Here is a 72,089-nt window from a genome sequence, read left to right on the forward strand (position 1 = left end):
AATGACTAATAAATTAATCAAATTAATTAATTAGTACACACAATAAATTTGATTTAATAAATTAAAAGAAATAAATTAAAAAATATTAACAAAATATTAAAATAATTAAATTAGAAAATACTACCAAATCAAATTGATATAAATTATAATAAATTATATGATATTTAAATATCTAATCAAATCAATTAGTTGATATAGTTAGTTTATCGTAATAACTTATATTTAATGAGTTAAAAGAAATAAATTGGGAAACACTGTCAGAAGCATGTCATGTCAGCTCCATCATTAACGGATAGAAATCCAATTTTTATATAATAGAATATATAGAATAGATTATTTATTTTCTTACCATTTTCTATTTGCAATTTCAGAAAAGAGTAAAAAAAAAAAAGAAAGAAAGAAGAAACTTGTTAGGGATTCAGAATTTTCTTTTCATTTCATGATAACGGAAACAGTTCTTAATAATCAACGTGTATTTTTTTGTTTTGTTAATTATAAAATAATTTAAATGCTTAATTAATTAATAACAACCATATTCTATATGGTGTTAGGAGTGCTTGGTAACAAATTGTTAGTCGACATACATAAAATACTCAAGAGAAGAAGAATTGAGTATTAACCATTTCAACAATTTTTTTCGCAATACTTTAAAAGCTTTTAATAGTATAGAATTAAATTGAAGTCTATCAATAATTGAATTTCAGTCAGAATTAAATTGAATTCCAATGATTAGAATGTTTATGTGAAAATTCAAACTCTGAAAGGTTCAGAGACAAAAAGCGAGAAAGAAGAGAAGCAGAGAAAGAGGTGAAATGATTCAGATTTTTTGTTGAACGAGAATGGAAAATCACAAAGGTAAAGTTTGGTATAGCTGCACTATATATACAACAGCATGTGGACCAACCAACTCTAGTTAAGCTAAAATCAACTAACTAACTAAGGCAAGTTAACAGTTAGTAATCTCTAACTAACCAGCTTCACTATGATTAGCATATGATATAATCACGATTTATATCAACTAACATTTCCCCTCAAACTAGGAGTGTAAAGATCTAACAATCCTAGTTTGCGATAACATGAATAGAAGGGTCCTGGAGCAGGTGTGACAGGGAGCAGCTTCAAGATCTACTCATTGGCCTTGTCTCGCACAATGTGCAGTCAGCCTCTATGTGCTTCATCCTCTCGTGCAGAAATGGATTAGCGGCCATGTGGAGTGCGGATTGACTATCGCTATAGAGGGTGAATGGCTGCGCATGATCAACGCCAAGAGTTCTTAATAATGGAAGAAGCCACAGACCCTCACACGTCGCATTTGCCAATGTCTGGTATTCCGCCTTCGAAGATGATCAAGACACAGTTTGCTACTTACTGCTCTTCATTCCAAGAGATTAAGGTGATCCCTAGGAAGAAACAGTAGCCAGAAATAGATCTCCTTGTGTATGGACAAGTTGCCCAGTCAGCGTTCGCAAACCCAATGAGGCTGAAATCAGTGTTGACAGGGAAGAAGAGACCCGCAACAGTGGCCTTCTTGAGGTAGCGAAGTATTTGCAGAGCAGCTTCGTAGTGTTCAATCATTGGGGACTCTAGGTATTGGCTGAGTTTACCCACGACAAATGCAATATCTGGCCTTGTTGTTAGTCAAATACTGTAGTTTATCAATGAGGCAACGATAGAGCTTTGAATCATCCATAGGGTCTCCAAAGGTCTTTGATAGATGAGTGGAATAATCCATCAGTGTGTATATGGGTTTGGCTTCAATCAACCCAAATTCTTCTATCAAATCTGTGGTGTATTTCTTTTGGAACAAAGCAAGCCCCTTAGTGTTGTATGCAACTTCCATGCCAAGAAAATATTTGAGTTTTCCCAGGTCCTTGATGCTAAAGCGGGAATCCAATAGCCGTTTAATCTAGGTAATTTCTTGAATGTCGTTGCCTGCCAAAACCAAGTCATCAACATATGTTATAATGGCTGTGAAATTAGATGGAGTTCGCCGAGTGAAGAGTGAATAGTCTGACTTGGATTGTACATATCTAGCTTCAGATAAGACTGAGACAAGCTTGGTATTCCACTGGCGACTAGCTTGTTTTAGTCCATAAAGGGACTTGTTAAGCTTACAAACTGATCCAGCAGGGGCTTCAGGACCATCAGGGACCTTCATGTATACCTCTTTCGGCAGATCCCCATGAAGAAATACCGTATTGACATCTAACTGGTGTAGATACCACAGCTTGGGGACTACGATAGAAAGTAACACGCGTAGTGTTGTCATGCAAAGACCGGACTGAAGGTGTCAAAATAATCTAATCCCTCTTTTTGATTAAAACCTTTAGCCACCAGCCTGGCCTTGTGCCTTTCAACAGTCCCATCAACGTTCAATTTCACCTTAAAGACCCATTTAGATCCAATTGCATTCTTTCCAAGAGGCAGTTTGGTAAGCACCCATGTCTTGTTATTTTCAAGAGCAAGAAGTTTAGCATTTATTACATTCTTCCAACAAGGATATTGAATTGCTTCATTGTATGATTTTGGTTCTAAAATGGTGGACACGGCTAAAGAAAAAGTTCTGTAGTTCGGTGAGAGATGCTGGTAAGTGATATATTTGGAAAGAGGGTACCTGGTGATTGAATGTGTCCTGATGATGGTAACATTGCACATTGATAGTCATCCAAATAGGCTGGTGGTTTTCTAATTCTGTTTGGTCTTTGGACAGTAGTAGGATGAATAATTTATGGAGGTGATGAGTGATGTGAATGCAGCGGTGGTAATGGTGAATGCTAGGATGAATGCGATTCCTGGTTTTCAATTGGTGGATGAAGGGGTGTCAATGTAAGATTTTCTGACTCGATAGATTGTGATTGTTGTCCTGGGCTAGTGCGAAATTGTGTGTGCTAAAAAAATTGATTCGAATGGTTTTGATGCTCATCATATATGGGAGAAAACAAGTTTGTGTTATCTATATGCTGACTATGTGCATACACATGACCCTGAGGTGTAGAATCTGAATTCTTTTCAAAAGGAAACACTTCCTCATAGAATTGAACATTTCTAGATAGAAACAGTTCTCTTGAAGTAATGTCATACATGATAAAACTTTTAGTGTGTGACTTATAGCCTAAGAACACACACTTCCTTGCCCGTTTGGCTAACTTCTTTCTTTGTGCCTTGAGGGGAGTAGCATAAGCCAAGCAACCAAAAACTTTCAAACTCGGTAAATCTGGTTTTTCAGAACATAATAGTTCATAAGGTGCTCTGTCTTTTAAAGCGATGCTTGGTAACCTATATATGAGAAAGGCGGCATGGCTAATAGTATAAGTCCAAAAGGATTTCGGAATTGAAAAGTGAAATAAAAGTGCTCTAGCCATGCCTAATAGGTGTTAGTGCTTTCTCTCTACCACACCATTTGTTGTGGTATTTTGACACAGGATGTTTGATGAATGATGCCTTTTTCTTTAAAAAAAAAAATAAAATTAAATTGGGTCCATTATTGGACCTGAAACACTTGACAATTTTTCTAAACTGTGTCTCAATGTGTGTCACAAAATTGTTTACTAGGATTGGTACTTCAGACTTTAATTTGAAAAAATGAACCCAGGTGAACCTGGTTTTGTCATCAACGATTGTTAAAAAATATCGATATCCATTAATCGAAGGAATGGTAGAGGGCCCCATATGTCTAGATGTACCAAATCAAAAGCTTTAGAAGATTGTGTAATGTTTCTTGTAAAAGATAATTTCTTTTGTTTGCCAAAATAGCAAGGATCACAAGGTTCAACATAACCTGTGCATTCTATGAAGGAAAAATCTTTCTTTATTACAATAGATCTACTTTCAAGGACATGCCCCAATCTTAGATGCCATAATTTGGCATTATTTTCTATGCTATATTTTCAAAACATGTGAGTGTGGAATGTAGAATGTTGTGCAGCTTTTGTTGTGTGGTGATTAAAGAGAGATTTGTGGTGCAGTTTTAGAAATTTCTAATGTGTAGGGTGTTGATGCAGATATGGTGGTAGTTTGTGAGCATAGTGAGCTGACTCTCAATGTGTAAAGTTCATTTGATTCTTTAGCACACCCAATCATCTTCGAGGTACTCTTGTCCTGTATCTCACAGCACATGTCAGTCATAAAAAAGTGGCAATTTAATTATTTTGTAGCCTTAGATACTGACAATAGATTAAAGGTAAAAGACGGTATATACAACACTTCAGTGAGATCTAGGTTATTTGAAAAAATCACTGTTTCAACTATTTTTGTCAAGGTTTGGCTTCTATCAAGCAATTTCACAAGAACGGAATCAAAGTAGCGATAGCTAAAAAAATTTTTAAGGAAAAAGGACACATGGTCAGTTGCACCACTATCTATTATCCATAAATTTGAAAAAAAAGAATTTTGTGAATAAGATGTGTGAAATATATGAACTCATGTGGATAATATAAATTGGTATACCTGTGTGGTTCTGTACAGGCTGGTTTTGCTTAGCAGTGTTATTTTGGTTATTCCCTTATTGAAGCAATGCAATTAATGTTTCTCTTTGTTCTTGAGATATCATGAGATGGGAATTTTCACCGTCTTCATTTTGAGTCAAATCTAATTGACTGTCACTGGCTTCTCCAATTTCATTGCCAGGTGCTGTGATTGTGCAATTCATGGTTCGGTATGGTTGCTGTCTCATGTGAGGGGTAACCCATGCTTCTTATAATAGGTATCCACCAAATGTCCTATCTTATTACAATAAAAACATATTTTAGGAGGTCTTCTACTTCCTCTACCTCTTCTATCTCTGTTTGACCTTCCTCTTTCTCAAAAATTACCATTTGGAGGAGGGTGTTGGTATCTTGCACTTTCAAACCAAATCGGCTGAGCTCATGAGAATTCGAGATTCACTCACATCAGGGGAGTGCAATTGTCTCTCTTGCTTATTTTTCTATAACCACGCCTACTCCACAAATACACTAAGCTCCACAATAGTATTGAGGGATCGGTTCCAGATAGTCCAGTTCCTCTTATAGGGCTCTCAATTTTGTTCAATACGCAGTTATGCTTAGGTCATCCTGCTTCACACTATATATTTCTTCTTCCAATTCAGCTACCCTAAAGACATCTCCATGGTGGTATCTATGTTTAAGGTCATTCCACATGTCACAAGCATTCTCATTCCAGATTATACTTTGGAAAATTTCACTAATGAGTGAGAGATTTATCCAAGCAACGACATATGTATCACACTTTTCCACGCCAAAAAATTTTTGTCATTCATATCAAGTTTAGGTAATGAGCGATCAATAAATTGTAGCATATTCTTTGATTTGAGGGCTAATTGCATTGCACGAGCCCAAGAATGGTAGTTAGATGCATTTAAGGTCACCTTCACAATGGAGATCCCAGGGTTTTCTCCTGGATGCATGTAATAGGGATTGTGTATGTCATAGTTCGAATTCGAACTTACAGTGACAGCTGGTGGATTTTGGTTTATCTTGTTTTGCAAGTGTAGGTTTCCAAATCTTTAAAGTTAGTTCAGAACTTTTGTGAGACATTGAATGTCGCTTGGAGAATACTCGTCCTCTGCTGCTTCGAATGGATCTTTCATTCGCTCCTCATTCGCCATGGATGGGCCGAATCGGGAGCTTTCAACAACAACCTGTTCTTTCTCTTGAGCTTCGATCGATTCCTCTCACTGATGCAAATCTTCCACGCTCACTGTACCATGTGAAAACTGGAATTGTGGAAGGTTCAAAGATAGAAAACGAGAAGGAAGAGAAGCAGAGAAAGTGGTGAAATAATTCAAATTTCTTGTCAAAAGAGAATGGAAAATCACAAGGGTAAAGTTCGATACAACTGCACTATATATACAACAGCATGTGGACTAACCAACTCTAGTTAAGTAAAAGCCAACTAACTAACTAAGCTGAGTTAACATTTAGTAATCTCTAACTAACCAGCTTCACTGTAATTAGCATATGGTATAATAACGACTTATATCACTAACAGTTTATCAAATGAATTAAAATTTCATAATAGATATTAGACAACTTTATCCTTTATTAATATAACATCATATTTAAATAATAAACATATTTATATATTAAATGATATGAAATAATTAAAAAATTATATTTTTTAACTAATTTTCTTCAACTAAAATTTGTTCATCTCTTTTAAAAAAACAAAAATTAGATTAATCTAAAAATATTAAATTTTAAAAAATTATTATCGATTAAAAAATTAAATAGCTCTTTGATACATGAGCATCTTTTCTTTGTTTTCTATTCATTTTAGAGGTGAAATTATTGAGTTTTAATTAGATTTTAGTGTTTGAAACCTCTTTGGATGCTACTTTGAGTTGCTTTGGTGTTTTAATTATTTCAGGTGAAGTTTGGATCGGTTTGATAGAACCTGGGCGTTTAGTGCCAGAAGCTTGTAATACGTGCTAAGCTTATGCCAGCAGGGGCGCTAAACGCCAAGACTGGCGTTTAGCGCCAGCAAGCCAGAAATGATTGGAAGTTCTTTGCCACTAGTCTGGCGTTTAGCGCCAGGAAGTTAGAATCGAAATGGGAGTTTTTGCCACCTGGGTGCTAAACGCCGAATCTAGCGTTTAGTGCCAATGAAATGCAGATCAATCTTCACCAAAGGAGCATCTTTAGTTGGATTTGACTTTTAATTATTGTATTTTATTTTGTTTTAGTTATTTTTATTTACAAACAAAATCTTTTAGGTTTAGAATTTATTATTTTATTTTAGTTTCAAATCAAATTAGGTCAGATATAAAAGGAAAAAGATTCAACCCTTCGAAAATCTTCTCTCTTATGCACTTCATTCCATAGTTTACACTTTTTAAAACCCTAGTTTCTTTTTGAGTCATGAGCAACTAAACCTCCTTGGTTAATGTTAGGAGCTCTGTTTATTCTATGAATTAATACTATTGCCTCTCTATTTTAATTAATGCATTGATTTCAATTTCAAGGATTTGTTTTTGTTCTTCATCCTAGGAATTAGGGTATATTGGAAGATAACCCTTTTTCTAATTGAATTCTTATTAAATCTTGGAAAAGTAATTTACTTGGACAAAAGCTTGAAAGTAATTCCTCTTAAATACTAATTGCTTGGACTTAATGGGATACGTGACATATAATCTTCTTATATTTAGGTAATTAGGGTTTTTGTGGCTAATAGACTAGAATCGTACTTAAACCTCTAATCGAAATTAAGTGACCAAGTGATTGGCAGTTGACTAGGTTAGAGGAGACTAAATCACTGAAGAATTAGGGCTTAGTCAATCACAATTTGCCATGAATTGAACTTGCATGGTTAAAATAGTTGGTAAGAAATAGAAATAGAAATCTGGAAAATGAACAACTCTGAAGTCTTAACGGTTTTCTCACATATCTTTTCACGCCAATTTTACTATTTGCTTTCTAAATCACTGTTTAATGCTTTTGAACTCCAAAACATTATTTTCTGCTTATCTGATTAAGTGAATCACTCAACCATTGTTTCTTGGTCTATCAATCCTCATGGAATCGATCCTCACTCACTTGAGGTATTATTTGGTACGACCCGGTGCACTTGCCGATTAGTTTGTGGACTTTGAATTCCACACCATTCTTCATGTTTGATTTCCACGATAAACCAACAACAGAAAATAAACATGAACTATCAAGAACTAACTTGTTGGGTGGTATAAGGACATAACAAGTAAAACAAAACTAGTTATTAACGGCAAATTATAGTAACTAATTTATGTTATTAAAATAGAACAAAATTATGTCATTTTTTGCTGGTGTCATGATTAACACAATTTCACTTGAAATTTTCAAACGTATTGACAAATGCTTGGTATCATTATTCTAAGTTAAACACATAAAATCTATACGTGTGGATAATTTTTTTAGATCTACATACTAGACCTTTAAAAAAAATAGGTTTATATTATATTAAGTGACTTAAAAGAAAGGGAAGGGAAGGGAAGGAAAGAGAATGAAGGTGGTAAGAGAAGAGAGAGAGTATGTTGAAAGGTGGGAGGCATTGAAAGAATGTGAGTGACAAAAGTTAAGAAGAAGTAATTAAATTATAAGGATATTTTAAGTGAAATCCCAATAGAATGGAATTCTAAATTGGACCTATTTGGATTGAAATTGATTTTGAGAGAAAATAACGGAATTAAATTAAATTTTATCTAAATTAATTTAATTATTTTTGTTTCAAATATTATAATTGAATTCAATTTCTACCAAGAGATTTCCAAACACTCTCAAAGGAAGACAAATAAAAAAGCAAATCAAATATAATACAGTTAAATGAAAGATAAGGATAGAGTTTGTAAATGATGGATTTTATTCTAATTGGACTACTCCACTTGTATGTTACGTCTAATTCTTCTCATAGTCATGATGGAGATTTATCCGTTATAATTTCAAATTTGAAATGCGTGCTTAGAAAATTACTATAATTTAGATAATTTTGGCTGCGTTTGTTTTGTGGATAGGATAGAACATGATATTGAGACAGAAAAAATAGAACAGAGAGATACTAAAAATTATCTTTTATATAGTGTTTGGATATAATATACAATACACTAATATAATGTCCAATCTTATGTTTGGATACACATAAACAAGACTAAAATATTATGCAAAATGACTAAAATAGACATATCTTTCATATCCTCCTTTTCTTCTCTCAGTCTCTCACTCCTTTCTTGACGTCTAACCCTTCCCGTTGCTAAAAGATGGTGGAGGAATGATACCTGCTATACTTGCTAAACTCCGCTTCTACCAATTCAAAATTTTTTGGATACAATTTATTTACGTATTTTTTTAATTTTCTATTTTTCTACATCTAAAATTTTTATTGTGTAAATTGGAAGATTCAATAAGTGTTGGTTTTGATCTTTTTACCCCAACTAAAAGAAGAAGAAGAAGAACACAATGAAAGAAGATGAACACAGAGATAAAGAAAGAGTAGGGAGAAGAGAGTACCTCTCTGTATTTTTTGAGTACCTCTGTGAGAACAACAATACAGAGAAGAAGCTCAAATTAGGATTTTTTTTTTTAAAAAGAGGTAATTATCTATGGGCAAAAAGGAAAAAATTTTCATTAAAGATCCGTGTCCATCCTTCCAAATTCCGTGTCTATCATTATTCTTCGTTTAAAACGGCACAAAAAAAAATAAAGAAAACTATCCTAGAGACACTGTGCCCAGGATCCACGTCTCTTTATCCAAACACTTTTTAGATGTTTACTGTCCATGTCTCTGTGTCCTATCCACAAGAACAAACGCAGTCTTTGATACACCTAACATAAATTTTCACCTTTTTTTTGTATCTAAACAACAAAGAAAAATACCTATCCTAAATCAGACATAATGATTTGCTAGAGAGCTTCACAAAGGCTCATACCAAATAACATTATTGAAATTACTTCTAGCTCCATATCTAGCCATTTAATTCACAATTTTATTTGCTTCCCTATATCTCCAATCAAATTGCATGTACCAAGATCTTAATAACAGCTCCTGAATCTTGTTAACTAAATCAACAACTTCAGATTTACACTCACCAGGAAAGTCATACAAAAAATGAAAAATGTGAGACAATCCGTTTCACATACTATGTCTCTCAATCCACAATCTCAAGCTAAAAGAAGTCCCCTCCAAACTGCAAAAAGCTCACATTGAATTATGAACCAATGAAGAGAGCGACTAAAACAACTTGCATTCCAACCTCCATTAGAATTTCTAATAAGATAATCAAATTCAGCCAAGCTCAAATTAGTAAACAAACTAGCATCACAATTAACTTTAAAACTATTATCTATAGAAGGTTCCCGGGACAAATGGTTCCTGAAGGTACTAAAAGAAGTATACTTGTTCATATATAACCTTAGATCCATGACTGTGCTACTGATGAGAGCAACCACCTTATGATTTGTTCAATGATTTTCAGCATTAAAAATATTATTATACCTATGCCTCTACAACCATCACACTCTGGCCCCTAAAAGAGCCTCCTTACCAGATATGACCTTTCGAAACCAAGCTTCCATAAAGAAGCCTTCAACCAAATTAATAACTCGAGGATCTAGTATCTGCCAAATAACTCTGGAATATACACAATCTCTAAGGTAATGTTCTACTGTCTCCGAAGTCACATTGCATCTCTGGCACATAACCGAACTAGCTAGATGCCGTGTGAAGCAAAAAACTTTCATTAGAAAAGCGTTATGAACCCTAAACCATACAGTCAATTTGATCTTTTCCGGAATATTCAAGTGCCAAAGCTAGTTCCAGTTGCTATTTTCATTCCAATTCAATTTATTCTTTAACAACCAATGATAAGCCTCTCTTGCACTATACCCTTTTGTCTCTGTAGGCCACCAACTCCACCCTAGTTCCATGTCAGCCAAAGTGGGACAGTACAGGTAGTGAATGAAATGCTTGACCTCAAGAGAAATTGTTGATGCAAGTTTCTCTACCTCCCAAGATCCATCATGCCACAAATTCGCTACTACAAAATCGGACTCAGATATGTGAACATAGGAAACAATATCACAAAGCCTTCCAAAAAGAGTTCACTCATTATACCACACAGGTTGCTGCACATCTCCAACATTCCATCTGAAACCATTCTTAAGAGTATCAAATATTTTGAGAATGTTCTTCCAAATGGTTGAAGCATTCTGACTATTGTTGTTGCTAAGAAAAGTTGAATTTCAGAAATATTTATGCATCATAACCTAAACCCACAACTTGTCTCTATTATTGAAGCAATCCCAAACCAATTTGCCAAGAAGCGCCATGTTAGCTGAGTAGGTGTCCCTAACACCCAAACCACCCGTCCTTTAGGAGTTATAGCAGCATCCCACTTAAGCAATGACAACCCTCTCCCATTAGTTTGGCCGCTCCATAAAAATTGTCTCGTCAAAGAATCTATCTTTTCACAAGCATACTTCGAAAGAAGAGCAATCTGCATGTTGTAAATTGGAATAGAAGCCATTACCGATTTAACCAAATAAAGTCTTCCTACCTTATTCAACAAACATCCCTTCCAACTAGCAAGCTTTTTCTGAATATTTTCAATAATAACCTAAGCCATCCTCCTGGAAGACCTTTCATGCCCAATATTCATCCCTAGATATCTTCCCAAGTCCTGACAAAAGCGGATAGTAGAAACTCTCGAGGGCACCTCTTTTCTTCTCTCAGAGATATTCTTTGAGCATTGAGCCTTATATTTACTAAGGTTCACCTTCAATCCTGATGCTTTGAAAAATAACTCCATAGTCCGCATAACCTCTCCTACCTGAGCTTTCGTAGCTTTACAAAAAAGCAGGAGATCGTCGGCAAACATCAAATGGGAGATTTAGAGCCATATCTGGAGACCAACACAGGTATCTACAACCCTTGAAAAATCCAATGAGTAATAAAACAAGCAAGAGCCTCCATATAGAGCATAAAAAAATATGGGGACATAGGATCCCCTTGCCTCAAATCCCTCTTCGGGTTGAAATTCTGAAGTCTCTCACTATTCCACATGATAGCCAAGAAATATGACGTCATACACGCCATAATAAGATTAATAGTAGCTCTTGAGAAGCCAAATCTGACCAACGAAGCTTCAAGGAATCTCCAGTCCACCCTGTCATAAGCTTTTTCTAAATCAATCTTGAACGTCATAGTCCCCTTTCTAGACTTAGTGTTCCTCATGAAATGCATAATTTTCTGTGCAACAATGATGTTCTCCGTAATTTCTCTTTCCAGAATAAAACCACCCTAGAGTGGGCCGATGATCTCCAAAAGAAATGGTCTGGCCTTGATTAATTACCAGCACTTTCGAAATGATTTTGTAAAGAACATTACATAAACTAATAGGACGAAAATCTCTTAATGAAGAAGGAGCTTCTACTTTAGAAATCAAAACAATAAAGGTCTCAAAAATAGTGGAATTTATAATCTCGCTCTCAAATGCTCTCTTGACTAATCCCCACACATCATAACTAAGAGAGTCCCAAAATTTTTTATAAAACAGAGCTTGAAAACCATTCAGCCCAAGAGCTTTGAAAGAATTCATGATCATTACAGCTCTTTTAACCTCTTCTAATGCCACTAGTTCAACAAATCTTCGACAGGCCTCATTGCTAAGAGAGAGACGTGAGAAATCTCTCATAGCATTCAGGTCAATATTCTCCCTTGTAGAAAATAGTTTTTGAAAGAGACAATTTGTTTCCTGCTCAAGCACCTACGTCTTAGTGGCCGAGGTTTCATCATCTAATAACAACTCATGGATCTTATTTCTCTTTTGCCCAATAACCGTCTGCAAGTGAAAAAATTTAGTATTCTTGTCACCACATCGAACTCACTGCTCTCTAGATTTTTGGTACCACAGAAACTCTTCCTGAAGAAAGATAGAATTTAGCTCCTCTTGAATACCTTGTTCTTTCACCCTCAACTCTGGATCTTTTTCACTCTAGAGAGAAATCTGAACATCATTCAGTTAAAAAAAATTCAATTTAAAGATTTATATTTTTTATGAAAATGTAGACTCTACGAGTTTAAAACAATCCAAACTTTAACTGTCAATATAAGCACTTGATATACCTCATGATATCCTCTCCAAATTTGTGTAAAAAATTGACTAAAAAATTATTTAAAAAAGTACCTAGTTGAACTAAAATTTCACACAGTTTAAGGACAGAGATTATATTCTTTACGGAATTTCTTTTTATATTTGGTTGCTTGTTGTTAAAAAACTAAGCGTGTGACTGGAGGCACAAAAAAATTGACACAAAAGTTCATCAAATATTTTACTAAAAAGAAATATAATATAACAAAGTTTCAAACTTAGATAAATATTCTACTCTAATAAAATCTCTAATAATGAAATAAGAAGTGATAATTGGTGACACTACTCCACCTTATCCAAATCTCATCCAAAGAGCTCTTAAAGGGGTAATTACTTTACCTAAACGAAATACTTGATACAGGAATATAAAATAGTAATTTGTGATATCTATTCTATTATATAAAAATCAGATTTCTGCCACTTAATGATGAAGTTGACATAGCATGTCTCTAAAAGTGTTTCTTGATTTATTTCTTTTAACTTATTAAATACAAGTTATTACAATAAACTAACTATATCAACTAATTGATTTGATTAGATATTTAAATATCATATAATTTATTATAATTTATATCAATTTGATTTGGTAGTATTTTTTAATTTATTTATTTTAATATTCTGTTAGTATTTTTTTATTTATTTTTTATTTATTAAACCAAATTTATTATGTGAACTAATTAATTAATTTGATTAATTTATTAGTCATTAAAATAATAAATCTATGAATAAAATAGGCAACGGAGATATTTTCAACTAATAATCAAATCAAATCATATATATTGAACTAAATTCAAATCATGTGAATTAAGGACTAAATTAAAGTTAGATAATTTCTTACTTATTCAAGTTGAGTGCAATAAATACAAATTAATTTTGTTAGATAATCATAGTTGTCTGGTCTACTATATATAGATGGCCACACAAAATTATAAGAATCGTGATATCGCTCTTACTATTTCAACTCTTCCTTTCTTCTTCTTTTTTTTCTTTATGTATAATTTCTTTTATGTATAAATGTACCCAAAATGAGAAAGTACAGGTGAGGGTTTTGTTGATTGTTTGCTTGATGAATATATCTCAATTTAGGCATTCTACTACTGTAGATAGAAGTTGACCGGTAATAATTCAAAGTGGCCAATGTATTTTTTTTATAATATTAGACAGAAGAATATTTGTTAAAATGAATATACTCATTATAATGAATTTATTTTTTAAAGTGATAATAAATTATATTTTTTTCTAATGTTATCGCTTAAAAAAGAATGATAGTGCGAGTCAACAATTGTATGAATATTGTTCGTAAAAATATTGGAAAAGGTCATATATGCGTACATTTTTTAAAAATTTATTGTTCAATAAAACAAACAAATTTCATATGATTTAATTTATATGAATACCAAACTTTTTTTCTGATAAAAAACGCTACAAAAGCTTTCCAATGTGCAAATAATAGGTTTTGCAGAACCTTCTTAATGAGATGGATGATACTGGTCAAATTCTTAAATGTATGCATTTGCAAGAATAAAAGTAAACATGTATTAGTGGTTAAAGATTGGTGAAATTCTCCACCATTTGTTTTTTGGAAATCATTAAATTTTCATTGTCACAAAAAAAAATATATAAGGGAACATCCTATTGGACTTGGACTAATATGTAAAGGGAGCAGGTAAAATCAAGTTCTTATATTTGGAAAATATGAGCTGTCCATGGAATCTGTTATCCTTTGTTAAAAATTTGCATGAATCCATTTAGTTTATATGAAAATATCATTCATAGAGGCATTTTAAGATAAATGAAAAGCTGTTCCAAAAAATGCATCATCCATGAAAAAGCATAGAAGCATCTTAGCGGCATCAGTGTGTTAATTTTTTAAAAGTACAAGATAATAAAATAGATTGACTTTAATATCATTAGAAGTTAAATTTAATAGTTTAAATAAGCGAGATAATACTCAATTAGGTCCCTGAACTTACACTCGACTCTCAATTTAGTCCCTAAAATTTTAATTGTCTCTATTTAGTCCCCAAACTTTGTGAACATAACTCATGTTAGTCCTTGAAACAATTTTCAACATACAAACGTTAACGGAACACTGTCGTGACAGTCGGATGCCACACTAAACTTTGTAAAATGATGTCGTTTTAGTTTTGGCACTCAAATAACCTAAAAACAACATCCTAAATGGTGTTTATTAAAATTTTACCTAACAAAATAAGTAATACGATACCGTTTTTGAGCTATTTAAATGTCAAAAGCAAAACTGCATCATTTTACAAGTTTTAACGTGACATGTGATAGTCTACAACAGCGCTCTATTAACATTTTTATACTAAAAATGGTCTCAGGTACTAATATGAGGCACGTTTATAAATTTTGGGAACTAAATAGAGGCAATTGAAATCTCAGGGACTAAATTGAGACTCGCGTGTAAGTTCAGGGACCAAATTGAGTATTATCTCTTAAATAAGCACTATTAATTATATTAAAAAATAATTTTGTAATAATAATATAATTTACATATTAATTTTTTCGAATAAATTCATTTCAAAATGTAAAAATTAGACTCAATTACGCTAAAATTTTAAAGGTAATATAAAATTTAACAACAAAATTAACATTCATTAAGAAAATAAATTTATTTATATCTATTTTCTAATTATAAATAATAACAAGACTTATGAAAAAATATTAATGTCATCATTCTTATTAATTAAATCATAATATTAAGTAATTGATATTTTTATAGGCAGAAATAATAGAATAGATTATGTAAAAATTAGCAATGACATAATTCGATTTAGCATGGACCATATAAATCGAAATTTATAGATTTGATTTAGTAGGGGATGACATAATTCGAATTCTTTGAATTCAATTTACTTTCAAATTACAATGTCAAGTAATTCGAATCCTATAGATTCGATTTACTACTTATTACCTTAATTCGAATTCATTAAATTCAATTTATATAGAAATGTAAATGGAGACAATTAGGTAATATTTTTGGGTTTGGGGAATTCAGGTAATTTTGGGGCAACTTTGGTTTATCAACGTTGTAACACCTTAACTTCTAGCACGTCATGATCGTACTAAGAATAAGGCGTTACGACTCTATTTTCCTTTTATTAGCTATTTAATATTGAGTCTCTACACATTAACTGATCGATAGTTTTTAAGAAAAACGAAATTGCTTTTAGTTTGGTATATACTTCAAACTCAACTATGTCAGATAAACATATACTCACATAATTAAGATTAATACATAATAATTATTCATACAAGACTTAAATACAAACCTACCCCTCTCTAAAAATACAACACTCTACAACATCAAGGGCGAGGGAAATAAACCCAAAAGCAACTAGCCAAACAAGCCTTCTATGTCTGTAGCTCTTGAACTAGCCATCCTGTCTGTACCTCTAAAAAGATTTTTTAAAAAACTTTGGGGTGAGAACAAAGCCACACGTTCTCAGTAGGGAACGTGAACGTCGCAATATATAGAGTAAATACAAATAGCTAATTCATATGATAAAAACAATTTCACTTAAAACAATTTTAAATTCCTTTCTTTAAATCTCGTTACTTAAGTAAAATCCCAGTCACATTAACAATTCCTTATCCATAAACAACTTTCCTAAATACATTATTAAGACCACAACTCAAATAAAATATCCATCAAGCACACACAAGCAAATCTCCAAAACAACAGCACAGTCACAAATAATTAAAAATAAAGCAAACACAATCAAATGTAAATGCGCAAACAAAATGATGCATGCATGTTCCTAGCGCAGGCTATGAGCTCATGCGTCGGTTGTCTACCCCAACCCGACGTTACTCGGAGTGAACCCCGAATATGGTTTCTTTACTGTGTCAGTTAGACACCTTAGCATCACGGTTACCCGTGTCAATTAGGCCTCATCATAATAACATTTTAATGTCTATCAGTTAGGCGAACATTCCCGCATTAGCAATCTCAGGCTATCAATTAGGCGGGCAATTTCGCATTAGCAGTTTGGCACAAGGCCCGTTTAACATACAATTCTCATTTATTTATTTCATTCATTACTTCCCTTTTCTTTTCCTCCCCTTTTCTTTTCCTCTGAGTATCCTTTCCTTTATGCCTCCACATCGCCTTACAACTAAACACACCTCCGCATCACCAAGTAGCTAAAAGTACCTCCACATCACCATGAAACTAGGCGTACCTCCGCATCACCATTTAACTTTAAACGTTTACTAGGGATAACTTACACACCTTTGATTAACTAAATTCATACATTTTACTAAATTTGTACATATCCTTTGGTTCTAAGCCAAGTTTTACCACGTTTAGATTAGAATTGAATAAGATAGCCAACTTAATAAAATTTGTTGCTGCACTAAAGAGAATTCAGAAAAAAATACAGCAAGCAGCCCTGTTTTTGATAAATCTATAATAAATTCAATTCTAATCCATTACTTTCTTTTGACTAACCAAAGTTGCCCAAGAACTCTTAATTCAATATATCACAATTTCATATCATAGGTGCAATGTAACCATATTATCACAGCATCCATTCTTCAGCATCTCATCTATAACAACATATCTCAAATTCTGATTCATCAAATGAATTTCCAGCAACCATAGCAACATTCCATACACAAAATCATCATCAACAAGTACTAGCAACAAGTATAACTTCAAAATACACAACATCGTCAATAATTACTACATTAAATCATTAAACCAATCACCAACTATAACCATGATTCAACTCAATTCCAACAATTATTCACACAAAGCAACCATAAACCATTTGCAGTTACTCATTTAATTTTACTGGCATTCATAACTTAAAAACATTTATTTTTAAAACAAATCCCCTACCTCGATGTTGCAATAGTAGGATTTAACGCAGGAATTCCCTTTATCCCCAATTCGTGGCAGCAGCAGCTATTTTAGTAATATTCTTGTAGCAGAAACATTCAATAGCTCTAGACAGGGACAGCAACGCCGAACAATGACAATAATGACTCAAAACGAAAGGTAATAGCAACGTCTCCAATTCAGTCATCCAACAGGGAGGACACAATCCGGTTCATCACCAATGACGGCAGCAATTGTAAACTCCAGTAACGTTGATAGCAGCAGCAGCAGCGGAGGACTCCATGGCCACCTTCTTCCTCTCCTTGCTCGGACTCCTTTCTGCAGTGAACCCAACAGCAGTAGCCATGTGCTCAAGTGACAGTAGCAGTAACACTCGGCAGCAAGGGTACAACGCCGGACACCGCCAGCGGCGGCGAGCTCAACCGAGGGCGATGGCGGCGAGAGCAGCGGCGGCAGAACGGCGACGGAAACCACCCCGCGATGCCTTCTCTCCCTGCATGTGTTCTATCTCTTTCTCTCTCTCTTTGAAGCTCGACGGCGGCTGGTCATCGGTGGAGCGCAACGGCTCCTCTTCTCCCTGGCGGCGTCTCTGGCTCGCGACGTGCTCTCTCTCTCTCTCGACGGTGGCAGCAGTGACGATGTCTCCCTCTTCTTGTGTGGTGGCTCGGCGTCTTGACGGCGGTGGTGGTGCGCGACGGTGATTGGTGACGGCGCGGCACACTCCCTCTCTTGGATCTCTTCTCGTGCTCTCTTCTCACTCTCTGAATCTCTCGTTTCTCAGCTCTATCCTTCTTTGCTGTGTGTGTCATTGTTATTGAGTGTGAGTGCTTTGGGTGAGGGTTGGGTGGGTTAGTGAGTGGAGAATGACAGGTGGTGAGGGAGTGAATGTGTAACATGGAGGGATGCATAGGTGGAGAGGAGGAGAGTTACGTGTTGGGGGGGGGGGTTCAGTCAGATTAGGGTTTAGAATTGGGAATTTAGGGTTTTGTGTTTAAAATTGAGAATTTTAGATACTTTAGTAATTTTAATAAAATTAAAGGTAATAGAGTAATAATTTGAAATCAAATTTAATCAAATAATAATATTTATAAAAATACTATTTAATTATCACTTACAATTTATTTTTTAAATAAAGATTCTAATTTATTAATTAGAGATAATCAATTAATTTTCTTTAAAATTATAAAATAATGTTCAAAATCTAATTATTCAAATTAACGCATATAAAATTCTCATTGTTTTTAAATCATTAAAGCTTTAAATCTATAATAAGAAAGCTCAATTAATACAAAAATTTCTAAAAATATGCTCTCAAATAAACAAAATAAATTATAAATAATTTATTATTAATTTTTCAAAATCTGGGGTCTTACAAACGTAAATTAACCTAATATGTGATATTAGTTATTGTTATATATATAAAAAATATGACTTATTTATGCATTGTTTAGATTAGAAGAATTTGTAAGAAAATAAAATGCTGGAAAAGAAAATTGATGGAAAAATCAATTTTTCATTGTTTGAATTAACAAAGAAATTGAATGAAAAACATAAAAGTATATTTGGAGTTCATGTAAATTTTTTCTCTTCAAAATTGTAAAGAAAACTGATGCAGAAGTACAAATATGGATAAAAATACAGAGTTAGTATTTGAATTATAATTTATATATAATATATAAAAACATTAATATATTTTTACTCTATTATAATTTTTTCTCTTCTCAATTTTCTTTCCATCCAAGTAAAAGAAAATTCTTTTCATTCATTTTTTCTTCATCTAAACAACACAAAAAATAGAACTGATTCTTTCCATTTTCTTTCCTCTCATTTTCTTTCTTTCTATTTTCTTTTCTCTTATTTTCCATCTTATATCCAAATAATAGCTTAATGTTTATCTATTTATCTTCTATTAATATTGTTATAACAAGGATACATGTGACTTTATAAAAACGATATAACCTAAACTTTGATTATCTGAGAATTTATTGAGTAGCTAGAATAGCTCCACGTCACGAACCAATGAATCTAGCAATAGGGATGATCACAAAAATAGCCAAAACGGGTATTTGCAAAGATTATTCGCGTTTTAATTTGGGGATAGATGGGAACTCGTGAAATCCTCACAACCTGCCACGCGAAAATGGATGGGGACTAGGGGTGGCAAACGGGCGAAACCCGTCGGGCTGGCTCATATAACCTGCCAAAAAAGACAGGTTGGGTTGGAAATTTGAGACCGTTAAACTTAAAAAGCCCGTCTACCCCACACCGCTTAATTCATGAGCTTTGGCGGGACGGGGGCAGGGTTGGGCAGGCTTTCCCGCTGGGCCAAGCTTTTATTTTGTCAGAGCCATTTTTTTACAAATTTCTATGATGTTATTGATCTATAAGAGGATGAAGATGATAATTGAAGATGTTCTAAGCTATATTTTGGATTATGTTTTTATGTTTGATTGATTATAAATTTGAAGATGTTTAATTATATATTTTGGATAATATTTATTTTATTTTGGACAATGTTGATTTTATTATTTTGTTTCAAAAAATTTAGTTTATAATTATGTTTATTACATATTTATAATTATAAAGACTTTAATGTGTGTGAATTTAAAAATTATAATTTTTTTATGTTTTTAGAAATTATAAATTTATTGAAAAGGTTATGAAATTATATATTATTTAATATTTAATGGTTTATAAAAAAAAGGAGAGTCCGCTAACCTGCCAGCCTTTTATTAGGCGGGGCGGGGGAAAAATTTAGGATTGCCTTACTAGGCGGGGTGGGGTGGGCCAACTCACCAGATGGGGGGCTTTTGACGAGAAAAAGCGGGCTTTTTTGTTTGCCTCCCCTAATGGGACACGGACATAAGTACCCGCCCCATGGAACCTATTAAATATACGCAAATATAAAATTATTAATTTATCCTAATTTATATATACATAAATCCATTTCTTGAATTTATTAACTCTAATTTCTGCCTCCAATTCGAATTCTTTCTTTTTCTTCTAGACTCATTCTCAGCCTCGATCATCTCTCTCTAACTCACTTTCTCTACCTCCCAAGTCCGTCACTACGTCGCTCAGTATCATCCCAAAAATGTTATGTTATGTTATTATGTTGGAATATATTTTATATTTTCTCTTTTTTTGAAATGTTATTTTTTATAACAAATATGTTATAAATTGTGTTGAATTATATTGATTCGATTATTTTATGATTATTGTTATATTATGTCTTTTTGTGTTAATTTTTTTCAAAAATTTTCAAAGAATATTTGTAGATATCCGAGGAGATCTGCGTTCCCTAAGAGGTAATTAAATAGGAACTTGCAATGACGGAGAAGGATTGGGAGAATTTTTTTTTTTAAAATAGGAGTGAAGGATGGGAAGGGAGCTTCTCACGTTCCCTGAGTACTCATTACCATATCTAACTAGCAAGGGAGATCCAATCTAAGCCGATTTAAGAGGGGACGCGTGGACTTCATCTATATTGAGCCTTTAAGGTAATGAACCTAAATCGGATTTAGGACCCTAACAATAGATTTTAGTTGATCTTACTTGCGTTGAAGTTTTACTAGGTCCAAATATATCTTGCATTAATATTTTGAGTCATTATTATAACAAATACTTTACTATTTAATATTATAACACTTAGTATATGTAAAAGTTTGATATATTTACAAGACATTTTTTAATTCAAATTAAAAAATTAATTATCTCTTTTTTAGTTTTAAATATTATTTTTTAATGTAACAAAAAGTAAAAATAACAATAATCACTCACATAATTAAAATAGATAATCTTAATATATACATGACACTATATATATCAAGGATTATTATATATGATATATAATTTTTTTTCTTTTCTGTAATGACTATTTATATAATTTACTGAACAATTTTTTCATCTTAATATTTAATAAATTTAACATACAAAATAAGTAACTTAAGTAATCATCTAGGACAATAAATATAATAGTGCAAATACTTATTTATTTATTAATAGTAAAAAAATATATAAATAGTATAAATTGATATTTTTTTAGTATAAAAGTAATAATAAAAGTTCTTAATTAAGTTAATTACATAATTAAAAAATTATGAAAAATTTTTTAAATAATAATAAAAAAATAAGATCACTATTTTCACATATTACAAAGTTTATGAAAAATTTTTGGATAATAAATCAATCCTCAATAGATTATACATTAATCTGTCAAAAAAAATAAATAATCAATATATTGGATATCATTATTTATGTATTAATATATATATATATATATATATATATATATATATTATCGATTATTAAGTTTATAATTAATTTTTAATCTAATTTTTGGTGATTAAAATTTAAATAATTAAAATTATTAAATGCTTAATATTTTGTATTTAACCAATTTATTTTTTTATTGAAATTAAAAAAGGATGAGTTGTTAATCAATTTTAAATTTAAATTTAAATTTGAGTAAGAAAAAATATTTTAAATTTTATCTCACTAACCAGAATTAATTTTAAGATAAGAAATTACTTTGTACATCATATATATTGTAGGATAGTATGGTCATTCACTCATTTGCTATTTTTTTAATAGTAAATATTGTCAAATAAATTGGTGTAAGAAATTAGAAGAAAATGTATTTACAAGTTTAGGAAATATTAATTTATTTTTTAATAGAATAAATTATATATTAAATAACAAAAGTTGTTATTGATTTTTCTTCACACTAACTAATACTCAATGATGGTATTTCAGTACACCATGTTACAAAGAAATATTAATCGATCTAATAACTTTTGTAATAACATAAGTTTATAAATTAAAAAATTTAAAAATCATTTCATAAAATGTGAAGCTTTAACAAGTGACAATATTGATCATATTGTTTTGACTTAAAGAATGAATACGATAATAACAAATAAAATTGTCCCAGGTAAATTTAAATGAAGACAAAAGTCCATAAGTATTGCTATTAATGAAAAATTAATCTATTTTAAAGACAAATGTAATTTTTTTTCTACGAATTTCTTAACTCGGCAAGTCGGGAACTAATCCACCACATATTGATGCTCTATTTATTAAGAGTCTGTCGCTAACTAATGGATTGTTATACACATAAGACGGTATTCAAACTCCAAATACTTACTTAAATAGACAATTAAAATAACCATTCAATTAATTTAAATTGATTAAAATAAAGATTAATTATTTTTAATATTTTTAAATTATAAAATATTTATAATAATTATTATTATATATATTTTTTATTTAAATTTAAAAAAAATTATATAATTTTATGTATTAAGGACACGGGACATACACAGTTTTATCCAAAATCAAGTCCTAATTACACTAACAATACCTATCAGTACTAAATTAAATTGTGTAAATACTCAAACAAATACAAATAGAAAATACCAATAAAAAATTGAATATATTTTTATTTTTCTTAAATATATTTAAATAAAAAATATTATAAAAAAATAATTTTATTTTTATATTATAAAATATATTAAAAAATAATATTAAAAATAAAAACATAACAAAATTTTTACACCATTTTCTTTTAATATTAAAAAAATTTATTAAATCCCATCAACTTTTTAACATTATTCAACTTTTTATTCCTAATTTTTTTTCTGACCAAACAATAAAAAATAATTATTTTTCTTTAATTACTTTTCCTCTCTTTTTCTTTGCTTCTATTTTCCTCCTCAAATCAACATAGTAAGATGGAAAGCACTCTTCGACTCGACGCATTCCATTTTACCATACTCCTCTAGTCCTCTTGAATTTTGATTGCAAGAAAAGAATGTTGTCATTGTTCTCATCCTCACCAATCAAATTAAGGTTTGCTTTTCAATTCCCAAATTCTGTTCCCCACTCTGCTCTCCGTCTTTTCTTCCATTCAACTTCATCCCTACACTCTCCCTCTCAGTCCCAATCACTTGATGAAGCTGTTGATTCCTTCACTCGCATGCTCTCTATGCGTCGCCCTCCGTCCATCATCCAATTCACCAAGATTTTGGGGTCTCTTGCCAAGACCAACCATTTCCCCACAGCCATTTCCCTTTTTCAGCAATTGCAAGCCAGGGGAATCGCTCCCAACTTATTTACTTTGAGCATCCTAATTAATTGTTGTTGCGGCATGGGTCGTATGGCGCTTGCTTTCTCTATATTGGCCAAGATTTTCAGGATGGGTTTTCAGCCTGATGCCGTAACGTTGACAACAATCCTGAAAGGCCTCTGTCTCTGTGGTAATGTTGAAAAAGCACTGCACTTTCATGCCACAATGCTGGCTCATGGATTTCACTTTAATCAAGTCACTTATGGGACCTTGATCAATGGGCTTTGTAAGACCGGACACACATCAGCTGCTATTCAAATATTGAGAAAGATCCCACGGTATGGCATTGCTCCTGATGTCTTCATGTACAGCGCAATTATTGATAGCCTCTGCAAGGATACACTTGTAAGTCAGGCTTTTCATTTATTCTCTGAAATGCTTGCTAAGGGAATTTCTCCCAATGTTATCACATACAGTTCTCTCATTTTTGGATTGTGTCTTGTGGGTCAATATAAGGAAGCCGTTCTTTTGCTAAATGATATGATTCTCATAAACATTACTCCAAATGTTCATACCTATAGCATTTTGATCGATGGGCTATGCAAGGAAGGAAAGATCAAAGATGCTAAGAATGTGTTGGCTGTGATGACAAAACATGGTGTGAAACCAAATGTGGTTACTTATAACAGCTTAATGGACGGATATTGTTTGGTTAATCAGGTAAATAAGGCAAAATATGTATTCAACACAATGGCCGAGAGTAGAGCGTTTCCTAATGTTCGGAGTTATAATATCATGATTAATGGCTTTTGTAAGAGTAAAATGATCGATGACGCCTTGAATCTCTTCGAAGAGATGCATCGCAAGAACTTGGTTCCTGACACTATAACTTACAGTACTCTAGTTGATGGCTTGGGAAAATCAAGGAGAATCCTTTGTGCCTTGGAGCTTCTTGAAAAGATGCATGATCGAGGTCAACCCGCTAATATAGTCACTTACAATTCCTTGTTGGATGGGATGTTCAATATCAAACAGCATGACAAGGCACTTATGTTATTCAAGGAAATGAAAGAGAGTGGCATTGATCCAGATATATATACATATAGCATACTTATAGATGGCCTGTGCAAAAGTGGAAGACTTAAAAATGCAAAAGAGATATTTCAAAATCTTTCCATTAAAGGCTGTTCTCCAAATGTGAGGACTTACAATATTATGATCCATGGGCTCTGCAAAGAGGGATTGTTAGAAGAAGCATTGGCCCTGCTGTCCGAAATGGAAGACAATGGTTGCTTACCAGATGCTGTGACTTTTGAAACCCTTATTCGTGCTTTGTTTGAAAAAGATGAGAATGACATGGCGGAGAAACTTCTTCGGGAAATGGTTGCTAGAGGCTTATTGAATTGATAAAAGAAGGTAAGATACATCAACTCGAATTGAAATTACATCTCATTGTTGCTGAATATGTATCATAGTTTTGTAAATTCTGTGTCTATTGGGTTAGAGGACTTTGGCAATGCCATAACATTAATTAATTTTGCACTTTCGATTTTTGCAATTGCTATCATCCTTTTGAATTCCACTATATTGATTCTTTAGTTGATATTCCTAGTTATAGCTTACAGATTTAGTGTTTAAGATCTCTTTATAGCGATAGTGTTCTTTACTGTTCTTCTATGAGATCATGTATTTATCATGCTACAAACTAAGCAAAAATAAAAAGATTGAAAATTTTGTTTTGTTGTTTGTTGTTTGTTCTCTGCTATTCTGTTGTGCAACCTATTTTTCCGTATCTTTGTAGGTACGATATATATATATATATATCAACCATGAGCATTTATTGTTTATTTGATTGAATCCTCTGGGTATTGTTGTAAAAGGAAATTTAAATAGGTACTAAGGATTTATTCTTAGGCTATATAGTTTTCACTTCCATCTTAAAAATAAACCCACCTTCTAAAATGCATGTCTCCTCTTTTCATCAACCTAAGCAACATCGAGTCAAGGTTAATATGGTTCAGTTATTTCAAGATTTTTGGTCATTTTCTTAATTAATGCTACTCAGTTGTATTGCTTGGAAATTGCTTCTGCTGAAAATATTACATTATGAAATACTTTTTCAGAGAATGTTTTTTCTGTTAATTCTTAGATAAATTACTTCATTATTTCTTGTGTAGACATTATTGCATTGTCTCTGAGTCTCTTTTTATTAGCATTTTAAAAAAAGTTACTGGCTTGGAGTTTTGTTATGTGGTGTTTGTGATGGGGGTGTTAAAAGTGAAACAATACAGAATTCTTTGAGTTTTTGCTAATTTTGCCTCCAAATAATAATTTTCCCTGCACATATCCTTCCAATTCCTAATTTTCGATCATCATCATTCAATCATAATTTTTCTCTCCAAATGAATTTTTTTATTACCATCATTCAACAATAGCGAACACTTTCAGGACTCCAATAATAGTACGATAGCTCCAGCATCGTTGTACTTGTTTTGTTCTTATCAAATTTAACACTCATGCTTTACTTTAAAATTTTTTGTTTGGTAAAGTTTTATTTCAGAAGTCAATTACATTATTTTTTGTCAATGTGACTTCTTCAGCCATCATAACCTATACGTATAATATACATGTTATGTAATTTTTTTGTCATTATAGTACAAATTCTATGTTATTATTTTTATCGTATTTGTTACGTATATAAGGGCATTTAAGTAAATTCCTCTTCATCGGAATTTCACATGTTTCCGTTGAGCGGGTATCTCAATCCCAAAAGTAGAGTGTCAAAATATATATTCAACACAATGACCCAAAGTAGAGTGTCACTTGATGTTCAAAGTTACAATATCATGATTAATGGCTTGTGCAAAAGTAAAATGGTAGATGACACCTTGAATCTCTTTGAAAAAATGCGTCGCAAGGACTTGGTTCCAGACACGATAACTATTAGTATTCTTATTGATGGCTTGTGCAAATTAGGGAGAATATCTTGTGCTTCAAAGCTTCTTGTTGAAATGCATGATAAAGGTCAACCTGCTGATATAATCACATACAATTCCTTTCTTGATGCTTTATGCAAAAACCATCATGTTGACAAAGCACTTGTTTTATTCAACACAATTAAAGATCAGGGCATTCGCCCAAATATATGTATATACAACATACTTATAGATGGCTTGTGCAAAAGTGGAAGATTTAAAAATGTAAAAGATTTTTCAAGATCTTTCTGTTAAAGGCTATTGTCCAAATGTGTGGACATACACTATTATGATCAATGGGCTTTGCAAAGAGGGCCTGCTTCATGAAGCATTGGCTTGCTTGTCAAAAATGGAAGATAATGGTCGCTTACCAAATGCTGTGACTTATGAAATAATCATTTGTGCTTTGTTTAAAAAAGGTGAAAATGATAACGCGGAGAAACTTCTTCGTGAAATGATATCTAGAGGCCTATTGCAAGGAGAAAAGTAGGTGAGATTCTCTTTCTTTTTAACTTGTCTTTTGTTACCTTCTTCCTAATCATCTATCTGTTCCATATTATTGATGCTTCTGATTCTTTCTCTACAAGATGGTGATTCTTTGTTCTGTTTAGCCACACTTAGATATTTTCTGTCATTGCTTATTTGATGTCTTTTTGTGTCAAGGTGGTTGTCACATGTGTCTTGTGGGGGGTATCTTGTTATTTCCTTCTTTTATTATATTTGTGCTTTGATGTTAAGTTATTCCTAACTAAGTTTGTTTTGATTTCATTATTTCAAAGGGAATCACTTGTTAAGTTTCTCTACACTCTTGTTATTGTCTTCCATTCTTTTCATTTTCCCATGCAGCAATATACTTGTTAGTTTACAGAGGTTTTCTACTTAGTTTTTGCTTCTTCTTGTTGTTAGTAGATTAACCTTCTGAGACTTACCTAAACAAGTGAAAATGTAGATGTTCTTTCAAGAGTTTGTAGTAACTAGTAAGCATGCAATGCTTTTTTATGTGTTCAACCTTTATCGTATTTGCTTTAGCTCTACTATGCAGATAGTGAAGATAGAGAATCATTATGGACATGCATATGTGATACCAATGGATTCTCTAAAGCGGCAGTAGGTGTTCATAGCTCTAGTTGCTTTAATCTTGCAACTGCACCTGGGTATCTTCCTTATTCCGTTTTGCTTCCAACTTGGAAGCTTTTCAATGCTGCTACTGCTAAACCAATTATTATTGTGCTTCTGATAATATGCCTGCAATTGCAGTTGCAGACCACAATTTAAAACCCTTTACTTTACTTTCGTTTTGTAGATTTAAGCCATGATTTGAAACCCTTGTAATATTTTTTCAATTATATATCTCGACGGCCTTATTGGTGATCTGCTCCTTTGTGAAAAAAAAAAAATTAATCCCAACTTATTGCATCGAGAATGCAATTATAGACTTATAGTTAAAGAATTATATATCTTGGTGACGCTTAAAAATTATATATAAAAATTACATTTGATATTGTCAATTATCAATTATATGAAATAAAATAAAAAAAATCATGGTCCGAACTAATCTACAATTCTACATAAAAGGGAGAAAAGGAAAAAAAAGTGAATTGATTTAAAAATAAATTATTATATAAATTCTTCTTTAGTAAAAGTCTGTTTTTACTAAATGGGGTCAGTTATATAGATCAAAGACGTCATTTCGTTGTGTAGCCATGCATTGAGATGTGACATTGTTTTACATTGGTTGTTGTATACTAAACAATCCTCCTCATATTTTCGGGTTTGGGATATTTTCGGGTTTGGGATGTAAACAGAGGCCGAATTAAATTATCATATAAATTAGACATAATTAAATAATTTTATTTTCAAAAAAATAATTAAAATGTCTAAAGAATTGCTCGTCAGCCTAACAATATTTGTGTTCTACTTCCTGTTCTTATGTTTAGAATAAAGTACACACAAATCTCATTCTAATAGAATCATGGACCTAGTAAGAACATTAAGAATATGGTGAAAACTCATGTGCAGTCGATTTCATGTGAAACTGATAGCTGAGAGCCGTTAGATGAAAATTTTGTCAAATCAATCAAATCATCTAACAGCTCTGAGTTATCAACTTCACGTGAAGTCGACTGTATCTGAGTTTCCACCTAAGAATATTTCCTTTTTGGTTTCCTAAGCGTGAAACACAATGACTAATCTTTTTGCTACAAATCATCCTATTAAGAACAAATGACTAGTTACAAGACGCTTTTCATGACTAAGGTAGGATTCAAACTTCTAACTTCTTAATCAAGGGACCGAATGATAAAATACCAAACTATACTCAAGTAGTTATATCACCAATAATATAATCACACATAGGAATGTAATGTCCGAATAATTCATATCACATTTATATCACTTATAATAAGCGAGACTTCTCCCATATCTGGCACCCACTCAGTTAAAAGTTAGAACATTGTTTAGCTCGTGTTTTGTTGCCTCTACGCGTTTGTTTGCTTTTATAAATATGTAACACGAAATTCTACTGAAATTTTTGCTCATGATTGTTCAATATTAATATAGGCTTTTAATTCTAAATTATTTGGGGGTATTCACTAGGATCAATTTCACATCATCCTGAGTTTTCTGCTATTTAATTAATAAAATCTTAAGCTATGGTCTAAATAGAATAAACTGTTCTTTAATGGTTCTGCTAAAAATATTTTTCTTTCATGTATGTTGGCCCGCAAAATACAAGTGTTACAATGGCTAAACATTCGGTACTAATTAAACATTTTCGTGAACCACCAGCTTTATTTTTCTCAATTCCATTTCTTCAGTTGTTATACAATGCTCTCTCGATGAAACTGCACCTCCTGCAATTTTAAAGAACTAAAACTTTAGCCTAGACTTACCAGTTAATAAAAGCATGAACAATCAAAATCGATTCAATGCTAGAGAGGAAATTCTTTATTGTACATTCACCTTTTCAAACATCAAATTCTTAATTCTGAGTTTATCTTAAGATGAATTCTTGGTACCTATAAATTGGTACTTAATTTTTGCCCATCTTACCTTTTATATCAAATTTTAAATTTTAAAAAATTATTTATTTTTATATTTTTTAAATTAAATATTAATTTTTTATTTTTTTTAACAATTTAAGCTCCACCTTTTAAATACCATAGCAATCACCTTAATATGCAACACTCTTGAGTGAATTTCAGTAAAGGATGATAAATCTTTTCCTTGATTTGATAACCCCCCCCCCCAAAACACCCCCAAAACATAAAACCAAAAAAGAGTAGGAATATATATGTATGTCTATATTTCTTGTAATGAGCTGGCATTATAAGACCATTCTCAATCCAGGCTGTCATCTCTAGTTCTTTATGAGAAAAAATATCCTATTCAACCACAAGGTTGTGATAATGAAAGAATTGAAAATGATAACAGGGCAAAGAAGCTAAAATAATGACAACTCAATTTTGAGTAAAGAGAATGCCGTGGCTAAATGGATGGCTAATTATACTAATGCTAGTGAAAATAGGAAGTTACAAACAAATCATAAAACAAGAATTGAATTTTGTAAATAAAAGTAGTGAATTCCTACTTTGATAATTCGAAAAATGCTCTATCTTTTCCTTTCACATCATAATACACCGAAGAACTTACATAACAATTAGTCTAGCTAAGAAATTTACATAATAACAATTCATTAATAACCATGATTGAGATTATGTCATTCTCAATATACTAGTTGACCTTGAAGAAGTTAAATGACAAGAGATTGCAAAATTATAAAACACTAGAAGAAATGCAAGGTTAGCTAGATGAAGCCTATGTTGCAATTATACGTAATAGAAAAATAACAAAACTAGCAATTGAGCAAGCACCACAGTAATTAAATAGGATTCTGTTGTGGGCAACACTAAACTAGAGTTACTAGCAAATAAAAGTGAGGAGCTGGACGTAAGTATAAACTTCTGTCTTAAAATGGTATGTTTTATTGTCAGGGGAAAATGGTGAAAACAACAGAATTATTTTAGCTTAAAGTTCTAATATATTTTGCAGATAAAATTATCACCCAAGAAATTATGTTATATTTTTAAATAGTATAATTTAAAGAAAGGAGTATACTTTTAACTTTGTTTCTAAAACAAATGTTATGCCATTTGTCACTCGAAATTTAAATTACAAAAAATAGAAGTAAATGGGGAATGAAAATTATAAAACGGTTTCCTATGGAATAGAATTGATGATTATTTGCAGAAGAATATAAATTCCAATCCAACATGAACAATATCAAATTCAGTATCTGCCTACTACACTTACATACATGCAAATATGTACCAAATTTAGAGCCCGTTTGGGAAGTAGCAAAAGCTACTTTTTTTTTTTTTTTTTTTGATTATGAAAAGTTAAAATCTGCGTATTTGGCAGCATTTTAGAAAAAAATTTTAACTTCTCGAAAAGTTAATTTACAGCTTTTTGAAGAAGTAGAAATATATAACTTATCTACTTCTCGATAAGTCATTCTACCACTTTATTAAAAAAATTAATTTCAAAACAAAAAAAATTTACTTTCCTTCTTGACTCTGGAAAAAATACTGACCACCACAAATTATGTTTAACGGTGGAGAGGGAAAATTTGGAAAGTAAAAATCGTAGGGGTAAATGTAGAATTACAAAAAAAGAAAACAGAGGGTTCAATTTGAAATTACTAAAATCCGTGGCCTAAATAAGATAGTAAAAGCAGAAACAATTAAACAAATAACCTCGAACAAGCTTGATTGTACCCTCACTCTGTTGGTGGTTGCCAGAATGTTGTCATTCCTCTCATTCTCACGAATCATGTTAAGGTATGCTCTTCAAATCCCAAATCCCTCTCCTTATTGTGTTCCCTATTCCGCTCTCCGTCTTTGCTTCCCTTCAACTTCATCCCTACACTCTCACTCTCAGCCCCAATCACTTGATGAAGCTGTTGATTCCTTCACTCGCATGCTCTCTATGCGTCGCCCTCCATCCATCATCCAATTCACCAAGATTTTGGGATCTCTTGCCAAGACCAACCATTTCTCCACAGCCATTTCCCTTTTTCAGCAATTGCAAGCCAGGGGAATCGCTCCCGACTTATTTACTTTGAGCATCGTGATTAATTGTTGTTGCGGCATGGGTCGTATGACGCTTGCTTTCTCTGTATTGGCTAAGATTTTCAGAATGGATTATCAACCTAATACGGTAACATTGAATACACTCATGAAAGGTCTCTGTCTCTGTGGTAGTGTTGAAAAAGCAGTGCGCTTTCATGACAGAGTGCTGGCTCATGGATTTCACTTTAATCAAGTCACTTATGGGACTTTGATCAATGGCCTCTGTAAGACCGGCCACACATCAGCTGCTATTCAAATGTTGAGAAAGATCCCACGGTATGGCATTGCTCCTAATGTCTTCATGTACAGCGCAATTATTGATAGCCTCTGCAAGGATACACTTGTAAGTCAGGCTTTTCATTTATTCTCTGAAATGCTTGCTAAGGGAATTTCTCCAGATGTTATCACATACAGTTGTCTCATTTTTGGATTGTGTCTTGAGGGTCAATATAAGGAAGCCGTTGATTTGTTAAGTGATATGGTGCTTAGAAACATTACTCCTAATGTTTATACCTATAATACTTTGATTGATGGGCTATGCAAGGAAGGAAAGATCAAAGATGCTAAGAGTGTATTGGCTGTAATGTCAAAACATGGTGTGAAACCAGATGTGGTTACTTATACCAGCTTAATGGATTGATATTGTTTGGTTAATCAGGTAAATAAGGCAAAATATTTATTCAACACAATGGCCGAGAATAAAGTGTTTCCTAATGTTCGGAGTTACAATATCATGATTAATGGCTTTTGCAAAAGTAAAATGATCGATGATGCCTTGAATCTCTTCGAAGAGATGGGTCGCAAGAACTTGGTTCCTAACACGGTAACTTACAATACTCTAGTTGATGGCTTAGGAAAATCAAGGAGAATCCTTTGTGCTTTGGAGCTTCTTGAAAAGATGCATGATCGAGGTCAACCTGCTGATATAGTCACTTACAGTTCTTTGCTGGATGCTTTGTTCAATATCAAACAACATGACAAGGCACTTATGTTATTCAATCAAATGAAAGAGTGTGGCATTGAACCAGATATGTATACATACAACATACTTATAGATGGCCTGTGCAAAAGTGGAAGACTTAAAAATGCAAAAGAGATTTTTCAAGATCTTTCCATTAAAGGCTATCGTCCAAATGTGCGGACATACACCATTGTGATCAATGGGCTTTGCAAAGAGGGTCTGCTTCTCGAAGCATTGGCACTCATGGCAAAAATGGAAGACAATGGTTGCTTACCCAATGCTGTGACTTATGAAACAATCATTCGTGCTCTATTTGAAAATGGTGAAAATGATAAAGCGGAGAAACTTCTTCGTGAGATGATATCTAGAGGCCTATTGCAAGGATAAAAGTAGATGAGATTCTTCTTGTTAGACATCACAAAATGTTGCTTGTATCTCTTTCTTTTTAACTTGTGTTTTGTTACCATCTTCTCGATCAACTTTCCATTCGATACTAATGCTTTTAGATCTTCACATGATTGTGATTCTTTATTCTGCTTTACCCACACCTAAGTGTTTTCTTTGCCGTAGCTTATTTTATGGCATTTTCGGTGACTAGATGGCTGTTATATGTGGCTTGAAGGATCTATCATTATTTCCTTTTTTGTTTTTGTAATTATATATGTGCATTGGTGTTAATTTATTCCTAAGCTGAAACAGTTGTGATTTTCATCATTCAAAGGGAATCCTTGTTAGTTGTGAAGCTTCCCTGCACTCTTATTGTCTTTCGATCTTTTCATTTCCCCCATATTTAAAGTAAACTCCCCCATATTTATTCTCTTTTGGGAAATGATTGCTAGAGGCTTATTGAATGGTTTATAGAAGGTAAGATACATCAACTCAAATTAATAATTTTTCTATTATTGTTGAAATTATTACAAAGCTTTAAATTTTGTGGCAATTGGATTGGAGGATTTGGGAATTATCATGAACTCAATAGCAGCGGTTTTGGTTATCTCATTATTATGAATGAATTTTGAACTTTTGTTATTGGATGACTTTTGAGTCTCTGTTTGTTGCCATGGCTATAATGCATCCTGTTTTGGTAGATATTCTTTGTTGTAACTGATTTGTTAGTGCTTAACATTTCTTGATAGTAACCTAGAGCTCATGATTGGTGTTCTGAGCAACTGTGCTTTATTTGACTGAATTTCCTAGGAAAAGATATGTAGTGCCAAGAGCCTAAGATTAATGGCATAGGTATATGATTTTCGCTGCTATCTTCAAAACAAATTCATCTGCTAAATGCATGACCCCACTTTTTTGTTAACCGTTTTTGACGTTTTGATCTTTTTTACAATCTGAGCTGAAGAAATCTGTATATTAAAGTATGTTATCACACAATGTGAATTTGGGTAATATGGTTTAAATATGAAGTATCTTAAAACCTTTGGTCATTTTCATAGTTAGTGTTACTCAGTTGTGATTCTTAGAAACTTAACCAACCGAAAATACGTACATATGAAATAGCTCTTCACAGAGATTTTCTGTTAATGCGTAGTTGAACTGTTTCATTACTTGTTGAAATCCTATATAGGGATTATTGTATTGACATTGTTTAAACATGTTGAAAAAGCTTTTATTATTAAAACATGGTTTGGAGTTTTGTTGTTTGTTAAAGATCTGGTGATTCTAACTCCAAGTACAATTGTTTTTACACCTATTCCTTTGGTTTTTCTAAATCTTCTTTGCATTGTGATGGCTGAGGTTAGAATAAAGAATTAAAAGTGAAACAATGTTGTACAATTTGAGGTTGCATTTTTTTAGAATATCTTTGAATGTTAGTACAATTTCTTTTGGGATCAAAAGTTGAACTGTGATATAGCCTCGTTGCTGATTAACTTATTTTATCAAACTGATTTTGAACCTGTATTGGTGGTTGAGTATTTTGGATTCTTGACATGGTTTTCATCTTTGTTCCACGAGTAATACCGATCTACCTTATTGATTCCTAGGTACACTGAAGCATGTTAAGTTGCAGCTTGGGGCAGACAAAAATTGAACTTCTCCAGTATGAATTTTCTTTATACTTGAATTTCAATTTATCTCCTTCTTAATAAATTGAGACACTCAAATTAATATTTTCTTAGCTTATTTGGTTTCTAGTTGAACCCATACTCATTGGATTTTAAGCTTCAAAATCAGTTTTAGATGGAAGTGACTAATAGTTGCTTTCACAAAAAATCACTCTTCAGACAGCATTAATAAACATAAATTAATTCAATCTCAAACAAGATAGAATATGTTTGATGTTGCTATACACATTGAGGAATTAATCTTAGCATTATTAAATTAGGTTGTTCATATACTATTATTTTGTGGTGCATAAATCAATTTTTAGACTTGCTTTGATTAAAATTTCCTTTTTCACAAATAAGTACAGGAAATATTCATTTGATCTTGTGAAGGGTATAATCATGGTTTATTTTAATGCTGGTGTCGAAACCATTGCAGAAGCAAATCAGCGGTTCTCAAGTGCCACAAACCAGAGACAATGTAAGCATGAGAAGGCTCAATCATGGAATATGTATCAATAACTAAGGTAAGACCAATACATTGTTGATGTTGAAAAGTTATGAACAGCAATGTATGGGAAACCATATCAAAAGGATAAAATGTAGTCAATTTAATCTGATAAATGCATAATTGCATAAGAAATTTAATGTTTGATTATTATTTTTTTCTTACTTTTACTCTTAAACAAAACTCTGTTAAGAAAAATTGCTGAAAACAATGTCATTTCTATAATTCTATGGAAGGTTACATTACAAGATATATATAAGGGCTGATTCAAATAGCTTTTCACTTTAGACATTGTTTTTGGACTCAAGCTTTAACCAGAATGCATCAAAATTGCACACACAGACTATCATTGTTCTTTCAAGAACCTCTCAATTGAACTATTCTACTAAGTACTATCATTGACATGTTTTGGGAGGAACAGCTCTTTGCAACTGAATGCTACAAGAGGTAGCATTTCAGGGCCAAATCCAAGTTGTCGAGGGGGATTCTTATTTGTACAAATGGCACGTCAAACTTAGAACGAGCACGAAGGAATTAACATACTTCTTTATCTTTTGAGTTGTTTTGCCGGATCGATTGCTCAAGACCTTTGGTCTCTATCCGGACTTGATGAAAAAAATGGGATCACTTCTTATGAACTTGTTGAAAATGATTCTGATCTAGTTCATAGCCTATTAGAAGTAGAAGGCGCTCTAGTGGGATCCTCACAGACAAAAAAAAGGTTGCAGTTAGTTTGATAATGATCGAGTAACATTGTTTTTTCGGTCTGAACTAAGGAATTCCTTAATATGATTTAAAAAAGATCTTGTTTTATGTTGATAAAAGATTTCTCTATGAAAAATATGAATCAGAGTTTGCAAAAGGGGAAGAAGTCTTCGACCCGCAACAGATGGAGGAGGATTTATTCAATCACATAGTTTGGGCTCATGGAATATGGCACTTTCTTCTTTTCATGCTCTGCTATTTCATTGTCTAAGGAGGCTTTAGCAATTTTGGTGACGAAAATGAATAGAATGCCTAAGAAGAATATATAATTGTTATTATTAAATCTCCAAAAAGAAGGAGAACGGATTTTCTAAATTTTTTCGTTTTTACACTTGATAACATCGTGTTATCTTGAGTTTTTTTTTCTTTATATATATATATATATATATATCTTGTTGAGGATGCAAATTATCTTTTGACTCCAATGTATAACTCAGTTAAAATTATTCAATATCATTTTGAGCATTACTATTGAATTTAGAATAAGAAAACAAAATTTGATAGATTTTTTTTAACGTCTCTTATTTCTTAAAAAATATTACTATTTGTTATGTTAATTAAAGTAATTAAAATAAATAAATACAAAGGTCGAATAATTGTGCAAGGAAGAAATTGTTGAAATAAATAAATAAGAGATATATGATATAAACTCTTGTCTAATTCTTGTATTCTTGTCGAATGATGAATTATTAATTGTCAATTATTTATTTTCTTACCATTTTCTATTGGCAATTTCAGAAAAGAGTTAAAAAAAAGAAAGAAAGAAGAAACTTGTTAGGGGTTCACAATTTTCTTTTATATTTCATGATAATGGAACAATTCTTAATAATCAACGTGTATTTTTTTGTTTTGTTTTGTTAATTATAAAATAATTTAAATGCTTAATTAATTAATAACAGCCATATTCTATATGGTGTTAGGAGTGCTTGGTAACGAATTGTTAGTCGACATACATAGAATACTCAAGAGAAGAAGAATTGAGTATTAACCATTTCAACAATTTTTTTTATTTTGCAATACTTTAAAAACTTTTAATAATATAGAATTAAATTGAATTCTATCAATAATTGAATTTCAGCTAAAATTAAATTGAATTTTAATATTTATAATAAATTAACAAAATTATAAAATTGAATTGAATTCCAATATTTAGAATATTTATGTGAAAATTGGAACTGTGAAAGGTTGAGAGACAGAAAGCGAGAAGAAAGAGAAGCAAAAAAAGTGGTAAAATGATTCAGATTTCTTGTTGAAAGAGAATAAAAAATTACAAAGGTAAAATTCGGTATAGCTGCACTATATATACAACAGCATGTGGACTAACCAACTGTAGTTAAGTTAAAACCAACTAACTAACTAAGGTAAGTTAACAGTTAGTAATCTCTAATTAACTAGCTTTACTATAATTAGCATATGGTATAGTAACGATCTATATCAACTAACATCCCCCTCAAACTAGGAGGGTAAACATCTAACAATCCTAGTTTGCGATAACATGAATAGAAAGGTCCTGGAGCAAGTGTTTTGTTGAGCAAATCTGTTGTTTGGTTAGCAGATGTGACAGGGAAGCTTCAAGATCCCCTCATTGGCCATGTCTCGCACAATGTGGCAGTCAGCCTCTATGTGCTTCGTCCTCTCATGCAGAACTGGATTAGCAGCCATGTGAAATGCGGATTGGCTATTGCTATAGAGGGTGAATGGCTGCGCATGATCAATGCCAAGAGTTCTTAATAACTGAAGAAGCCACAGACCTTCACACGTCGCATTTGCCAATGCTCGGTATTCCGCCTCTGAAGATGATCGAGACACAGTTTGCTGCTTGCTGCTCTTCCAAGAGATTAAGGTGGTCCCTAGGAAGAAACAGTAGCCAGAAACAGATCTCCTTGTGTCTAGACAAGTTGCCCAGTCAGCGCTCGCAAACCCAGTGAGGCTGAAATCAGTGCTGAGAGGGAAGAAGAGACTTGCAATAGGGGGCTTCTTGAGGTAGCGAAGTATCCGCAGAGCAGCTTTATAGTATTTAGTCATTGGGGACTCTAGGTACTAGTTGAGTTTACCCACGGCAAATGCAATATCTGGCCTTGTTGTTAGTCAAATACTGTAGTTTATCAATGAGGCGATGATAGAGCTTTGAATCATTTATAGGGTCTCCAGAGGCCTTTGATAGATGAGTGGAATAATTTATCGGTGTGTATACGGGTTTGGCTTCAATCAACCCAAATTCCTCTATCAAATCTGTAGTGTATTTCTTTTACAACAAAGCAAGCCCCTTAGTGTTGTATGCAACTTCCATGCCAAGAAAATATTTGAGTTTTCCCAGGTCCTTGATGCTGAAGTGGGTATCCAGTAGCTGTTTGATCCGGGTAATTTCTTGAATGTCGTCGCCTGCCAAAACCAAGTCATCAACATAGGCTATAATGGCTATGAAATTAGATGGAGTTTGCCGAGTGAAGAGTGAATAGTCTGACTTGGATTGTACGTATCTAGCTTCAGATAAGACTGAGACAAGCTTAGTATTCCACTGGCGACTAGCTTGTTTTAGTCCATAAAGTGACTTGTTAAGCTTGCAAACTGATCCAGCAGGGGCTTCAAGACCATCAAGGACCTTCATGTATACCTCTTCCGGCAAATCCCCATGAAGAAACGCCGTATTGACATCTAATTGGTGTAGATACCACAGCTTGGGGACTGCGATAGAAAGTAAAACACATAGTGTTGCCATGCAAACCACCGGACTGAAGGTGTCAAAATAATCGAATCCCTCTTTTTTATTAAAACCTTTAGCCACCAGCCTGGCCTTATGCCTTTCAACAGTCCCATCAGCGTTGAATTTCACCTTAAAAACCCATTTAGATCCAATTGCATTCTTCCCAGGAGGCAGTTTGGTAAGCACCCATGTCTTGTTATTTTCAAGAGCAAGAAGTTCAGCATTTATTGCATTCTTCCAACAAAGATGTTGAATTGCTTCATTCTATGATTTTGGTTCTGAAATGGTGGACACAGCTAAAGAAAAAGCTCTGTAATTCGGTGAAAGTTACTGGTAAGTGATATATTTGGAAAGAGGGTACCTGGTGATTGAATGTGTCCTGATGATGGTAACAATGCACATTGATAGTCATCCAAATAGACTGGTGGTTTTCTAATTCTGTTCGGTCTTTGGACAGCAGTGGGGTGAATAATTTGTGGAGGTGATGAGTGATGTGAATGTAGTGGTGGTAATGGTGTATGCTGGGATGAATGCGATTCCTGGTTTTCAATTGGTGGATGAAGGGGTGTCAATATATGATTTTTTGACTCGACAGATTGTGATTGTTGTCCTGGGCTAGTGCGAAATTGTGTGTGCTAAAAAATTTAATTCGAATGGTTTTTATGCTCGTCATATATGGGAGAAAACAAGTTTGTGTTATCTATATGCTGACTATGTGCATGCACATGACCTTGAGGTGTAGAATCTGAATTCTTTTCAAAAGAAAACACTTTCTCGTAGAATTGAACATTTCTAGATAGAAACAGTTCTCTTGAATTAATGTCATACAAGATAAAACCTTTAGTGTGTAACTTATAGCCTAAGAACACACACTTCCTTGCCCGTTTGTCTAACTTCTTTCTATGTGCGGTGAGGGTGGTAGCATAAGCCAAGCAACAAAAAACTTTCAAACTCGGTAAATCTGGTTTTTCAAAAAAAATAGTTCATAAGGTGCTATGTCCTTTAAAGCGATGCTTGGTAACCTATTTACGAGAAAGGCGGCATGGCTAACAGCATAAGTCCAAAAGGATTTCGGAATTGAAGAGTGAAATAAAAGTGCTCTAGCCATGCCCAATAGGTGTTGGTGCTTTCTCTCTACCACACCATTTGTTGTGGTGTTTTGACACAGGATGTTTGATGAATGATGCATTTTTCTTTAAAAAATGAAATCAAATTAAATTGGGTCCATTATTGGACCTGAAACACTTGACAATTTTTCCAAACTGTTTCTCAATGTGTGTTACAAAATTCTTTACTAGGATTGGTACTTCAGACTTAATTTGAAAAAATGAACCCAGGTGAACCTGGTTTTGTCATCAACGATTGTTAAAAAATATCGATGTCCATTAATTGAAGGGATGGCTAAGGGCCCCCATATGTCTAGATGTACCAAATCAAAAGCTTTAGAAGATTGTGTAATGTTTCTTGTAAAAGATAATTTCTTTTGTTTGCCAAAATGGCAAGGATCACAAGGTTCAACATAACCTGTGCATTCTATGAAGGAAAAATCAATCTTTATTACAATAGATCTACTTTCAAGGACATGCCCCAATCTTAAATGCCATAATTTGGCATTATTTTCTATGCTATATTTTCAAAACATGTGAGTGTGGTGTGTAGAATGTTGTGCAGCTTTTGTTGTGCGTGGTGATTGAAGAGAGATTTGTGGTGCAGTTTTAGAAATCTCTGATGTGTAGGGTATTGATGCAGATATGGTGGTAGTTTGTGAGCATAATGGGCTGACTCTCAATGTGTAAAGTCCATTTGATTCCTTAGCACACTCAATCATCTTCGAAGTATTCCTGTCCTGTATCTCACAGCACATGTCAGTCATAAAAAAGTGGTAATTTAATTGTTTTGTAGCCTTAGATACTGACAGTAGATTAAAGGTAAAAGACGGTATATACAACACTTCAGTGAGATACGGGTTATTTGAACAAACCACTATTCCAACTATTTTTGTCAAGGTTTGGCTTCCATCAAGCAATTTCACAAGAATGGGATCAATGTAGTGATAGCTAAAAAAATTTGAGGAAAAAGGACACATGGTCAGTTACACCACTATCTATTATCCATGAATTTGAAAAAAAAAATATTTTATGAATAAGATGTGTGAAATATATGAACTCATGTGCAGAATATAAATTGGTATACCTGTGTGGTTCTGTATAGGCTGGTTTTGCTGAGCAATGTTATTTTGGTTATTCCCTTGTTGAAGTAATGCAATTAATGTTTCTCTTTGTTCTTGAGATATCATGAGATGAGAATTCTCATCGTCTTCCTTTTGAGTCAAATCCAATTGACTGCCACTGACTTTTCCAATTTCATTGCCAAGTGCTGTGATTGTGCAATTCATGGTTCTGTATGGTTGCTGTCTCGTGTGAGGGGGTAACCCATGCTTCTTGTAACAGGTATCTACCAAATGCCCTATCTTATTTTAGTAAGAGCATATTTTAGGTGGTCCTCTACCTTTTCAACCTCTGTTTGACCTTTCTCTTTCTCGAAAATTACCGTTTGGAGGAGGGTGTTGGTGTCTTGCACTTTCAAATCGAATCAGCTGAGCTCATGAGAATTCGAGATTCACTCACATCAGGGGAGTGCAATTGTCTCTCTTGCTTGTTTCTTCTATATTTTCTAACCACGCCTAATCCACACATACACTCAGCTCCACAATAGCATTGAGGGATCGATTCCAGATAGTCCAGTTCCTACCATAGGGCTCTCAATTTTGTGCAATACGCAGTTAGGCTTAGGTCACCCTAATTCTCACTATATATTTTTCTTCCAATTCAGCTACCCTAAAGACATCTCCATGGTGGTATGTGTGTTTAAGGTCATTCCACATGTCACAAGCATTCTCATTCCAGATTACACTTTGGAAAATTTCACTAGTGAGTGAGAAATTTATCCAAGCAACGATGTATGTGTTACACTTCTCCCACCCCAAAAAATTCTTGTCATTCTCATCAGGTTTAGGTAATGAGCCATCAATAAGTTGCAACTTATTCTTTTATTTAAGGGCTAATCACATTGCACGAGCCCAAGAATGGTAGTTAGATGCATTTAGTGTCACATTCACAATGGAGATTCCAGGGTTCTCTTCTGGATGCATGTAATAGGAATTGTGTGTGTCATAGTTTCAATTCGGGCCAATTCTATGGTGCCTATGACTTGGTGCCTAAATTTTGCCTAACTTTCTTTTTGTAGTAAGCTTTAAATTTTTAAAAATTATTTTTATATCTTTTAAATTAGAAAAAACAACCATTTGTACCCATGAACTTTACGAACGCTGACAAAAGTAGCCATTACAGAAGAAAACTAATGTTGTATCCATCAAAGATGGATTCCGTACAACAAAAGTAGCCAAATCCTAAATTTATGTTGACTTTTTAATAAAATTCCAGAATTACCCCCATCATTATCTTCAACCCCTCCTCTCTTCTTTCCTAAATCTCAAATACCTTCATTGCCTAAAAACCCTAATCTCAATACCTAAAAACCCCAAATTATCATTTTCCTAACCCTAATCTCAATACCCCTTTCAACAAATTTCAACCCTCTCTTTATTCTTTTCATCAATTTTACCACCTCCTTCACCAACACGTGTTGATGGTGTATTGAGTTTGTGCTTCCACCACTGTCGCCGGCGGAGCCTTCTCCTCCTCCTGCTGTAACTTCCGGCTGAGAGCAGTTTTGGAAGAGGTAGTCTCCCGATGAGTTGGCACCGTATTCATGATGATGATCGGCGAAGGAGTGTCCACCGAGTAAGTTCTCCAGCTTGGGTTGTTGGTGATAGTGGTGGTGGTTGTTGTCGACATTGTTATTGTTGTTGCATGAAGTTTCCAATAGCAGGTTTTGGTTGATGTAGTTATTCTCCTTCCAATCTATGATGATAAAGAAAAATTAAAAAAAAAGAGTAATTTGTAATAATAATAGAAAAATTAAAAGAGAAAAGAAATTATTAAACCTTGATGAGTAGAAAGGTGATGATGATTGTTGAAGGGTTCTTGATAGATGGAAAAAGGAGGGAGGTTGAGAGTAGTAGCGGCATGAGTGGAAGGAGTGAGATCAAAGCAGTTTCCATCATCAGCAGCAGTTACATCATCTTGTGCAGTGGGATTGAATAGCCCAAAACGAGTTTGATGATGATGAGTAGTAGTAGTAGTGTGTTGTTCTTGAGGAGAGAGAGAGAAACCCAGCAAGTTCATTGAATCCATAGAAGAAGAAGAAGAAAAAAGGTTAAATTGCTGAATAAAGAGAGGGTTGAAATTTGTTGAGAGGGGTATTGAGATTAAGGTTAGGAAAATGATAATTCGGGGTTTTTAGGTATTGAGATTAGGATTTTTAGGTAATGGAGGTGTTTGAGATTTGGGAAAGAAGAGAGGAAGGGTTGAAGATAATGGTGGGGGTAATTCTGGAATTTTATTAAAAAGTCAACATAAATTTAGGATTTGGGTACTTTTGTCGTACGGAATCCATCTTTGATGGATACAACGTTAGTTTCCTTCTTTAATGGGTACTTTTGTCAGCATTCGTAAAATTCATGGGTACAAATGGTTGTTTTTTCTTTAAATTAAATATTGATTTTTAACTCTTTTAAGTAAATAGGCACTACATTTTAGGCACCATGATATTCACCTTCAATTCGAACTTACAGTGACGAATGGTGGATTCTAGTTCATCTTGTTTTGCAGGTGTAGGTTTTCAAATCTTGAAAGTTGGTTCAGAAGTTTCGTGAGATATTGAATGTCGCTTGGAAAATACTCGTCCTCCGCCGCTTCGAATGGATCTTCTATTCACTCCTCATTCGCCATGGATGGGCCGAATCGGGAGCTTTCAACAACAACCTATTCTTCCTCTTGAGCTTCAATCGATTCCTCTCACTGATGTGAACCTTCCATGCTCACCGCACCATGTGAAAATTAGAATTGTGGAAGGTTTAGAGACAGAAAGAGAGAAAGAAGAGAAGCAGAGAAATTGGTTAAATAATTCAGATTTCTTGTTGAAAGAGAATGGAAAATCACAAAGGTAAAGTTCGGTATAGCTGCACTATATATACAACAACATGTGGACTAACCAACTCTAGTTAAGCTAAAGCCAACTAACTAACTAAGGTAAGTTAACAGTTAGTAATCTCTAACTAACCCAGCTTCACTATAATTAGCATATGATATTATAATGATCTATATCAACTAACAGTTTATCAAATGAATTAAAATTTTATAATAGATATTAGATAACTTTATCCTTTATTAATATAACATCATATTTAAATAATAAATATATTTATATATTAAATTATATGAAATAATTAAAAAATTATATTTTTTAACTATTTTTTTCAACTAAAATTTGTTCACCTCTTTTAAAAAAATAAAAATTAGATTAATCTAAAAATATTAAATTTAAAAAACATTATTATTAATTAAAAAATTAAATAGTTCTTTAATGCATGAACATCTTTTTTTATTTTTTATTTATTTTAGAGGTGAAATTATTGAGTTTTAATTAGATTTTAGTGTTTGAAGCCTCTTTAGATGCTACTTTGAATTGCTTTGGTGTTTTAATTATTTCAGATGAAGTTTGGATCGGTTTGGTAGAGTGCGTGTACAAAAAAAGAGAAGAGTTTGGAATCAACCAAGCTGACACTAAACGCGGACCTGGGCGTTTAGCGCCAGAAGCCTTGTAATACGTGCCAAGCCTCAGCCACCAGGGGTGCTAAACGCTAAGCCTGGCGTTTAGTGCCAGCAAGCCAGAAACGATTGAAAGCTCTCTACCACTAGCGGTGCTAAACGCAACTTAGCACCAAGGAGTCAAAATCGAAATGGGAGTTTCTACCACCTGGGGCACTAAACACCGAATCTGGCATTTAGCGCCAATGATGCGGATCAATCTTCACCAAATGAGTATCTTTAGTTGGATTTGACTTTTAATTATTGTATTTTATTTTGTTTTAATTATTTTTATTTACAAATAAAATCTTTTAGGTTTAGAATTTATTATTTTATTTTAGTTTCAAATCAAATTAGGTCAGATATAAAAGGAAAAATATTTAGCCCTTCGGGGATCTTTTCTCTTACGCACTTCATTCCATAGTTTACACTTTTTAGAACCCTAGTTTTCTCTTTGAGTCATGAGTAACTAAACCTCCTTGGTTAAGGTTAGGAGCTTTGTTTATTATATGGATTAATACTATTGCCTCTCTGTTTTAATTAATGCATTGATTTCAATTTCAAGGATTTGCTTTCGTTCTTCATCCTAGGAATTAGGGTATATTGGAAGATAACCCTTTTTCTAATTGAGTTCTTGTTAAATCTTGGAAAAGTAATTTACTTGGACAAAAGCTTGAAAGTAATTCCTCCTAAACACTAATTGCTTGGACTTAACGAGATACGTGACATATAATCCTCTCATATTTGGGTAATTAGGTTTTTGTGGCTAATAGACTAGAATCGGACTTAAACCTTTAATCGAAATTAAGTGACCAAGGGATTGACGGCTGACTAGGTTAGAGGAGACTAAATCATTGAGAAATTAGGTTTAGTCAATCACAGTTTGCCATAAATTGAATCTTGCATGATTAAAATAGTTGGTAAGAAATAGAAATCCATAAAATAAACAACGCTAAAGCCTTAACTGTTTTCTCACATATCTTTTCACACCAATTTTACTATTTGCTTTCTAAATCACTGTTTGATACTTTTGAACTCCAAAACATCATTTTCTGCTTGTCTGACTAAGTGAATCACTCAATCATTGTTGCTTGGTCCATCAATTCTCGTGGGATCAACCCTCACTCACCTAAGGTATTACTTGGTATGACCCAGTGTACTTGCCGATTAGTTTGTGGACTTTAAATTCCACATCATTCTTCATGTTTGATTCCCACGATAAACCAACAACAGAAAATAAACATGAACTACCAAAACATAACTTGTTGAGTGGTCTAAGGACATAACAAGTAAAACAAAACTAGTTATTAACGGCAGATTATAGCAACTAATCTATGTTATTAAAATGGAATAAAATTATGCCACTTTTTGCTGGTGTCATAATTAACACAACTTCACTTGAAATTTTCAGACGTATTGACAAATACTTGGTGTCATTAATCTAAGTTAAACACATAAAATCTATGTGTGTGGATAATTTTTTTAGATCTACATACTAGACCTTTCAAAATAGGTATATATTATATTAAGTGACTTGAAGGAAAGGGAAGGGAAGGAAAGAGAATGAAGGTGGTAAGAGAAGAGAGAGTGTGTTGGAAGGTGGGAGGCATTGAAAGAATGTGAGTGACGAAAGTTAAGAAGAAGTAATTAAATTATAAAGATATTTTAGACATTTTAAATTTTAAGTAAAATCCCAATGGAATGGAATTCCAAATCAGACCTATTTGGGTCAGAATTGATTTTGAGAGAAAATAACGGAATTGAATTAAATTCTATCTAAATTAATTTAATTATTTTTGTTTCAAATACTGGAATTGAATTCAATTTCTACCAAGAGATTTCCAAACACCTTGAAAGAAAGACAAATAGAGCAAATCAAATATAATACAGTTAAATAAAAGATAAGGATAGAGTTTGTAAATGATGGATTTTATTCTAGTTGGACTACTCCATTTGTATATGTTACGTCTAATTCTTCTCATAGTCATGATGGAGATTTATCCGCCATAATTTCAAATTTGAAATGCGTGCTTAGAAAATCACTACAATTTAGATTATTTTGGCTGCGTTTGTTTTGTGGATAGGATAAAACATGATATTGAGACAGAAACAATAGAATAGAGATACTAAAAATTATTTTCTATGTATTGTATTCGGATATAATGTATAATACACTAATATAATGTCCAATCTTATGTTTGGATACACATGGACAAGACTAAAACATTATGCAAAATCACTAAAATAAACATTTCTTTCATACCCTCCTTTCCTTCTCTCTGTCTCTTACTCCTTTCTTGACGCCTAACCCTTCCCTTTGCTAAAAGACGGTGGAGGAATGATACCTGCTATACTTGCTAAACTCTGCTTTTGCCAATTCAAAATTTTTTGGGTGCAATTTACTTACGTAATTTTTTGAATTTTTTATTTTTTTCCATCTAAAATTTTTATTGTGTAAATTGGAAGATTCAATAAGTGTTGGATTTGATCTTTTTACCCCAATTAAAAGAAGAAGAAGAACATAATGAAAGAAGATGAACACAGAGATAGAGAAAGAGCAAGAAAATGAGAGTGCCTCTCTGTATTCTCTGAGTACCTCTCTGTATTCTCTGAGAACCTCTTTAAGAATGACGATACAGAGAAGAAGCTTAAATTAGGGTTTTTGAAAAAAGGGGGGTAATTATCTATGGGTAAAAAGAAAAAAAATTTTCATTAAAGATCCATGTCCACCCTCTCAAATTTCGTGTCCATCATTATCATTCTTTTAAAACTGCACACAAAATAAAGAAAACAATCCTGGAGACACTGTGTCCAGTATCCATGTCTCTTTATCCAAACACTTTTTAGATATTTACTGTCCATCTCTGTGTGTCATATCTACAAGAACAAACGCAGCCTTTGATACACCTAACATAATTTTTCACCTTTTTTTTTGGTGTCTAAACAACAAAGAAAAATACAAAGCAAAACACCTATCCTAAATTAGACATAATGATTTGCTAGAGAGCTTCTCAAAGGCCCAGACCAAATAACATTATTGAAATTATTTCTAGCTCCACATCTAGCCATTTCATCTGCAACTTTATTTGCTTTCCTACATATCCAATCAAATTGCATGTACCAGGATCTTGATAACAGCTCATGAATATTGTTAACTAAATCAACAACTTCAGATTTACACCCACTAGGAGAGTCATACAAAAGATGAAGAATGTCCAGACAATACATTTCACACACTATGTCTCTTAATCCGCAATCCCAAGCTAAAACAAGGTCCCTCCAAACTGCAAAAGTCTAATATTGGATTATAGACCAGAGAGGAGAGCTACCAGAACAACCTGCAATCCAACCCCATTAGAATTTCTAACAAGATAATCAAATTCAGCCAAGCTCAAATCAGTAAACAAACTAGCATCACAATTAACTTTAAAGCTATTACCTACATGAGATTTTCAGGACAAATGGTTCCTGAAGGTACTAAAAGAAGTATACCTGTTCATATATAACCTTAGATCCATGACCGTACTACTGATGAGAGCAACCACCTTGTGATCTGTCCAATAATTTTTAGCATAGAAAATGTCATTGTACCTATGCCTCTACAACCACCACACTCCGACGCCTAAAAGAGCCTCCTTACCAGATATGACCTTTCGAAACCAAGCTTCCATAAAGAAGCCTTCAACCAAATCAATAACTCGAGGATTTAGCATCTGCCAAATAACTCTGGAATATACACAATTTCTAAGGCAATGTTCTATTGTCTCCAAAGCCACATTGCATCTCTGGCACATAACCGAACTAGCTAGATGCCGCCTGAAGCAGAAAACTTTCGTCGAAAAAGTGTTATGAACCCTAAACCAAACAGTCAATTTGATCTTTTCCAGAAGATTCAAGTGCCAAAGCTAGTTTCAGTTGCTATTTTCATTCCAATTTAATTTATTCTTTAACAACCAACGATAACCCTCTTTTGCACTATACCCTTTTGTCCCTGCAGGCCACCAACTCCACCTTGGTTCCATGTTAGCCAATGTCAGATAGTACAGGTAGTGAATAAAATGCTTGACCTCAAGAGGAATTGTTAATGCAAGTCTCTCCACCTCCTAAGATCCATCATGCCACAAATCTACCACTACAAAATTGGACTCAGATATGTGAACATAAGGAACAATATCACAAAGCCTTCCAAAAAGAGTCCACTCATCATACCACACATATTGCTGCACATCCCCAACATTCCATTTGAAACCATTCTTGAGAGTATCAAATGTTTTGAGAATGTTCTTCCAAATGGCTAAAGCGTTCTGACTATTGTTGTTGCTAAGAAAAGTTGAATTCCGGAAATATTTATGCATCATAACCTAAAACCACAACTTGTCTCTATTATTGAAGCAATCACAAACCAATTTGTCGAGAAGCGCCATGTTAGTTGAGTAGGTATCCCTAACACTCAAACCACCCGTCCTTTTAGGAGTTATAGCAACATCCCACTTAAGCAACGACAACCCTCTCCCATTAGTTTGGCCGCTCCATAAAAATTGTCTCATCAAAGAATCTATCTTTTCACAAGCATACTTCGAAAGAAGAGCAATTTGCATGTTGTAATCCGGAATAGAAGCCATTACCGATTTAACCAAATGAAGTCTTCCTGCCTTATTCAGCAAACCCCCCTTCCAACTAGCAAGCTTCTTCTGAATCTTTTCAATAATATCCTAAGCCATCCTCCTAGAAGACCTTTCATGCCCAATATTCATCCCTAGATATCTTCCTAAGTCCTGACAAAAGCGGATAGTAGAAACTCCCGAGAGCACTTCTTTTCTTCTCTCAGAGATATTCTTTGAGCATACTAAGGTTCACCTTCAATCTTGATGCTTTGGAAAATAACTCCATAGTCTGCATAACCTCCCCTACCTGAACTTTTGTAGCTTTACAAAAAAGCAGGAGATCGTCAGCAAACATCAAATGAGAGATTTTAGAGCCATATTTGGAGACCAACACAGGTATCCACAACCCTTGAAAAATCTGATGAGTAGTAAAACAATCAAGAGCCTCCATAAAAAGCACAAAAAGATATGGGGACATGGGATCCCCTCGCCTCAAACCCCTCTTTGGGTTGAAATTCTGAAATCTCTCACTATTTCACAAGATAGCCAAGAAAGATGACATCACATAGGCCATAATAAGATTAATAGTAGCTCTCAAGAAACCAAATTTGACCAACGAAGCTTCAAGGAATCTCCAATCCACCATGTCATAAGCTTTTTCTAAATCAATCTTGGAAGTCATAGTCCCCTTTTTAGACTTAATATTCCTCATGAAATGCATAATTTCCTGTGCAACAATGATATTCTCTGTAGTTCCTCTTTCCAGAATAAAATCACCCTGGAGTGGGCCGATAATTTCCAAAAAAAATGGTCAGACCTTGTTCACCAGCACTTTTGAAATAATTTTGTAAAGAACATTACATAAACTAATGGGACGAAAATATCTTAACGAAGAAGGAGCTTTCACTTTAGGAATCAGAACAATGAAGGTCTCAAAAATAGTGGAATTTATAATCTTTCTCTCAAAAGCTCTCTTGACTAATCCCCACACATCATAACTGAGTCCCAAAATATTTTATAAAATAGAGCTTGAAAACCATTCGGCCCAAGAGCTTTGAAAGAATTCATGGTCATTACAACTCTTTTCACCTCTTCTAATGCCACTGGTTTAACAAATCTTTGACAGGCCTCATTGCTAAGAGAGGGATAGGAGAAATCTTCTATAGCATTGAGGTTAATATTCTCCCTTGTAGAAAATAATTTTTGAAAGAAATAAGTTGTTTCCTGCTCAAGCACCTGTGTCTCAGTGGCCCAGGTTCCATCATCTAACAACAACTCATGGATCTTATTTCTCTTTCGCCTAATAACCGTCTGCAGGTGAAAAAACTTAGTATTCCTGTCACCACATCAAACTCACTGCTCTCTAGATTTTTGGTACCACAAAGTTCTTCCTGAAGAAAAATAGAATTTAGCTCCTCTTGAATACCTTGCTCTTTCACCCTCAACTCCGAATTTTTTCCACTCTTGAGAGAAATCTGAACATCATTCAGTTAAAAAAATTCAATTTAAAGATTTAATTTTTTTGAAAATGTAGACTCTACGAATTTAAAACAATCCAAACTTTAAATGTCAATATAAGCACTAGATATACCTTATGGCATCCTCTCCAAATTCGTGTAAAAGATTGACTAAAAATATATTTTAAAAGATACCTAATTAAACTGAAACTTCACACAATTTAAGGATAAAGATTATATTTTTCACGGAATTTCTTTTTATATTTGGTTGCTTGTTGTTAAAAAACTAAGCGTGTGAGTGGAGGCACAAAAAAATTGACACAAACGATCATCAAATATTTTACTAAAAAAAATATAATATAACAAAGTTCCAAACTTGGATAAACATTCTACTCTAACAAAATCTATAATAATGAAATAAGAAGTGGTAATTGGTGACACTACTTTACCTTATCCAAATCTCTTCCAAAGAGCTCTTAAACGGGTAATTACTTTATCTAAACGAAATACTTGATACAAAAATACAAAGTAGTAATTTGTGATATTCTATCCAAAATCAAGTCCTAATTACACTAATAATACCTATCAGTACTAAACTAAAATGTGTAAATACTCAAATAAATACAAATAGAAAATACCAATATACAGGATTATTCTTCTTTAAACAGTCACTGTATTATTTAACTCCTATCATATAAGTCTAAACTAACCAAATCACCTATTTATATTAATTAGGTAGTAAAATTACATTACAAATATGACAATTTATGATATTATCAACTTATTTATGAGTTGTAAGGTGACGACTTTTAAATTAAAATCCTTGACCAAATAACTTTTTATTTTTACCTTTAAATTGGTCAAACTTTACAAATAATACACTTTTTAGTAATATACATGTATTTAATAGCGTCCTATCATGTCTATATTCAATCATTATTTAAAAATTGGTATCATTAAAAAATTTTTAAAATAATTTATATTCTCAACAAAGTTGTGAGAATTGGACTGGTCAATGAACCGGTAAGGCAATTGATTTATTGGTTCAATGGTTCGACCGAGATTCAACGGGGTTCAATCGGTTTAAATAAATATTAAATAAAATTATTAAAAATTGATATATATAATGCTTGATCACTGTCTAGTTGTTCTATCTTCAAAAATAAAAATTTTTAATTAGTAATAACTACAATTTACAAACACAAATTTACACAAATTAAATACAGTTACAGCCAATGACTAAATATTGATTGTTGAACAGATTTACAGAATTTCTATTCACATCAAAAAGCAAACAGTACATGCAGCACCAAAAGTTCAAAACAGAAAATTATCAATTCAGAAAATAAATTCAGAAGTCAGAATCCATACAATTAGACAATTAAAGCAACAATTAACAATCAACAAAATTAATGAGTACCACAAAAATTATTTTAAGAGAATTAATTCAAAATGAAAGGAACAGTGAACCTGAACAAAATCACTAAATCAAGTCCGAGACAAGCAACTAGAGAGGGCTAATTCCATAATTTTTAGCCTTGAAAATGCCCACAGCCTCATCAAGAAACTTAGCAGAGAAAGAGAGAACCTGGAGAACAAAGGGAAGAAGCGCGACTGCTCGAGCGTTCCACAGAGGTGAAAGCAAGGTCCCTACGCTCTTTTGTGCAAGAATACGCTGTTGTAAAAGTTAAAAGAACTCCTCCTTTGAAGTAAGAACGATTATCCGACTAACCCACACTTTTGGAGGAAGAACTAAAAGGGCTGGTGTAGAAAATGCCCTTGAGCAGTGGAATAGAGGTGACGATGGAGAGACGTTCGCGGTGAGCAGTGGAACAGAGGTGGGCAGCGGCAAACAATAACCTCAGCAAAAAACATCATGAACAGAAAATCAGAAATAACAAATAAATCTATAATCTCAGCAAAAATAACTAAACCAGCAAACAATAACCTCAAAAAATCCAGCTAATCAGCAAATCAATTTGAAACAAATAACAAGTATTATCAGAAATCAATTGCTAAACCTTAAACCAGCAAGCAGACGCCGAGGAGATGGCTGTAAAGTGCGAAACTGCTAACAAAGTATTACTTACCGGCGGCGAGGTGGAAGGCGACTAACGGCGACGACAGAGGACGCGACACCGGTGAACAGAGAGAAGGCGAGCTCGGCGATGACAACGACGCGGTGGGGGCAGCGGTTGTCAAACCCGTCGCTGCGGTGGCTGTGGTGGCTGCGCGATTGGGTGCTGCGGTGGCGGTGGAGGCTGCGGCAGTCAAACCCGTTGCTGCTGTGGTTGCGGGACGCGGAGGCTGCCGGACGTGGAGGCTGCGGGACGCTCGATTGGTGGTGGTGGTGGTTGCAAGGGTTCTCACTTCTCAGAGAAGAGAGGAGAGATGAGTGGCTTCAATTGGCGATTTAAGGTCCAGCACGTGCCTTTCTTCTTCTTCTTCTTCTTTTTTTACACAAAACGGCGACGTTTTAGAGGGTATATTTCCGAACCGGAAACCCTCTAAAAAATCGGACGGTTCTATTGGTTTACTGGTTAACCATCGATTTGATCAATTTTTTTACCAGTTTTTTGTCAGACGATTTCTAAACTTATCCGGACCAACTAGCTGATCGGTTTTTGATTAACCCGGTTGAACCAGCCGATTCGATTTGGTTTTCAGAACCATGATTCTCAATAAACTATTTTTTACCTTTTAATTTATATTCTCAATAAATTAAATATTTAAATTTTTTAATTTAAAATAATTTGAATTCTCAATAATGCATTTTTATTAGTTTACTCAATTTTTTTTTTCTTAAAGAAGGGATTGAGTAGTCAATTTAAACACATTGGCCAGTTTGGCTAAACTTCTTAAATAAGTTCTTTTGAAAAATGAGCTTAAAATATAAGGACTTTTATTAATTATAACTTTTAAATAAGTTATTTTGAGTTTGGATAGTTATTATAGAAGTCTTTGTTTTAAAGTTGTGCATTAAATAAGAGTGATAAAATAGCTTTTGAAAATAGGAGAAGTCACATTTTTTAACTTCTTCAAAAGCTCTTAAATAACTTTTTGAAAAGTTAAAAGTTTATCTAAAAAATTGTACCAAACACATTAATATAACTTTCTATAAGTCAAAAGTTGAAAAAAGTAGCTTTTTAGTGTTTTCCAAACGGACGCAAGCGTGTTTGGAAAACTTTAAAAGTAACTTTTTTAGTTTTTGACTTATAAAAAGTAGTAGTATTAATGTCTGGTGCAATTTTCAAAACTAAATTGTGGCTTTCTAAGAAGCTATTTAGGAGCTTATAGAGAAATTAAAAAAAATGACTTCTCTCCTAATACTACTACTTTTTATCATATTTTTATAAAATAAGCATTTTTAAAACTAAAAATCTAAATACAAAATAACTTATTTATAAGCTACTTTTAATATAATCATTTATTATTTAAACTATTTTTTCAAAAGAAACTTAATTAAGTTGTTTACCTAAACTGAGCCTTATTGTACTAATTATCATAAAACTACTTCTAAAAATTTAAGTTGATAAGAGAAGGTAATATAAATGGTTATACTTTTAATACTAACAAATAGGAGAATATTTTTTCAATATTTTTTTTTAAAATATAATCTTTTATATACGATCTTTAAGTGAAATAAAAAAAATGCAAAGAAAATTTAATGTAATGAAAATTACACCTAACAATATGGTAAATAATTAAAGAGAAACCACCTAAAAATGCACATGAATTATCTTGACACTGATAAAAATATTTTTGAATTTTGTTATCGACAAAAATGTGCTCAAATAATTTTAAAATATACAAAAAATATCATGTCGTAATTAAAGACCTGCTCTGTTAACGAAAAATATGGTGTGACTCACTTGCCATATAAGGAGCTCCATTGCCACATTATTCTTTTTTGTTAACATAGAATGTCTTAATTCATGGGCGTACACTTTGTCACGTTTTTAAATTATTTGAGAAAATTTTTGTCGATAATAAAATTTAAGAACATTTTTGTGTTGGAATAAATTATTTCAATAACCCAGATTATCCACATTGAATTACCAAAAAATATATCATAATGTGAAAGCGTACCTTTACTCATAGAAATTAGAAATTAGACAAAAAGATTGTTTCAGTCTTGTGGTTCTTTCGATCTTCCTTAACCAAAGCCTTCTGTATCGCTAATAGGACTGAATGGTGACTCTTCTGATGGAAAAATAGCGACAAAGGCGACTTTGGTATATTGGGGACCGAAACCCTGAAGGCACTATTTATATTTGAACATGACACCCATTAAATCCTAAAGTCCAAAATAAAATCGTATCTAAAGTCCAAAAGATAATATATCTAAAATCCAAAAGATAATTATCTAAAGAACAAAAGATAATATCTGCTTTTATTCTCATTTAATTCCAAATCAAAAGTAATTATGACTTATTCAATTTAGCATTTATAACAATAAATGAGATCACCATTATATAAGTCATTTAACTTGAAATAGCACAATTTGTGATTATAATTAATATATGTATTGCCCACAAACAAATTAGAAAATTAAAATAATTTCTTAACAATCTCCCACTTGTGCTATACATATATTCTTTCTTGACATAATCACATCTTATAAATTTTATGCGTGCATCTAAATGCTATTTTCTTTATTACTTTAACAATTTGGTCCGTCTCATACATTAGATATGGAATTACTGCAACTTTTATCACATTAATGTCGTGACTGAACCACGACAATCACCATCCTAATATACTTAACGACATAGATCAAATTTAGATGAGTAATATGAAAATTACATGCAAAGTGATCTCATGCATGTCTATTTCCAGCTGGTCCAACTTTAAAACTTTATTGAGATCAAACACAAAACAAATATTGCAAAATGAACATTTCACATAACATGAAATAAACCATCAACTTAATTCTACAGAAAAATAATTCAATATCTGTCATAGGATATATAGTATAAAATAAACTCCCACTAATCCAAGGCACCACAAATATTGACACCCATCCTAGCAATGTACTCATGAAAGACTTTAGGGATCAATCCCTTGGTTAATGGGTCTGCTATCATATAATCTGTTCCTATATGTCCCATGGAAATCTATTTTTCTTAAACTTTCTCCTTGACAACTAAGAACTTGATGTCTATATGCTTCAATTTTGTCAAGCTCTTATTGTTGTTGGAGTATAGTACTGTTGACTTATTATCACAAAATATCTTTAATGGCCTTTCAATGTCATCTACTATATGAAACTCAGTGACAAAGTTTCGCAACCATATGCCATGAAATCAGAATCAGAGTACTCAATGATCTCCAAATTTTCTGATCTCCGATAAATAAGCATGTAATCATTTGTTCTCTTCAGATAACGCATTACGCATTTTAACATCTATCCAATGATCCATGCCCGAATTGCTCAAGTATTTACCCAACACTCTCACTATGAATGATATATTGGGACGTGTGCAAACTTGAGCATACATTAAGCTCCCTAGTGCTGATGCATAAAGTTTATCATGCATTGTTGTCCTCTCAAGATCATTTTTAGGGTATTGCTTGATATTGAACTTGTCTCTTTTAGCTACGGGTGTGTCCATTGGTCTATAACTTTTCATGCCATATCTACTTAAAATCTTTTCGATATAGTTCTTTTGTGATAATCCAAGAATACCTTGAGAGTGATCTCTTAGTATCTCGATTCCTAATACAAAAGAGGCATCACCAAGATCTTTCATTTCGAATTTGTTCGATAGAAATTTCTTAGTTTCATGCAACAAGGCTATATCGTTACTGGCAAGTAGAATGTCATCAACATATAAGACCAAAAAAAGTATTTACTCCCACTGAACTTGCGGTACACATTCATCTATAATATTTACCTCAAAACCATATGAGGTAATGACTTGATGAAACTTATGATACTATTGACACAAAGCTTGTTTGAGATCATAGATGGATTTTCTTCTTTTTTTTATTGGATCTCCTTAATGGTACTTCTTGAGGTTGTTGAGCTTGCTGTATGGGTTGGGGTTGAGGAGGATTCTCATTATTTTCCTATATTGTAGCAGTATCTTGAGTAACAACAATATTCTCATTATTTTCTTGTACTGTAACTGGATCTACAGTAGGATTCTCATTGTGCTCTTGTACTATAATTGTATCTTGAACAATAATAGCTACAAAGACCTGATCATTGTTAATTACAGAATTCTCATCAAAAGCAACATTCTTAATATTTTTTTCCCCTCAAACTCAACATCCTCAAGAAATCTTGCATTTCCCATTTTAAAAATAGACCTTGATGTAAGATTGTAAAACTTATACCCCATGAACGCTCAGCGTAACCAACAAAGTAGCAACTGATGGTTCTTGAGTCCAATTTTCTTTCGTGCGGCTTATAAGGTCACATCTCAATTAGACATCCCCAAATATGCAAATGCTTTATACTGGGCCTTTTCCCAGTCTAAATTTCATAAGGAATTTTGTTAACTGCTTTGCTTGGTATCCTATTAAGGATGTATAGTGCGGTCTTTAATGCTTCTCCCCAGACTGATTCAGGCAAGGAAGAATGACTAATCATACTTCTCAACATGTCCTTAAAAGTTTGGTTCCTTCGCTCTGCAACACCATTCATGCTAGGTTTGCCTGGCATGGTGTATTGCGGAACAATACAGCACTCTTCTAGGAAAAGAGTGAAAGGCCCGATACGTTCTTACTTGAACCGTCATATCTTCTGTAGTATTCACCACCAAGATCATATTTGACAACTTTAATTTTCTTCCCAAGTTGAAGTTCAACTTCAGCTTTGAAAGACTTGAAAACATCTAAGGCTTGGGACTTTTCATGGATTAAATATAGATACCTGTAACGAGAGTAATCATCTATGAACGTAATAAAATACCGTTGTCCATTCCAAGAAACAGTAGGGAATGGGCCACATATATCGGTATGTATCAGTTCTAAGACATTTTTAGCTCTCTCGGCACCGAATTTTCTTTCCTTTTTGTCCTTTTTCCTTTTATGCACTCAATGCAGGCTTCAAAGTCCGCCAAATTTAGGGTTCCAAGAATTTCATCCGACACGAGCCTCTGAATTCTCTATTTAGATATGTGACCTAGGCATTTGTGCCATAATGATGGCGAATTATCATTTAGTTTTCGTTTTGTACCTGTTTGCAGTATTTCATTATTATAGGAATTCAAATAAAGCCTATATAGATTATCTACAAACGACCAGAGCAAATATTATTCAAATTATAAAAGAAACTGACTTTATTGTCTCCGAACGAACAAAAATAACCTGATTTGTCCAAACGAGAAACAGAAACTAAATTTCATCTAAATGACGGTACATAAAATGTCTCTAATAAATCCAAGTAAAATCCACTCGTGGAAGATAATCTAAAGGTTCCTATAGCTTCAACTGCAACTATATTGCCGTCTGCCACATAGATGTATCTTTCAGCATCATTTGGTGGTCGGCTCCACAGGCAACCATGCGCAGTAACACTTATATGAGTAGTAGCAGCATAATCTACCCACCAAGTATCAACAGGTGCAAAACTTAAACTAGCCTCAAAACAAACAAAAGTAAGAATTATACCTTTTTTTACATGCCAAGTGGCATATTTGGTACAATCCTTCTTCATGTGTCCCACCTTCTTACAGAAGAAACAGGTTAAAACTTGATCCTGTTTCTTAGTCTTTTTCTACTGAGAAGGAACATCCGCAGTAGTATTACGCTTTCTTTTACATTGAGAAGATGAAGCCATGTGAGCACTTTCAGTCTTATCTTGTTGTAGCCTCTCTTCTTCTTGCACACAGTGAGATATAAGCTCATTTAAAGACCAAGTATCCTTCAGAGTGTTATAACTCACTTTGAATTGCCCAAAGTATGCAGGAAGGAAGGTCAAAATAAAATGCACGAGTAAATCTTCAGACAACTCTAACTTTAGTGCTTTCAATTTTGAAGCAAGAGGAGACATTTCCATAATGTACTCCCTTGTGTTCCCTTTACCTTTATACCTCATGGAGACAAGTTTGCTCAAAAGGCTACTTGCCTCCACCTTTTCATTCTTAGCAAAGGATTTTTTAACCTATTTCAGGAACTGTTTGGCATCTTTATCCTCAGTAATTGTTCCCCAAAATGCCTCAGGAATTGAGCGTTTCATGATCATAATGCTCATTCGATTGGATCCCTCTCACTTCTCTATTTTAACCTCATTGAGATTTTCTGGAGTGAAAGTAGGTTTCTCCTCTCGAAGAGCTATATCCAGATCTATACAACCGAAGACAATCTCCACGGTATCCTTCCAAACCTTAAAGTTGGAACCATTCAGCATAGGAATACTGCTAATTTGTGTAGAAGCATTGGTAGCTAAAGCCTGATAAACCACAATTTTATGGTTTATCTTGTATTGAATTTGGTGGATTTTATCAACTTTTCTTACACTTATTAGTTGAAAAAGCATGGTTTTGTGAATTTCTCCTAAATTGTGCTTAAGAGTAAAAACATGATTTTTAGGCCATTAAATTGCTAAATTTAATTCACTTGTTTCCCATTCGATGCCTTGATATGTTTGTTTGAGTGATCTAAGGTTTTGAAGGTAAGAATGACTTGAGAAAATGGAGGAAAAGTATGCAAAGTGGGAGAATTAATGAAGAAATAAAAAAATTGCTAAACTGTCAATCCTGACCTCTTGGTACTAAATCGATCATAAATTGAGACACAGAGATCCAAATGAGGCAGTTCTAGTTGCGTTGAAAAGCTAACATCCGAGGCTTCAAAATGATATGCAATTTGCCACAATTTCCTTACAGTTAGGTGACGCGTACGCGTCGCAGGATCAGCGTGCTTCACTTAAGGCAACACATGACCAGTGATTTCTAGCTCATTTTGGGCCCAATTCAACCCATTTCTGATGCTATTGAACCTAAGGATTGAAGGGGATGAACCAAGTAGTCCTAATTTAAGCTTTTTTTTTTTTTATCATGTTTTAGGTTAGAATTCTAAAAAGAGAAGCTCTCTCTTCTCTCTAGAATTTAGGGTAGTTTAGGCCTAATTTTCTTAGATCTAAGTTTTGATTCTTGTTTCTAGTTCAACTCTCTTTATATTTTATTGTTCTATGATCTTAATATTATTATTTTCTCTTGTTAATTTCTTTTTGTTGCCATTTTTACTTTCATGAACTCTTGTTGGATCTTGATTTTCTTTTATGCAATTTTGATGTTTCTTTGTTTATTGATGTTTATTTGAGTTTTTATTATTGTTATTTCGCATTTGGTAGTCATAGATTTTATTAATTCTTGATATTTACCATACTTTCCTTTTATACCTTCCAAGTGTTTGATAAAATACTTGGTTGGATTTTAGAGTAGATTTTTGTGTTCTTGACTTGGGTTGGTAACTTGGGTAACCTTGAGTTACTAATGTCCAAGTGATTGATAATTTGTTTCCATTGACTCTAGTCTCTCACTAAATTAATTAGTGAGTTAGCTAGGACTTATGGATTAGGATTGATAAAGCCCATTTGACTTTCCTCCAATATTGGGGATGACAAAGTGGGATTGGTCCTTCTAATTATCATATTGTGGTTGGTAACAAGGATAGTGATCCTTAACCATCAACCCTTGCCAAGACCTTTTTACCATTTGAGTTTCATTTACTTTCATGCAATTTATATTTCTTGTTCATCATTCAAAAATCCAAAAATACTTTCCCGTAACCAATAATATGCCCACTTCCCTGCAATTCCTTGAGAGACGACCCGAGGTTTAAATACTCTCAGTTTTTATTGGGTTTGACTTAAGTGACAAACAAATTAAACTTTGATTGAGGATTGTTTGTTGGTTTGAATCTATACTTCGACAAAATTATTTTGTGAAAATTTCTAACCGACGATTTTCCAACGGTTTGGATCTATATAGTTGATGAATGAATTGAGTTGCCATTGTTAGGTACTTTCTTGCCTTTAATATCATTCTTGTCTATATTGCCTCAAATGTTAGTTTGTTTGTTAAATTTATGCTTTGAGTTGTAGGTTAGTTATTTTGAACTTAATTTTTGTTTGAATTGCAAGTTTGTTTGAATATTACTTAGTATAGTATTTGCTAAATTTTTCAAAAACTTAAAGATTTTTATCAGATTTGAATTTTGGTTGTTTTGGAGTGTATATAATGGGTGGGAGTGCCCTGTTTATGTTTTCATGTTTAAAAAAAATGGATGAGGGTATCACGCGTACGTCTCGCCTACGCGTGACCCCAATAATTTGATCGCGCCAGGATCGTGCAAGCACTGTGCTACTGCATGACTCCAAACAGAGAGTTGCACGCATAGGGTGCGGGAACCGTGCGTGAAGCACAATTTCTTCCCACGCGTATGCGTCACCCTCTATTTTCCCCTTCTCACGCCTACGCGTGCCAAACGTGTACGCGTCGCATCCCATTTCTGCCACTCACACATACGTGTACATGTGACCCCCCTTCCTATTTCACTCACTTCTTTTCTTCGCCTCTCTCCATTTCTTTTCTTCTTTCCTCTTCTCCTCTATTCTTTCCTTCTTCCAACTATCATCTACCACTACCATTTACCATCCACCATCATCTCTTTTAGTTAGTTTGTTAGTTAGTTAGTTATTTAGTTAGTTAGTTATTTAGTTAGTTAGTTAGTTAGTTTAATTTTCTATTTAATTTTCTATTTTAGTGGATAGGCACTGGATTATTGATTTAATTTGCTGCTTCTTGATGCTAAAATTTTTCATTGTTGGATTTTTTTATTGAGGTTACAAATTGTTGCTTGGTATTGAATTCTTCATGCTTAATTTTGTGCATACCAAGTACTTATGCCTTTGCCTTCAAAGCACTCTAAACCTTTTGAATTGCATGTTTTGGCCACCATGTGATTTGAATTCTTTATTTTGATTAGGCAATTTTGATGATTGGATGATGTGCATTTATCTTAATGCATCGTGTTGCTTGATCATATGCATTCATGTGTTATGCTTATGCCTTAATGACATGTTGATTCTTAATTGTCTAACTATGTGCTCTACACATACTTGAAACTAGTCATTTTGGCATAATGATTCATTTGTGAAATTGGATTGTAAACTCACCTAAGGACATCTTTTTGAAACTCTCAAGCTATATGGACCATGCTTGCTATGTGATTGATTAACTTATATCTCTCTTTTCTTAAGTTGCATAGCAACCATATCTTCCACACTTTATGTCAACTAGGTGATGCAAACAAAAATTCAATGTGTGTCATTGATTGATGTGTAAGTTTCATATTTCATTTGGTTCATTAAGTTCTCTCGCACATCAACCAATGTCTATTCATTATCCAATTTACAATTGCTTGATTCTTACTTGAGTGCTTTCATGCCTCTTTATTACTTGTTTGTTTGTCTTAACCAACAAGTTTTCTTTAAAGTATTTCAAGTACACTAGAATGAGTAAAGTGCATACTTTTGTTGTGTAATTGTGGCATAGCTTTCAATGCTAGTGTATGTGTTCTAACCCGCTCGCAATTTGGAATTCACACATTTATTTTCATCAATGTCACACACGTATTCACTCACTTCATTTTAGTGATTCTTACCTCATTCCAACAATATATGCTTCCTTGCTTTTACATTTGCTTGTCTTACTATCTTGTTTTCTATTTTTCAAGATGAACCACCATAAGCAAAAACGGAAGCCAAAAAAAGTACATGCAGTAGCGAGTTGATCCACCAGCTGAAGGTGGCAATCCGCATAGTCGTCGTACCCCCTTGCTCACCTTTGAATGCACCAAGAACGGTGCAACCTTTTAAGTGTGGGGAGGTCGTCCGACCAATCGGCTGATTTTTGGGTGAAAATTTTTCAATCCCAACACTTTCACATTTTATTTTATTTTATTACTATGTCTTTTAGAATTTTTAGTTGCATTTTCTTATTCTGCATATATATATATATATAAAATAAACTTAGCTAAAAATAATGAAATTTTCTAAGAATTTTATCTATAGGGCACCCCAATTGATTTGAGTAAAATTTTTTATTGAACTTGCTTGAATTATATATTGTGGAACATGTTTTTGAGCTAAGAACACATAAGCATGTGAGTTTTGACCCTAATTGTATAATTACATCATATTAACCACTAATTTCCTTCTTGTATGTGTTATTCTCTTTCTATGATTGTAATCTTTGATTTGTTTGATTCTTTATGTCTATTATTCTATGTATGAATGCATTTACATGATTGAGGTCTTTATTTCGAATAGCTCACTTAACCAAGTGGCCTACCTTTTTATCCACCTTTGTTAACCAATTTTGAGCCTATTTTAATCTCCTCTGTGTTCTTAATTTTAGCACATTAATAGCCTTAAAGCGGAAAATAATGAATGTCCTTAATTTGCATCTTTGATTAGCTTAGGCTAGTGAGAGTGTGCATCATTCAAGTGTGGGAAAGTTTGGGAATATTGGTTGAGATAAAAGTGTATTTTTGTTGAAGATCTTGGGAATTGGGTACATACTCATGCATTAAATGTTTAAACCATATGGATTGATACTCTTGTATATATTTTATTTTGAAAAAAGAAAAAAATATATAAAAATAAAAAGAACAAAAAAATAAGAAGAAAAAGAAAGCAATAAAAAGGGGACAAAATACTCCAAAATAAAGTAATAATATCAATGCATATGTGGTGTGAAATGAAAAGAATGCATGAGTGTGTGAAAAAATGAAGAATGGGTAGTTAGGTTTGCATTTGAATTGTATAGGTTGTTGTAGGTTAGGTGAAAGTTTAAGTTAATCAAATATTCAAATTTTAGTCCACTTGATCAAATATAATCTTACCTTGATCCTAACCCCACTACAACCTATGGATAAGTCCTCATGATACTTGTATGCATGCTTTGAATAATTGTTGATTGTTAGAAGAAGAACAAATCTTAGAAAGTATGATTAGAGGAGAATTGAGTGAATCAACCCTATAACTTGAGCGATCAGAGCGGATACACATCCGGTGAGGGGTTCAATTGCTCAATTACATGTTTTCACCTATAATTATCTCCTTCTTACAAGTTTATAATTCTTTTCAATAACTCAATTCAATTGTGGATTTGATTTGATTATGATTGCCTTAGCCCTTATGTTCATATTTGTATTTTTGGAAATTGAATTATTTTGACTAAGTAGTTGCATGCATTGCATTTAGATAGTTTGCATTAAATAAATATTCATACCCCATTTCTTGTCTTTCTTTATACTTAGCATGAGGACATGCTATTTTTTAAGTGTGGGGAGATTGATAAACCACAATTTTATGGTTTATCTTGTATTGAATTTGGTGAATTTTATCAACTTTTCCTACACTTATTCGTTGAAATAGCATGGTTTTGTGAATTTCTCCTAAATTGTGCTTAAGAGTAAAAACATACTTTTTAGGCCTTTAAATTGTTTAATTTAATTCATTTTTCTCTCATTCGATGCCTTGATATGTTTTTTTAAGTGATCTAAGGCTTTAAAGGTAAGAATGGCTTAAGGAAATGGAAGAAAAACATGCAAAGTGGGAGAATTAATGAAGAAATGAAGAAATTGTTAAGCTGTCAATCATTACATCTTCGTACTAAATCAATCATAACTTGAGCTACATAGATCTAAATGAGGCAGTTTTAGTTGTGTTGGAAAGCTAACATCCGAGGCTTCAAAATGATATGCATTTGCCATGGTTGCCTTGCAGTTAAGTGATGCGTACGTGTGACCAATGCGTATGCATCGCAGGATCAGCGTGCTTCACTCAAGGCAATACGTGACCAGTGATTTCTAGCTCATTTTGGGCCCAATCCAACCCATTTCTGATGCTATTGAACCCAAGGATTGAAGGGAGATGAATTAAGTAGTCATAATTTAAGTTTTTTTTTTTTATCAAATTTTAGGTTAGAATTTAGGATAGTTTAGACCTAATTTTCTTAGATTTAAGTTTTAATTCTTGTTTCTAGTTCAACTCTCTTTATATTTTATTGTTCTATGGTCTTAATATTCTTAGTTTCTCTTATTAATTTCTTTTTGTTGCCATTTTTACTTTCATGAACTCTTGTTGGATCTTGATTTTTTTTAATTCAATTTTGATGTTTCTTTGTTTATTGATGTTTATTTGAGTTATTATTATTGTTATTTTGCATTTGGTAGTCATAGATTTTATTAATTCTTGCTATTTACCATGCTTTCTTTTTATACCTTCCAAGTGTTTAATAAAATGTTTGGTTGGATTTTAGAGTAGATTTTTGTATTCTTGGCTTGGGTTGGTAACTTGGGTAACCTTGAATTACTAATATCCAAGTGATTGATAATGTGTTTCCATTCACTCTAGTCTCTCACTAAATTAACTAGTGGGTTAGTTAGGACTTATGGATTAGGATTAATGAAACTCATTTGACTTTCCTCCAATATTAGGGATGACAATGTGGGATTGATCATTCTAATTATCATATTGTGGTTGGTAACAAGGATAATGATCTTTAACCATCAACCCTTGCTAATAAGACCTTTTTACCATTTGAGTTTCATTTACTTTCATGCAATTTATATTTCTTGTTCATCATTCAAAAACCCAAAAATATTTTTTCATAACCAATAATATGCACACTTCCCTGCAATTCCTTGAGAGACGACCCGATGTTTAAATACTTTCGGTTTTTATTGGGTTTGACTTAAGTGACAAACAAATTAAACTTTGATTGAGGATTGTTTGTCAGTTTAGATCTATACTTCGACGGAATTTTTTTGTGAAAATTCCTAACCGACAATTTTCCTACATCAACGCCATAGTTTTTGGATTAGAACAAAAGGAACATGCAGTAAACATTAGTTAAATAATGGGAAAAAAATTCATATTGAGATATCCAAAACAACATTAATTTTCAATCTTTGGATAGAAAAATTAACTGTAAGTGATACTCTCATTGCAGTAATCAAATATTGTCAAAATTTCTGTCACACATTAAGCATTTCTTTGGACCGACTGAATGCGCACATGAAAACTTAAATTTCGCAACCTATTTATTACCGCATATATTTTATATTAATTGGCCAAACAATAACCTTCCTTTGGGCCGATTATTGACCGCATAATTAAAAGAAAATAAACAAAAGTGTGCAATACTTATTATTTGACCAAACAATAAACTTCCTTTGGGCCAATTATTGTCCGCATAAATAATAAGCATTATTTTATTCTTAATTAGTTACTAAATATGTATTTACCATCAATATGTGTATGTAATTCGGTCAAATATAGACCTTTCTTTAGGTTGACAAATATTCGTATGAATTACATATCATTATATTTTTAATGTTTTAAATAAATCAATTTTCACAAAAGAAGCTACTTTGGCAGTATAATATTCAATCAATTTATTCAAAAACCAAATCTTTATAAAATTGGTGGATATAATAATCCTTATATCCCAAGAGGATAATTAATCAATTTTGTACCAAATTAATGGCACACACAATTAAATCTAAAACAATTATAATTTAATAATATTTTATAAATATTTTAGAATATTTATTATACCCAAAAAAAATAACTCTAACAAATCGCTCTCATACAAAATATATATATGTATATAAGTGTACCTTAATGTATAACCAAATAATGATAATATATATAAATATTCATACATAATAATACACATATATATGCATATAAGGAACTGCAATCCACGCGATTAGCATAGAAAAAGTTAATCTCTGTGTTCGTCCAACAGTAACAACTACATACGACGCACACACATAATAAAATATATATGTGTGACACCAATGAACAGAATTATAGCCGACTATTCTTAATTATAATTTTGTTGCGTAGCAATATTCAATGTAGGCAGCGCATACATATACATGTATCAATAAAAAAAAATAAAATTAAATATTTTTGATGATTAAATTATGAATGGTTCTGATACCACTTGTTGGAATAAATTATTTCAATAACTCAAATTATCCATATTGAATCACAAAATATATCATAATGTGAAAGCATACCTTTACACATAGAAATTAAAAATTAGACAGAAAGATTGTTTCAGTCTTGTGGTTCTTTCGATCTTTCTCAACCAAAGCCTTTTGTATTTCTAATAGGGCTGAATGGTGACTCTTCTGATGGAGAAAGAACGACAAAGGCGGTTTTGGTATATTTGGGACCGAAACTCTAAAGACACTATTTATATTTGAGCATGACACTCATTAAACCCTAAAGTCCAAATAAAATAGTATCTAAAGTTTAAAAAATAAGATATCCAAAATCCAAAAGATAATTATCTAAAGAACAAAAGATAATATCTGATTTTATTCTCATTTAATTCTAAATGAAAAGTAATTATGACTTATTCAATTTAGCATTTATAACAATAAATAAAATTACCATTATATAAGTCATTTAATTTGAAATAGCACAATTTGTGATTATAATTAATATATGTATTACCCACAAACAAATTAAAAAATTAAAATAATTTCCTTACATTTTGTGAATGACAAAATAATTCGGATACATTTTTTGTGGTTTATCCTATCTTAAAGTTAAGTGAACTATTATGAGTACAAAGCACTTTTTCAAACAAGATAACACGAAAGAGTGAATCACTAAGACATTGAATACAAGAATATTATTATTGTCAACCTCAAGGATCACTTTAACTTTTAGGTACTCCTCTCCAAATCCCTAATTTTGTTCCACACTTCACTCTCCTTTCTTTCCTTCTCTTCCTCTTCATCTTTCCTTCACTCTCATTCTAAACTTCCATCCGATCGCCAAGTTAATAAAAGTAAAGACAGGCACGGACCCAACTTGTAGTATGAGGGGCACTTGCCCCACTTTGTTTTCATTTTTTTTAAAAATAATTATATATAAATGTTTTTATTTTAAATTTTAAATGACTCCATTACAAATAAATTAAATTCAATTAGTCAAAATTTTAAATTTATTTTTTAATTTTTTTATTATTTTAACTATTATTTAACCTAATCAAATTTAGCTTTTGGGTCATCGCTCTTTTATTTCCTTAAATCTTCTTCTTATTTTTATACTTTTAACCTTCTTTTTCTATTTTTTGTCTAGTGGTCATCTTCTCTTCATCAAAAAAGTAAATTTTAAATTCTTTATATTTTTTTTTATATAGCTCTCTATAAATCTTTCAATTTCATTATTTCTCTTTTTAAAATTTTCAATTGTAAATTTTAATTCAAACAATTATAGTTTATGTATTAATATAATATTTTATTTTCTTCATGACTTTATATATTTTATTTTATTATCAATTTATTCATTCTTATTACTTATTTTATATCTTTTATTCTATTATATGTACTTATATTGCATATAAAAATTTAAAATGAATTGATTAATTTACTAATTTAGAATATATTTTTTATTTTTAGAAAGAGTGATGAAAAAATATTTAAATTACAACACATAATTAAACAGATGCATAAAATCTTTCATCTAATATTATATCAAAATTAAATTAATTAAAAATATATAAAAAATTTAATTATTTAAAAAAAAATTATAAATTATATTTCTATTATTTTATATAAACATACTCTTTATATACAAATTTAATTTTTCTAGTATTCATAAATAATTCTAGTTTCGAATTATAATTACTAGTATATCATTAGCCGTTAATGTGCTAAACTGCTAATTGATTTAGTCTTTTATTATTAAATATGTATAAAAAATTAGTTAGGGTAATAAATTTTTTATAATTTAATTAAAATATTTTAAATTCAAGTTTTAAAAATAAAAAATATTTTTTATAAATTATATATAATGAATAATATTTTAAAAATAAAAGTGTTTACTAACTTTTTAATTTTTATATTTTCATATAATTAATAATATTCAACAAATTTTATTTTAGTGTATATATTTTTGCCCCCACTTTTAAAATTTTCTGGGTCCGTCACTGAGTAGAGTTAATTATCAATTTTATATCTGAAAAATTCACGCATTGACAAAAATGTCACTGAAAGATTTCTTGACAAAAGAGTTTTTAAATGATTTAAAATTATGACAAAAATAACCAATAAATATTATATTTTTTATAAGTGACAAAAACTTTTATATTTAGCAAATGACAAATCCATTTGATCTTAATTTTGTGACAATATTTAAATAAATATTTTATAAGGTGCATAAAAAAGTTTGGAACAAAATTTGATCTCTATTTTTTTTCAAAATAATGTGGTCATTCTCGATGAAAATTTTTATAAAAAATTTACTTGACATAAAGTTACCAAAATTTAAGAATGAAAAGATCTTATTTTTCTAATAATGTGTACAAAAATTTATATTAAAATTTGACCCCTAAAATTATATTTTAGAATATATATTTAATATCTAGCTTTTTTGTGTGGTTTTAAACCTTTAAGAAGCTTATTTATTATTAGCATCTTTTGAGGTTATTTTTATTAGCAATGTAAATTTTTTAGTACCATTTTTGTTAGCCAATAGGTTGTTGTATGCACAAGATGGAATTCGAATCTCGATACTTGTTTAAGCATACAAGTGAATTGACTACTTGACCCATCCAATTTGGTTATTTGGTAAAAGAAGCTAATTCTTGGGAATGAATCCTCTCAATTTTTTTTTCAATTGATGAAATTAGGGGTGTGCATGGCCCGACCCGACCCGAAGACCCGGCCCGGTTCCGAACACTTTAGGGGCTAATTTGGTGTGATTTCACCGGGTCTAGGGTCGGGTAAGGGTCTCAAAAATAGACCCGGTCATTATTTCGGGTCGGGTCCAGGCCATGACTTGGGTCACCCGAAATCGGCCCGGTGGCCCGGTCATCATACACAATTAATATTTTGTGTTATTAGTGATGGATGATGGTTATTCTTATGTGAAATTTAAGTATTGTAAACCTTAATATTTTGTGCTATTAGTTATTATAAGACTATAAGTTAATGTTTTATGTTTAAAATGCATATGCATAAGATTTTAAACTAATGCATAATCTTGTGTTATTTGTATTGATTTAAATATTTGGTATTATTAGACAATATTAGTATTGATTATGGTTATGCTTTAATTTTAGAGAAGAGTTGGTTCTTGTTATATTTTTCTAAGTGAATTTTACCATGTCAAATAATGATTGGAGTCTTGCAAATTTGGATATTTTCACATGCTAGCTTATAAGAAGGTATCAAGGTAATGTAATGTTAACGGCCCGGTTTTTACCCGATATAATCGTGGCCCGAAAGTGTATAGGTTTCATCGGGTCTAGGGTCGGGTTCGGGTATAATAAATAGGCCCGGTATATATTTCAGGTCGGGTCTGGGTCGCATCAAACCCGGTTTCACCCGACCCATGCACACCCCTAGATGGAATAAAATGTGATCTTTTAACCCTTCAATATTTTCTCTTGGTCACATCTATAAAATATATAGTGAGAGATCATATTTTATTCCCTCAAGTAAAAAAAATTGAGAGAATCCAATTTCTTAATTTTTTTAGTTTTGACAAATTTTAAATGTAAAAACAAGTAAACAAAGAATAAATATCTATCTCCACCCCACAATTTCTTCTAAAGACCAGGAGGTCCCAACAAAAAAAATATCCATTTCGACCCTTGTTTTTTAATATTGTAAGACTAATTAGTCCTCATGTTAATGATATTTTTTTAGAATATGCTTATGTGATACGTTAATCACGAATATATTTTTAATTTAATTTTTATAAGCAAAAATAAATTAAAAATTACTAATATTTCTTAATTTTATACAGTAAAATTAGCCAATGTATTTAAAAAAGGTAACAAAAATATAAAAAAATCTAAACGACCTTAATAATTATCCAAAATACAACGAGACTCCAAATAAAAAAATCTATCAATCTTAATTAGTTTTTAATGGATAAATCAATAGTTTAATATGTCACGCATATTTATTTTATTAATATAAAAAAATATTAACAAAAAGACTATTCAACTTCACAGAAATAAAGATTAAAAGTCGGAGACGTAATTTTTTTTATTAAACCTTGTTGCGAGGGCCGTTTAAGATTTTCTCTTAAAAGAATAATCTCCAATAAATTTGATATTACTCTCATTCTCTAATATATTTGGCTGAAAAAATAAATAAATAAATAAATTGAATGTATTTTTATTTTTTTAAAATATGTTTGAATAAAAAATATTATAAAAAAATAATTTTATTCTTATAATATAAAATATATTAAAAAAACAAAAGAATAATATTAAAAATAAAAAACATAACAAGTTTTTTATTTTTTTATTTTTAATATTAAAAAAAATTATTAAATCCCATCAACTTTTTGCATTTTTCAAGTTTTTATTCCTAATTTTTCTCCTCATACCGAACAATAAAAAAGAACCATTTTTCTTTCAATTACGTTTCCGCCCTTTTTCTTTGCTTCTATTTTCCTCTCAAACCAACATGGTAAGGTGGAAAGCACTCTTGGACTCAACGCATTCCATTTTACCATACTCCTCTTGAGTTTTGATTGCAAGAATGTTGTTATTGTTCTCATCCTCACCAATCAAATTAAGGTATGCTTTTCAATTCCCAAATTCTGTTCCCCATTCCGTTCTCCGTCTGTGCTTCCCTTCAACTTCATCCCTACACTTTCCCTCTCAGTCCCAATCACGTGATGAAGCTGTTGATTCCTTCACTCGCATGCTCTCTATGCGTCCTCCTCCATCCATCATCCAATTCACCAAGATTTTGGGATCTCTTGCCAAGACCAACCATTTCCCCACCGCCATTTCCCTTTTTCAGCAATTGCAAGCCACAGGAATCGCTCCCGACTTATTTACTTTGAGCATCCTAATTAATTGTTGTTGCGGCATATATAGTTTTTCAAGATCTTTCCGTTAAAAGCTATTGTGCAAATGTGAGGACATATACTATTATGATCAATGGGCTCTGCAAAGAGGGCTTGTTTGAAGAAGCATTGGCACTCTTGTAAAAAATGGAAGGCAATGGTTGCTTACCCGATGCTGTGACTTTTGAAACTGTTATTCGTGCTTTGTTTGAAAAAGATGAGAATGACATGGCGGAGAAACTTCTTCGGGAAATGGTTGCTAGAGGCTTATTGAATTGATAAAAGAAGGTAAGATACATCAACTCGAATTGAAATTACATCTCATTGTTGCTGAATATGTATCATAGTTTTGTAAATTCTGTGTTTGTTGGGTCAGAGGACTTTGGCAATGCCATAACATTAATTAATTTTGCACTTTTGATTTTTGCAATTGCTATCATCCTTTTGAATTCCACTACTTTATTGATTCTTTAGTTGATATTCCTAGTTATAACTTACAGATTTAGTGTTTAAGATCTCTTTATAGCAATAGTGTTCTTTACTGTTATTCTATGAGATCATGTATTTATCATGCTACAAACTAAGCAAAACTAAAAAGATTGAAAATTTTGTTTTGTTGTTTGTTGTTTGTTCCCTGCTATTCTGTTGTGCAACTTATTTTTCCGTATCTTTGTAGGTGCCATATATATCAAACTAATTCCTATGACTTTTTATCATAAGCAACTGTGAGCTATTGTTTATTTGTTTGAATCCTCTGGGAATTGTTGTAAAAGGAAATTTAAATAGGTACTAAGGATTTATTCTTAGGCTA

The 72,089-nt window shown here is 32.5% G+C and overlaps 6 protein-coding genes and 2 long non-coding RNA genes across 12 annotated transcripts in view; 5 read left to right on the top strand and 3 right to left on the bottom strand.

Annotated features, from left to right (window-relative positions):
* Positions 1-10,565: 10,565 nt before the first annotated feature.
* On the bottom strand, positions 10,566-10,990 carry LOC148566007 (uncharacterized). Its single transcript, XM_088487335.1, has 2 exons — positions 10,773-10,990; positions 10,566-10,689 (listed from the first exon to the last, which is right to left on the bottom strand). The coding sequence occupies exons 1-2, from the start codon at positions 10,988-10,990 to the stop codon at positions 10,566-10,568; spliced, it is 342 nt and encodes a 113-aa protein (XP_088343461.1).
* A 4,792-nt stretch (positions 10,991-15,782) lies between these two features.
* Positions 15,783-18,290, bottom strand: LOC110262543 (uncharacterized). The gene is made up of 2 exons (XR_002347204.2): positions 17,484-18,290; positions 15,783-16,032 (listed from the first exon to the last, which is right to left on the bottom strand). It is a non-coding gene; the product is annotated as an uncharacterized LOC110262543 (long non-coding RNA).
* Positions 18,291-23,216: 4,926 nt separating this feature from the next.
* On the top strand, positions 23,217-27,896 carry LOC107644175 (uncharacterized). 2 transcript variants are annotated; one of them, XR_002347198.2, is made up of 3 exons: positions 23,217-24,966; positions 26,945-27,015; positions 27,555-27,896. XR_002347198.2 is itself a non-coding variant. In XM_021102793.2 (2 exons), exon 1 carries the CDS (start codon positions 23,296-23,298, stop codon positions 24,955-24,957), a length of 1,662 nt encoding a protein of 553 aa, XP_020958452.1. In that variant the 5' UTR covers positions 23,217-23,295; the 3' UTR covers positions 24,958-24,966; positions 26,945-27,896. The 2 variants fall into 2 exon arrangements, 1 of the variants encoding a protein (XP_020958452.1); XM_021102793.2 differs by having other exon boundaries at positions 26,945-27,896.
* Positions 26,575-27,896, top strand: LOC148566008 (pentatricopeptide repeat-containing protein At2g16880-like). The gene has a single exon (XM_088489161.1). It carries the CDS (start codon positions 26,815-26,817, stop codon positions 27,013-27,015), a length of 201 nt encoding a protein of 66 aa, XP_088345287.1. The 5' UTR covers positions 26,575-26,814; the 3' UTR covers positions 27,016-27,896.
* Positions 27,897-31,282: 3,386 nt separating this feature from the next.
* LOC148566009 (uncharacterized) lies at positions 31,283-36,364 on the top strand. Of its 4 annotated transcripts, XM_088487897.1 has the most exons (4): positions 31,306-34,665; positions 35,109-35,196; positions 35,599-35,898; positions 36,029-36,363. In XM_088487897.1, exon 1 carries the CDS (start codon positions 32,343-32,345, stop codon positions 33,000-33,002), a length of 660 nt encoding a protein of 219 aa, XP_088344023.1. In that variant the 5' UTR covers positions 31,306-32,342; the 3' UTR covers positions 33,003-34,665; positions 35,109-35,196; positions 35,599-35,898; positions 36,029-36,363. The 4 variants fall into 4 exon arrangements, with proteins under 4 accessions (XP_088344026.1, XP_088344023.1, XP_088344025.1 ...); XM_088487900.1 differs by having other exon boundaries at positions 31,283-34,665; positions 35,599-36,363; XM_088487899.1 differs by having other exon boundaries at positions 35,112-35,196; positions 35,599-36,364.
* LOC107644177 (uncharacterized) lies at positions 31,326-32,294 on the top strand. Its single transcript, XM_088487901.1, has one exon. It carries the CDS (start codon positions 31,326-31,328, stop codon positions 32,292-32,294), a length of 969 nt encoding a protein of 322 aa, XP_088344027.1.
* A 1,126-nt stretch (positions 36,365-37,490) lies between the features above and the next one.
* Positions 37,491-37,967, bottom strand: LOC148566010 (secreted RxLR effector protein 161-like). The gene has a single exon (XM_088487336.1). It carries the CDS (start codon positions 37,965-37,967, stop codon positions 37,491-37,493), a length of 477 nt encoding a protein of 158 aa, XP_088343462.1.
* Positions 37,968-70,870: 32,903 nt separating this feature from the next.
* LOC148566011 (uncharacterized) overlaps positions 70,871-72,089 on the top strand; it is a 3,689-nt gene continuing 2,470 nt past the window's right edge. Inside the window, exon 1 of the long non-coding RNA XR_015883457.1 lies at positions 70,871-71,566. This is a non-coding gene — a long non-coding RNA (uncharacterized LOC148566011). The remainder of the gene's footprint in view (positions 71,567-72,089) is intronic.

Source organism: Arachis ipaensis, chromosome B5 (genome assembly GCF_059453495.1).
Source record: "Arachis ipaensis isolate K30076 ecotype BB chromosome B5, ASM5945349v1, whole genome shotgun sequence".
NCBI lineage: Eukaryota > Viridiplantae > Streptophyta > Magnoliopsida > Fabales > Fabaceae > Arachis > Arachis ipaensis.

Coding starts and splice junctions, on each gene's coding strand:
- LOC148566007 (XM_088487335.1), bottom strand. CDS start 10,990: ATGGCTTCTATTCCAATTTACAACATGCAGATTGCTCTTCTTTCGAAG. Junction 10,690..10,772: donor TGGCGCTTCTTGGCAAATTG/GTTTGGGATTGC, acceptor AACTTTTCTTAG/CAACAACAATAGTCAGAATG.
- LOC107644175 (XM_021102793.2), top strand. CDS start 23,296: ATGTTGTCATTGTTCTCATCCTCACCAATCAAATTAAGGTTTGCTTTT.
- LOC148566008 (XM_088489161.1), top strand. CDS start 26,815: ATGATCAATGGGCTTTGCAAAGAGGGCCTGCTTCATGAAGCATTGGCT.
- LOC107644177 (XM_088487901.1), top strand. CDS start 31,326: ATGTTGTCATTCCTCTCATTCTCACGAATCATGTTAAGGTATGCTCTT.
- LOC148566009 (XM_088487900.1), top strand. CDS start 32,343: ATGGCCGAGAATAAAGTGTTTCCTAATGTTCGGAGTTACAATATCATG.
- LOC148566010 (XM_088487336.1), bottom strand. CDS start 37,967: ATGACTAAATACTATAAAGCTGCTCTGCGGATACTTCGCTACCTCAAG.